The 72,089-nt window shown below is 36.7% G+C and overlaps 1 protein-coding gene across 2 annotated transcripts; it reads right to left on the reverse strand.

Moving 5' to 3' along the window:
- Positions 1-14,251: 14,251 nt before the first annotated feature.
- On the reverse strand, positions 14,252-45,989 carry TRPA1 (transient receptor potential cation channel subfamily A member 1). Of its 2 annotated transcripts, none has more exons than XM_064389084.1 (27): positions 45,778-45,989; positions 43,252-43,414; positions 42,007-42,182; positions 40,389-40,496; positions 39,878-39,986; positions 39,395-39,540; positions 37,978-38,114; positions 35,678-35,726; positions 32,603-32,702; positions 31,561-31,661; positions 30,113-30,282; positions 29,860-30,024; positions 29,012-29,126; positions 27,052-27,218; positions 26,220-26,313; positions 25,536-25,595; positions 24,534-24,632; positions 23,679-23,749; positions 23,045-23,192; positions 22,358-22,447; positions 21,966-22,135; positions 19,760-19,889; positions 19,451-19,633; positions 18,468-18,536; positions 17,744-17,854; positions 17,183-17,280; positions 14,252-15,365 (listed from the first exon to the last, which is right to left on the reverse strand). In XM_064389084.1, the coding sequence occupies exons 1-27, from the start codon at positions 45,895-45,897 to the stop codon at positions 15,134-15,136; spliced, it is 3,381 nt and encodes a 1,126-aa protein (XP_064245154.1). In that variant the 5' UTR covers positions 45,898-45,989; the 3' UTR covers positions 14,252-15,133. The 2 variants fall into 2 exon arrangements, with proteins under 2 accessions (XP_064245154.1, XP_064245162.1); XM_064389092.1 differs by lacking the exon at positions 45,778-45,989 and adding an exon at positions 45,040-45,510.
- Positions 45,990-72,089: the final 26,100 nt, after the last annotated feature.

The raw sequence follows: 72,089 nt of genomic DNA on the forward strand, positions 1-72,089 counted from the left end.
TTTTCCTCTCTGCCTCTCACTTTTCTCCCAAAGGAATAGGGCAGTGGGGGTTGTTTTTTTTATTTTGTTTTGTGGGGAGCGGGGGTGTTCTCAGCAAGGATAGGAAACACTTGAAGCCTTAGAGGTGTAGCTCCACCTCCCCAGAATCATGTGTACTTATAATTTGGGCTTCTGGTGTCCTCTGAAGGCGGCTTACAACTGTCTCCTGAAGAGTCCTCATGGAGGTAACCTCTCCCTGGACAGACATGGCCTTTCAGAGCTTCTTGCATCTCTTGATCTCTTAGAGATGATGCAAAAGGGGATGGAGTATGGTGGGAAATGCTAAATGTGCATCAGGTGATGTCATGTTTCTTTCTCTGATATTTCTTTTGTAATTATGTTTTCTTGATTCATAATATGACCACATAACCCTCTCAAGTGAGAAAACACCTGCAAAGTCAGCATCTAGAATTAAATATTTGTCATGGAAACAGAAGCCTGGATCTTAAATGGGACTGGATCTCAGTCCTCTGTGGAGATGTGACTGATTCTGTTTACCTTGGTCAGGAAGAGAGCTTGTCTCCAGCCAAGCAAAATGGCATTGATAACTCAACTATAACAATAAAGCTTTAGGCTTTGTGTCATCTCCTTTAACTTAGTTCCTACAGAGTTTTCAATGGCCTCTCTGCAGTTCTCAGCTAGAATAGGTATGGTTAGCAAACACAGGCATGCACATAACAAAAACTTTATTTAAGGATTCTTGTTTGTAGTATTTGATTTTTTGAGTGTGTTTTTCAGTTAGGGGTTCAATTAACCCTACTGAACACTTGAATTATCAGCTTCCAATTTAAAGGGTATTAAATAGTAGTCTTTTGAGTTCTACTGTCTTCCACACGCTTCTGAATATGAAACAGAAAATGTCACCACAATCAAGTGCAGAGGGTATGATCACATCGTGACTGTGAGAAGCATGGCACTCAGCCCCGAGGCAAAAAAAAAAAAAAAGTGTAATTTCCATTTGCTATTTCCACTGCTAGTTACAGCTGAAGTCAACCCATCACTGTCTCAGACATTTTCTACAGCATGTTGCATGGCCTGGACTCTCCAGTGCCAGTGGGAGGGAATAAAGTAAATGAATGCAAAGGATCCCACAATGATATCTGATAGACTATCTCACATGGGATTTGCACACTGAGAACCTTTCACAGTGTTCTGGACAGCAATAGACTCCTGCACTACTGCTGCAATAGATTGGCTACAAGAATAACCCATCCCTCTGTGCACCTAAAAACTCAAAAGTGATGGAACAATAAGAGATGACAAAAATAAAAAAAAAATGGAGAACAGAAAGAGGAAGGAAAGTATGGCAGACTAACATGTTTCTATAGTCACAGATGTACAGAGTCTGGTGACCCCATTAAGATGTAAAATAAGGAGTGTACCACATTTTCTGTCACTTCTCTAGGGAATTTCCCATTTCAGTGACATATCTCAATGCTGGAGACACTTCTCCCTGAAAAATTTTGTGCCAATCATTCTTTGCCTCTGGTTCACAGTGGTAAATGAACAAGATATGGGGGAATCAGAAGGTAATGCATGGTCTCCCTCCCACCTGGTCTTGAGATAACTCCTTCAAAAGATAAAACTGTGAAGTGGCTGCTGAAATGGACAAGGCAGCAATATAAAGGCAGAAAATGTATTTCCCTTACAGCTCCACCACTGCTAATCGCACATGACATTTATAAATGAGCTGTATATAATACAGAAAGGCTTTGTTGATTTGATATGGAGCAGGGGGATTTTGGTTTTTTTTTCCATCTCACCAACATAGTTTACAGATCACTTGGCTTTCCATTACTGATTGCACAGCACTCCTGGTGCACCAATGAGTGCTTACATGGTAAGTTGATATTCAGGCAACGTTTGTAGCAAAATTTAGCTTTCTTTTGGCAAAAGTATAGGATGGAAACCATGATAGGATTCAGCAGCATGTGACCAGTGAGCCAGCCACAGCTCAGGGGCTGCGAGCTGATGGTCCCTGTCCTGTGTCAGGCATCCACCACATGGAGGCTCAGCCATGTCATGGTGCTGATACCCTCTACAATAGGACTATGTTATTTTTATATGTTTGGTGTTATTTAAACCCCACTGTGTTTGTTTCGGACAAGATCAGTCATAGAGAAATCAAAACTTGTGGTAAATATAGAGTAGAATTTATAATAATGCCAGGTTATTGAAGTTACTTTCAAAAGCAGTCACACTGTGCATCATACCTTATGAAGAGCAATGATTTAATGTCAAGAGAACACACTTTATTCTAATAAAATTTTACTTGGAAATGAAGCTTAGCTTCCAATGGGAGTTCATAGATTTTACACTTTTCAGAACCTGAGCCATAGATTGTTGAGCTGGAACTGACCAACAAAAAAATCCTACAGAGCTGTTAGGCAATTTTCTCTTTAATTTTGGCCAAAAGAGCACTAGTTTTTGAAATGCATTCCCAAAATCTTTGTCTAATATATTTTTAAATCACTCATGTGGTGGAATTTCTGACATTCTTCTTTAGACAATATTCCCAAATCTAATCAACCAATTAACATTTTCTCTCCTCCTATTTGAATAAAATTTGCTGCCCTTAAATATTTTCTTTGAAATTCCACTTCAGTTAAAGATATATACATATTACAATAATAGGATAAAAAAGTACTCCTAACAATGATTGTTATATAGGTGTATTGTTATAATACTCCTACATAATGATTGTTGTTTGTTGCACTAGTAGTGTCCTCTGTCCAAAAAAGTCTGATCCATATGTCAGATGTACCCTGATGGACAGAGGAACCCCTGCAGCATGGATGCTGTCAAGGAGATTGGCATCCTGTCAAAGCCAGAGTGCTTGAGGGTGGAATGAGGCACAAGCAAGAGGTCCACTAACCCAGTGCAATGTGTTTGATTGGCTGTGCAAGATCTCTTTATCTTCTAACTCCTTCTAGATTCTCCTCTCCTGCAAGGTCAGGCTCTCAGAGGAGCAATTCATAAACTCACAGCTCATATTCTGGTTGCAGTTCCAGAACTGACACAAAATTAAATCAGTCTTGAGTGCAGTAGGATACAAAAATTACCTTCCCAGTCTACTGAGCCCTTCAAGACTTCCAATAAATCTCCCAGCGGCAGCATTCCAGCACTGGTTGCCTATCTTCCTTGCCTGACAAAAAGACCTTGAAATGGAAAGAGAAGGGTTTCCTTTGAAGTCATATTTCATAGCGCAAAAAGACATGCACAGAAGCAGCTGACTTAAGTGGTTTCCCCCCTCTCGTTCAAAGTATTTTCTGAAAAGTCTTAAATGGGACTTTTTAGTTAATCCCCAGAACTCTTAATTGCAGGGTCCACAGCATGTATCAAAGCAGGAGCTGATATCAACAAAGGCTCCTTTTAAAAAAAGATGAAGGCAAAACACTTTAAAAATATGCAGGCTAGAAGAAACATTGTTAGGCTTCATATAATTGCATTCCTCCCCTGAAAATTATAGCACTCCTCCCTAAAAAATATTAAACTTAAGCAAGTATATTCACTTCATCTTAGAACTGGCACTGAGTAAAAATGGAATATGTCCTTCTGTAATTATTAAATTGAGCAAGCCATAATTATCTCTAGTAAGATTGACTGGGCTTTAGTAAGAGATGTACTGAGTTTTAGAGCAACCCTTTCCCTTACTCTTGTGGAGAAGCAGGAATGGGTCTCGAGGCTGGCTGTGTGGATGGGTGTGTGACCTGGCATTGGCTCCCTGCAGTAACACATTGGCTTGTTCCCCTTTCCCAAGAGCTCATGGAGCTGGAGGACTGGCAGAGCCACCCGGAGGCATGGCCCCTGAACAGAGGGGCTCAGAAAATACCCCCACACCACTACCTGAGGATAATGTCACTAAGGGGAGGAGCAGCTCCCAGCAGGGAGAGGGTAACTGCCCTGACATGAGTGAGCACAGGTCAGAAAGTTTTCAGAGCCTTCATGAAGGTCACCTTATCCTTTCATAAAGAGCTGCTGTGGTTTCTTTAATGTCAGTCTTTCTGTTGCTTGAACCAGATTAAACACTGTGCAGTGGGTATGGATACCAGCCCTGGAAAACTTTGGTCCCAATACTGATGCAGGTTTTAGCCTGGGACTCACTTCTATTTTAGATGTAGAGCCCACTGAACCTGTCTGTGTGCAACTGGGCTCCAGGAGGAGCTCCCACGTGAGTGACCCGTGAGGACTTCATTTTGTTTAAGGCTGCTTAAAGTGTTATTGGAAAATTCTGTAAGGCAGCTCAAGTGAGTGAAAATGATTTGCTTAGGATGAATGTAACCACCAGTGCATTACTTCACATAATCTAAACAGAGTTTCAGGCACACTTCATCTATCATTCCCTGAAAGAGGGAGGCTGAGTTAATGCTCTCTGACAAATATTATGTTTCTCAGGCAGCCCTGGTGCTGTCTTCCACGTTTCCTGACCCACTTTGATTAGATATATAAACAGCACGACTAAAACACAGGTTGGATTTGCTGTTGGAAATGCAAGATAAGGATACCATAAAGGCTCACCAACACCCCAGCCCTCTCTGTAAGAGACACCAGCACTCATGAGATTGGAGATTCCTTCTCAGTGCTGTAAGATGAGTCACTTGGCTAATAACTATGATTTATAACAGCATTTTAATTGCTCCCTGGGCTCTCTGATGAAGACAGGGTGTCACACCTCGGGACAGTGTCCTTCAGGGCAGGGGGAGAGGGGAGAGCAGGGTTGATGTCCAGCGGTGAGTGAGCATTGCTTAGAGGGCTGCTGGAGAGACCCGGGAGAAAAGAAGGAAAGGATGCCAGGCAGAGCCACTGATGGGTCATGGCAGCTGGTTTGCTAATGATGACACTCTCCTCTGAATCTAATATGAATGTCAGGGACAGGACTTGGAGCTGGTAATGAAGAAGGAAAACTCCAGCTCTTCCATGTCACTTTTGCTACAAAAAGTGTGTCTAGCAAACTTGATGCTACAACTCTGTAGTGAGTGTTTGAGTAGGTTAATTTTGCTCTAAAAACACCCAAAGCCTCAAATGTATTCATTCATTAGCTCTAAGTGGGCTCACAGCCACATCTCTGGGCATGTATACAAAGAGTAATCAGAAGAAAATTAGTACATTTCTTTCCAAACATGCAAACCTCCCACATCCATCAAACTGCAATTCCCCTTAAGTCAGTCCTCACTGCCCACTTTCCCAGAAAGAAGCATTACAGAGCAACTTGGAAGTCAGCAAAAAATGTACAAGGCACACATCCTCACTATATTGCTAATCCAAAGGGCTCAAAGGTTAACTGTGAGCTGGCAGGAAGAACAGAAGAGTTTTCTTTATCTGGTTTCCCTGATACAATCATGCTAAAACATTGGCTGAAGCAGCAAAGGCTTAAGACAGCACTCCAGAGAGCTGGCCTTGTGCCCTGTCTTTGGATCTTCACTCATATTTTTGGGGAGGAGAGTACAAACTGAGCAATGTCACCTTCCTTATGCTATACAGAGAGGCATCTTTCAGGCTGCTAAATTGCCACTTGTTAAAGCCAACCGTACAGTCTATGTATCCTGATTGACAGAAACACAGAATTAATTCTTCATTTTGCACAGGAAGCAAGGGTCTAATCCTACTGCCTTATCTGTCAGATATCAAATTTACATTTCTACTGAATGTTGAGACAGGAAGAAGAGCATCCCAGGGTTGGTGGTATTGTCTTATGTGGGTTATAATAAGGGGATCTTCTATTGCATTTGGTGAAATCTTTATATAAAGAGACTACAGGTTTCTAATGGGAAAAAGGAAAAAAAATAGCAAACAAAAATTCTGTCATGGCTAGGAATTAAAAAATGGCTATGGTTGTCAGCCACAACAACAGAGAAATAATTAAATTGGTTTTAACTACTCCCAGAGATTGCCACACCAAACTGGTCTGTGTGGGGGAACTGGCTACATACAGACAGCTTATATTTGGCCAGGTTATGCACAGCCCCAGAAGGCAAATCTGTGATCAGGATAAATTTACAAAGGAGAGGACAGTTTACTAAGGGTCAGTTTCTACATTAGCAAGGACTCTCCAGTGTGCAATGGGCTGATGCAGCAGGGGAGGGAAGAGGCCTGACAGCCCTGTCATCAGCTCAGTCCACAAGCAGCTGATTGCTTACCCAGCCCTGCTGCACTTGCACAAAGGGTGAATTGGGTTCCATGAGCTTGCTTTAACCTTCTGTGGGTGAACAGTATTGTCTGAAGTTCCCTGTGAGCAGAGCAAGGCTCTGTGGTGGGTGTCACTGCTCTGTGCAGAGCCAAGGGAAGCTTTGGACAACCTAGAGCCTTGTTCTGGGTCAGAATAGCAGAGAAAGAAATCAAGGCATATCTCAGTCTGAAATGACAACTGAATTAATTTAGGAATTATGAAGAACAAGCTAGTGTTTTCTATTTTTCTCTTCTTCTCCATTGGGACTTGCTTTCCATTAATTGACCCATTTTACTGACTATGCTTGAATCATCTTCAGGTTCCTGTGGCCTAAACTGAGCCCCTCTGGAAGCTGATTTCAAGCTCTCTGAAGTAAAAATGGAACTTAGTTTTCAATGACCTGTGGGACTTTCTGCCATGGTCATTATTTCTGTGCAGCTATTAGTTAGCCTAACAGCAAAATATGAATGGGGCAGTGAAGAGTCACTTGTGGGTTTGAGGCAGCTACACCATCCCTCCACTTCCACAGTTGTAAATTGTGTTACAAATGCTGGCAAGCTGTGGCATTGCAGAAAGGGCATCCACAAGGCACTGCAACCCTGAAAGCCTCTCAGAAAACATCACATGGCTTTGGGAAAGACCACACATGCCACAGTACTTGTGACACCTGCTACACATCTTGCCAGTCCCTGCCTTGCCTTGCCTTGCCTTGCTGGTTCTGCTATAGAAGGTGATCTTGAAAAATATCTTCTTATTTTTATAATATTGCCACAGTAATACATATTCTTATAAACATTCTGAGGTTGGATTGCAGCAAGAGTGCAGGCCACTGAACCAGTGAAAGCCAAATGTCAGAAGCTCAGTTTCTACAGATTAGAAGATTCTAATTGCTTAGGGTGGCCACCAGGGTCACCACAGCTTTGGGAGGTTATTTTTGTCCTGGAATATATAACTCACGCTGCAGCACCTGTTGTTTGGTTTTCCTGGCTGCTGGTTGTTAAGTGCACCCCACAAATGGAGCTGGGAGGTCTGAGGGGTGCCTGGTGATTGTGTTTCACATCCCTGTGACTTCTTGCTTGTACTGGCTGACCTGATTCTGCTGATAGAAGCCGAGAGCCAAGTGCTGTGCTAGCATGGAGCTAGTGGCAGTGAACAGCAGCTTGAGGCATTTTGAGCAGCAAGGGACCACATACTCTACTCATGCTTTGGCAGAAGTACAGGTTTGCTACTTCTTCATATTAGAATGATCTTGGTCAGGGATCGTGTAGCACAGGGCAAAATGTCAGTGGTAGTTCTCCTCTGGATGTATTCAGATATCCTACACATGCTCTGAAATCTGGCATAATTTGCTGGAATGTTTGCTTGAACTTCTCCAGCATTTCTAAAGTTTTTCAGGCTGGGAATGCCATACCTTAACTAAGGTGCAAGTACCAGTGTGTGTCCCCTGGCAGAACCAGGATTACCACCTGCAATTAGAAGGACCTTCAAGCATTTCCTAATCCCTAGGCAAGGTGAAGGGTAAATGTGGCAGTAAAGTAGGGAAGACTGCAAAAACCACCTCTTACAAATAAAAAATGGGGTATCTGAAGTAAACTACCCTAAGGCTCTCAGTTCCATTTGAGAAAAGCAGCAGAGCAGCTGCATATTCCACCCTGTTGGCTCACAGGAAAACAGATGGGCCTGAAGGCATGGAACAGGGCTCAGAGCAGGTTGTCTGTGCTGGGTGAGGGCTCAATTCCCATCACATTGGTGTTGTATTCAGGCTGCATCTGGGGTACTGTGTCCAGCTCTGGGCTCCCCAGTACAAGAAAGACAAGGAACTACCAGAGCAGGTTTAGCAGAGAGTTACAAAGACGATTGAGGGTCTGGGATATCCCTCTTATGAACACAGGCTGAGGGAGCTGATCCTGTTTAGCCTGGAGACAGAAGGCTGAGAGGGGATCTTACCAATGCATATAAATATTCATCTTAGTGGCCAGACTCTTCTGGGATGCCCAGGGCCAGGACAAGGAGCAACAGGCCCAAAAAAAATTGTAGGGTTCTATCTCAGTATGAGGAAAACCTTTCTTCTTCTGAGGGTGACAGAGCACTGGAACAGGCTGTCTAGAGGTTGTGGGGTCTCCTTCTCTGGAGATTTTCAAAAGCTGTCTGGATGAGATTGCATGTAACCTGCTCCAGGTGAATCTATTTTAGCAGGGGGTTGGGCTGGATGATCTCCAGAGGCACCTTCCTATACCAGCCATTTTGTGATTCTGTGATCTTCCTTTTTATTTCCTTCAGCCTCTATTATTAGAGGTTTTAACTTTTCTTAAAGTCTAGGAGGAAAAAGTCCTACATAGGTATTATTGCTTTGTTTCAAAATTCAACAGTAAGCTCTTTACCAATTATTCAGACTTTATTTAAAGGCTATTTTGTAAGTTAGGATTTCAGACATTAAAAAACAGTCTTTTACATCAGAATATATGTATGCTGGAACTAGGATTCCATTGTTTCACTCTAGAGTCATTAATACATGTTTTATGAGCTCCTCAGTAATAATTGGTGCATTGTGGTGTTTATTCAGATAAGTGGACGATGCTTTTTATCTCCTCTGGAAAACAGAAAAACCTCCCTTGTGACTCACAGCCCTTGTGGACTCTTGGCTCCATCCTTAATTCCCCCAGCATGCCTTGCCTTTTCTTTCACCAGTGAAATTTAAGAAGCTTTAATAGCACTGATAACTTTGCTGTCCCAAAACCAGAGGTCCCAGGTGACCTCTGAGCCAGTGTCAACATATGTCCACACATTTTCTCCCCTTCTTTAAGATCTGCCATAACAGCTTGCCTCCCCTCTTTGGGTCAGATATGCTTTTATTTGCAGCTCCTCCTCCTCCTCATCTGACACTGACTATTCCGTGCTGTTTTTTCTTAGCCTCTCTGTTCATATCTATGGATTTCACAATTAAGGAAACAGCTGTTTTAACAGTCTGTGTTCATTTGCTTTCTGGAGAAAGTGAGATTGTGCACCTCAGGGTGTGCCATGGCCAGGAAGAGGGACTCAGACGTGGCATCCTCTGTGCCACCTGTGTCTGGCCTCTCTGTGTGACAACAGCTACCACACAACTGATCTCAGGTGAAGGAGACATCAAAGATCTACCTCAGCTGCTGTGAAGCAACAATTAGGATAATCTCCCAGGTCATGGGAGGCTTCCCAGCTCCAGGCCATAGCAGATGTTATGTCTTGGGGGCAGCAGATGTGGATTTCAGCAGCCACCTTCACTTTCTAAGCTCCTTTTACAGTGTTTAGAAATGCGTATTTCTTCCTTACATTCCTGTAAGAAGTTCATGCAGGAAACACTTTCTTTCACTGGTCCAAATGTTTTTTGTGGTTGTATCAGCCTCACTTTTGCCCCTCCATCCTTTCACTTGTCTGGTGGATGGGAGGGTAAATGTGCACTCTTCTGATTGTGATCATCTGCCACTGCTTTATCTGACATAATTGTAGCGTGTATTTTTTTCATCCTCAGTACTTATTTGCTTATGTTACAAAATATTAGAAAACTTTTCAAAGCAAAATATAATTTATTTGAGTCATATGAAGGAGTGAAGAGAAGAGAGAAATCTTTTGGCTAGTTTTACATATTTATGAAGAAACATGAAATAACAGAGGAGCTCCTTTTATATACTTGAAGAGAAAGTTTTACTGTAAATAACAAGAGAATAAAATCTAATGAAATTAAATCAGCCCAGCTCCATTAAGCATCAAAGTTTTTTGGGTTAAGGGTAAAGGTTTAAATTATGCAGACTCCCTAACTTTTCCTTTGTGTGTGAAACTTGTCCACAAAACATTTCACAAGGCTATCAGCCAGATTTCTTGAGGGAGAAATAGTCAGGGCCCAAACTTAGACCAGATACAGATTTGGAACACTAATCCTACATCTCCTCAAAACTAAATGAGGTAAGCACATTCAGAGCATCCTACAGACTCACTAGAGCCATCTGAAATCCAAGGTGCCACCATTCCTTTTGTTGCATTTTGGCACCACCACAGCTAAAATCCAACGAGGGGAGATGTCTCTCTCAGGTGGTCTTTGGAGTGCCAGACTCCAGCCTGTTCCACACAGCTCCATGGACTGCTCTACCTGGGTTGGGAGTCACATTGCCAGTGGCAGATTGAACCATGATTACTTTCAGCCATTTAACACAATTGTAATTATCTCACAAACAAGGCAGATATGCCAAGAAAAGGTAAAATGCAATTCCGCAGGAAGTGAGTCAGCTGAGGCGAAGAGAAGTCCCTCTGAGGTACATTATGGCTATCTCTCACAGCATCACTTCCATGCTGCCTTGCTGAATCATTCCCATGGACATTGCCAGCTCCAGGGATTATCATCAGGACTGACTGAGTTGAGAAGCACATTTTCTGCTTTTAAAAGTTTAAATGTTCTTAACTCTACCTGTCCTTGATCCCTGTGGGTGAATGCAGCTGAATTTGACATTGCTGTGAGCAGCACTGCTGCACTCAGATGGGCCAGTGGTACCTTGGGGCTTTCTGTCCTTTTTAATGTGATCACACTAATGTCAATGTTAGTCCCAGTTCCTTTCCCTTTATTTTTTATTCCAAGTTACTGGTCTGTTTGAACCTTCTGTTTTTCACAGTCCTGTTTCTTGCTGCTGATCAATTTTTAGACTGCAGTCACCTCTCTGGATAAATAAATACTAGCAACAGTACTAACAATTTCTGAAAAGAATAGCTTAAACTTTGCTCTGATTTTTAAGCTGTGATTCCCAATTATGAAACAACATAAAATGCATCACATCTCATCACTTTCATTACTTCCTGTCTTGCCTTCTAAACCAAATTGCTGAGATTTTCCCCTGAGTGTCCTGGTTTCAACTAGATAATCTCTACAACACTGATGCATTCAAGCATTTGAAGCATCTTCTCACATGATTGCTGTGAAATTGTCTTGGTGCATTTCTATACGGATGCAATATCTTTACCTGAGAGGTTCAGATGTGCCTGAGGGGCCTGTTTATGGATCAACCCATGCCCTGGCTCACACAAATCTCTCTTGCAGTGCTTGTGTCAGTATGGAGTGCCAGACTCCAGCCACTTTGGCACCAACCAGTATCTTTTTACTGCTCAGAAAATGCCGCCTTTAAAGCAGTGCTCTTACTTTTGGCATCAGAGATTTTCTCAGCTCCTGTGTCATTCTTTGTATTTTCTCAGTAATTTAAAAGAGAAAGCTCAAAAAACTCTCCTGCTGACTGTAAATCCAGGGTGAGGTTTGGTACACTCCTGTACTTTGTCTGCTCATTATCATGTGCCTAATTCCTGCCCACAGTGAGATCCCTTGTCAGACAGGCAATGTAAATATAGTCTGTAAAACAGGTTACAACTGATGCATAGCCTAAGTGACTCCTTACACCTACAGGGCAGGGTAAAAGGCCATTAACCTATAGGAAAATCTGCCTCTGGTTTCTTCTCTTGAGTCCTCCTCTACAGATTAAGGATATTTTCTTATCTTTTTTTTTCTCTTGCTACATGCTCTGCTTATGGGCATTTCATATTACAAAACAAAAACGCTAACCAGTGAGAAGGACCACCTCTTTGTTCATATAGATTCCTCTTTTTTTTTAGTATGTCTATACCTCAAGGGTTTGAAATCATTCCCAGCTGATTTTGGGGAGTGGGGATCCTCTACAACACAATTTTTCATGTAGCATTTTGTTGTAAAATGTTTCACAAAGCCACATTTCCAGTGTGTTGCAGAAAACAAAATGGTTTTAAACAATAGAGCAAGGAGAATGCAAGGCTATTTCTTTGATGAAAAAAAAAAGTGAATAAAAAAATGGTGGAGACCTACAGAGTGGCTTTGTCTTTGTTCCAACAATGTATCATGGAGAACACCAATATGCACACCAGACAGCTTGAAGCAAGTTATTTATTTTTTATATACTGAAAAGAGTCTCACTCTAATCCACTTCAAATCTGGGCACTTCAGATTTTCTGCTAAGGATGTATTTTATTGCTCTAGCTAATTTTAATTTACATAGGCAAAATATTTTGCTAGTCCACCCTTATCAGCAAGAGTCTGATGGTAGAAAGGCAGGCAACTGGATCTTTGGTTTCAGCAAAGGATTGCCATCTTGTTTCAGACCACCAACTCACACAGAAATGTCACTTCTTGTCCTAAATTGGGACCCTCTTGTGTGTCATACAGATGAGGCACAAATCAGTCTTCCCAGCAGGAGTTTATGGGAATGATCTGGTTTTGGTAGGAGGAGATGGTGCCTGAACCATACTGCCATTCATTCTGAGGAGAAAACAGTGACAACACTGATGAGCAGCAGGAAATGAAATGGAATATTTATCCTATCAGCAATATTTGATACACAGTCCTGAAAGAGACAAATTGTGACTACATGTCCCTATAGAACTGCCAGTACCCCAATGAAAAGGTGTTACTTCCATACAGACTGAAGGGAACTGGGTGAGTATTGAATACAGCTACACACCCATCACAGTTTGCAGATTCTATATTCACCCAGAGGATACATTTCCATTGAATATCAATTCCTAAGTGTGAATTCAAAAATTCTCACTGTAACACTTTTGGTTAACATACATGTAGCTGTACCTAACATGTAACACGTTAGGTGGAGGTTGCTCTCTTCTCCCACGCAGCAAGCAATCGGACAAGAGGAATTGGCTCAAGGTGACCCAGCAGAGGTTTACATTGGATATTAGGAAAAATTCCTTCACTGAAAGGGTGGTCAGGCTGTCCAGGAAAATGAAATCCCTGTCCGCGGAAGAATTAAAAAAACATGTAGATAAAAGGTGCTTAGAGACATGGTTTAGTGTTAAGTTAATGATTGTATTCAATGGTCTTTACCTACTTAGAGGTCTTTTCCAACCATAATGATTCTAACAGGATTGCTTCTAGAGATTGCTGAAACAGCCCAGTATCTTCAGCTCAGTCTACAAAAATTTTTAATCATGACTTATATTCCAGGTGTACTTGTACTTTTCCTTAAACTCTTCATCTCTTGTACTTAGGCTCTACTAGATAGTTCTACTACATACAATTAAATAATATTAGTCTGATGATTTCCGCAGAAAGCTAAGTCATTAATTCAATGTTGTAATATTTGCTAATTATAAAATAACTTATTTTTGTCTTTCTATATAAAATCGGAAAGGAAAACTTTTCTCAAATTCTGAACACTCAGAAAAGCTGAGAGGCAGCTGTATATAAAGGTCTCAGAGTTCTGTTTAAAGAGGCTTGAAAGGCTTAGACTGTAAAACTCTGAGTGCTGACTGCTTTGTTCTTGCTGTAACCATACAACTGTTCTTCACTCAAAACACTGCATTTAGGTCCCATTTACTTACCCAAAAATGCTATCACTCACTGCCATCTAGTGTTAATGGCACAGACTGCCAGGAATTTCAAATTGCTATTATTACACTTTGGAAGTTCCATCCTGAGAACCTGGCCATTTTTTCACTGACAGAGGGAGCAGCAGATGCAACAGTGCAGAAAACCTGAACAGTTTATTCACAGGAATAGATCTGACTTTAGGAGCCACAACAATTTCAGAGACTACAGTTATATTTTTACTTTTTCTGCTCTGACTGTGCTTACATGCTCTCTTCCTGTTTCACTGTTTCACAACAGGTTTGGCTCTGGAGCAGAGCTGCTCCTCCAGCATCCTCCTCCTCTCTTTATTTTACCTGGCAAGGATTTAAAGTCTCAAAGCTGGAATACAGCAGTTGAGTGAGAAAGAATTTTGCCTACTGAGTATCTGTGGCAATTTTAAGGCACAAGTCACAATAATTTACAGTGCATCTTCCAGTGTCTTCTGAAGAATGAACAAGTTCTGTACAGTGTGAATTACCTCCTAGTGACTACCTTTTAAATAAACAGGAATTATAATTGGCTTTCATGAGAAGAATTATATACTAAGCTAATGTACTAATAATTATATACTATACTAATTGTATACTAAGCTCTTAAAGAAAATGTCTGAATTCAAAAGCAGACCACAGAGCCTTACCACAATGCATAGTCATAATTAGTTTATTAGCACTGGTTTTGAAACAAACATATTCAGGTACTTAAACACATTTTAATTAATGTTTATTAAATTTTATATATTACCATATATTACATAATGCACTGAATATTCAGAAAATGAATAATAAAACCAAAGTGCAGATTAAAATAGCAAGATCAGTTTTAGGTTATCAGGAAGGCCAAAATCACATTAGCAGTATAAGGACAGCAAACTGTAAATGACTAATATTAAACATGTCATTCTATCATTGCTATGTGCATGCGAGTACAAATGATCCTGCTGTGAACTGCTTCCACTTATCCAGAAAAGAAAGTAGTTCTTCCCTTACATTAAAACTTCATGATCCTTCATTTCCTACCTTTCAGGCCTGATCCTGCAGTCCCTACTCAGCACAACTTCCAACGCACTCAGATTAGTTTAGTACTTTTTCTTTAAGCTACACAAAGCCCATTGGCTCTCTCCAAACACCTGAATAATAAATGACTAGAATCTAATTTCTAAAAATTTAAAAATTCTAAAAATATTCGTAACAGAAAATAATGTAATTGCATATAGACCTAAGTGTACCAGGGCCAAACCCAGGAACAGATCTAGACAGAAGCCTTGGGAACTGCCAGGACAGCAAGGCTGGCCTCTGTTGAGTTAGGCACTTTCCTGATTAGCCAGTCACTTTTAGGATCATAGTTTTGGATGTAGACATCTCCAGTCTCTTTAAATACTGTTTTGAGCACCTGCATCCTGGTTTTGGATCTGGCCTTTTTTTATACTTGAGTACATGATGTATCACATTAACATTATGCAAAGACAATAAGTGGAGTGACCCTAAAGTAGAACAAAATGATAATACAACATGATACCATAGCCAAGTCTAGAAGAAGGTATTGTTCTTTTCTGTGCTTGGGTTAGGCACATTTGTTTTAACAGCTTTTAACACTGTATCCCATTTACTATTCTTGTGCTCTAACTGCCTCTTCCTAAATTTGTGCTGAAATAAATCATTGCTGTCTTCATCCTCAGCCTCTGATACTATCTCCATTTTTTGGATAATCAGTTTAATGAGGTCATGTTGCTTTTCCAACAATGTTGATATATCTTTGAGCCTAAAAAGCAAGCAAACAAACAAATATGCATCAGGTTTTGTCATTTGATTTCAAAGGACATTGAAGTCATTAAAGTTACAGATCTAAAAATTGACAGTACTTCACTCTTCTGACAGTGTAACTAAAACCTTCTGCTAACAAAGCCTATTATCTAGAATACATTTAATTCTTCAACCTGAAGAACTTCTCCATGTTACAGGAAATAGAATTAAAGAACAAATCCGTGGTTCTTGTGAAAAGCAACTTAATATATAGTTAAGGTAGAAGCAACTTCACTCTTAAATAAAGCTGTTGACTGCTCTATCAAAACTTTTTCCTACTGACCTATTTCCTTGTCTGGCAAGAAAAGGCCAGAGCTGCAATTGCAATAAAGCAACTAAAACATCTAGTGAAATTCACAACTATTTTTACACATATGAGAAATACTCATGAGGCACTCACTGATCGTTTTCAAAGTGCTATCCAAAGTGCAATTGATGCAATTAAGTAGTTAAACTAAGTCAGCATCACATGTACAGAACACAGTGTCTGTTATATCTAAGGAAACAATGAAAGAAATGGGAAATGTGACTAGAAACTATCTTTATAAAACTACCAAAGAGGCATTTTGAAAATCTACTTTTCTGAATGTCTAGACTCACAAAACTGCAACATGAAATCTGGTGTGACGGAAAAGGTTCTTTGGGAAGAACAGTTGAGGGGCTTTAGATGTAGTTAGAGTTTTAGGGTTTTTTTGGTTTTTTTTAAAAAAGAAATGGTAATACATGTTAAAGTATGTGAAAATCACAGAACTTAAATGCAAAGTGAAAGAAAACCCTGTCCCAAACCAAAATGCAAAAATACATACACTCATCACTGACACTAGCTCCAGTAGTAACTGAACTCTGTTTTGAACTCTGATAAAAACACACTGGTAATGTAGCAAGAGTTTTCAGTCAATATTTTCAAAGTAGTAAAAATGACTTTCCATAATGATAAGGTCAGAAGTTATTCTATTGCAAATAATTTTATAAAATTATAGTTTTCCTCCTTGTCTGTAGGAAAAAAAAAATCCTAACCAAGAAAGAATCTGTAATATAATATAATATAATATAATATAATATAATATAATGATGTAGTATACATTTGAAGAAAGACTTGCTAAAGTCCATGATTTGCCTATATCTGTGGGTGTAGTCTCACCATCTTTCAACTCTTGCTGAGTCTTTCATGCAAAAAAACCAAACAACTCAATCTGAATCTGTGCAGGCAGACAAAAATTTAGTAGATTTAGATTTAAAAAAGGAAAGGAAAAAAATGGAGAAAAACTACTGCAGGGGAAAGTGAGACTGAGTGAGAATATTTTTTTTCTAGTTGTTCATTCATAGTAAGCTTTTTTGAAACCATTCTTATGGATATGTTGGTACGAAAGTAAATCAAGAAAGTACAAAGAATTCCTTCCAAAGCTTTGGGAAACATGCTTTGGCCAAGAGAGAATCAATACCAATCCATTTTTGGGGAAACAATCTGAATCTGATTTACCCAGTGGAAAGTCAGTAACAGAGTGTGTATACTTGCAAACTGACTGGAATTACATCACTTGGGAATTCTGAATAACCCTTGAAAACCTCAATTTGCAAAACTCTGAAATTAAAATCCATCTTCCCCATTACTTCAGATTACTTTCATGAGCAACAAGCTGTGCTGGTTTGGGCTGGGGACACAGAATTTTACTTTTTAGATACAGTATGCAGCTTTAAAATACTTTCAAAAATAGAAGTATGTTTGTAATATTGGTTCTACTTATTTTTTCAACTGCAAAATATCACAAAAAATACCTGTATTTCTGCTTCAGAACTTCCAATTCTAGTGTTGTATCAGGGCTCTGTGCATATGTGGTAGAGTCCTCACACCCAAAGCAATACTGGAACACGCTCTAAACAGAACATGGAACAAAACTTAAATAGGTCCTATAGTCTGACAACAGATTAAATATGTGAATAGTAAGTCTTCACACAGTGTTAACATTGAAAAGATTTTCTGTTTTGATGCTCTTTTCTTATATATTAAAACGTTTGTTTTATAAGAAAATTCAGTCTATGAACAACAGCTCAAATAAAAGAAGAAAAGCCAAAAGGGAGTAATTCTACTTTTTATCTGAACATCTTTTGTAGCTTGACTTATTTAATAAAGTTACAGTTCACTGAGTACTCAAACACTAATTTTATCTGAATACAGCTGCACTCAAACTGATTTATCATTTTCACTGACCTTAGTCAAGGTCTAATCACAATTCCCTTGATGTCAGTTAATAACACAATGTCCTTAGCAATGTGTGTACAAAGTCAATCATACTCCTTTTTGGTTAGAATTCCTCCGTCTAATATTCACCATCTTACCATAAATCCACAGTATCTCGGCCTGTTGGGATATACAGTGATTGATTCCTGGTCCACCCGACTTAAAAACCAAAATGGCAGCTTCTTCTCTAAGTTGGTATGAAGATTAACCTAAATGTGGTTTTGCATTTAGAATTAGATATGTTGTCTTAAGATAAATACATATTATATGTAAAAATAACAATCATGCCACTATATTCAATTCACTAGTACTACCCCACACTGCAAACAGTGGTATAATATCTGAACAGTCCAGCCCAGACACCAGAAGTACATTGTCAAAACTAGCACTGAGTATCTTAGCAGAATTAATTTCTCCACATAGATGTGCACCTTTTTACTAATGAGAATTTAGTACAGCAGAATGAATTTGGTATCCTTTTGATTTTTGTGTACCTTCTTTCCACAGGTTGTCTACTAAAACAAAACAGCAATTTCAGGCTTTGCAGTGACTGATTTTGAGGTTCTGGTTTTGGAAAAACTCAGAATTGCTTGAATTGATGGTTGAAAAACTCCTTAAAAATGCGTTTGCTTGTACACTTCCTTGGCAATGATTCATATGAGTGAAAACGAGATTCAGGGTAAGATGCCATGCTCACCAATTCACTTTACAGATGTCCTAAGATAGTGAGGAATGTGATGACAAATCAACTGATTATCTAAATGGTGTTCTAGCAACGATATGAACTTCCAACATTTGATGCTTTCCTGGTCTGTTACCTACCTGCATTGCAATCCTCTTGAGTGCAGCATATTTTTGTACTTCAGCAATATCACCAACAGCCAAACCAATCTAGAAGAAAGAGTTCATTACCTATTTTTTCATGGTCTGTTATTTCAATTGTATTTCTCATTTTCACTTAAATAAAAAAATATTCCAGAGACTTAAATTATTTTTTCACTAGAATTTGGAAACATTGTTTATATATTTAGAAAATATATATCAATAAATGTTGAGAGTATTTCTACTGAAAACACTCTGTTGGTAAGGCACTGAAGTGCCAAGAATAACATCCTTCTTTTACATTCTTAATTACTGCTGTAATGTTAACAAATTGGTTGATCTCTTGATTAAGTAGAATCATGGCTGCAATAATCAAGTTTAAAAAACTTGATTATTGATCAAGTTTGACTTTTATTGCTCAGCTCAAGTGAAAATGTGATTTTCTAAATAAAAATTACATTCAATGGAACATGACTGAAAATATATTACATATTTTCCCCCCCTCTTCACCATTGTGTTTTCTGATTCTTAACTTTCAGGTCAAGTTTGTTAGTTAGTTCTATCACTACTTCTGATTGCTGTTTTGTGTGCAGTGAATATCTGAGTTTGGGGATTTATTCTTTTAAATTAAATTCTTTTTACTGTTAGATTATGATAGAAGGGATTGAATAAAAATCATTGTTCCCCAGTTATCCTTATCAAGACCTCAGAATAATACATTGCAGCTCCAATGCAAATTGCATCACAGTTATTACCCAAAGACATACAAGTTACTCCTGGCAGGAGTGAGGTGTGGGAAAATACACAGAGCAGTACACTGGATGGAAAACAAGTGCAGAGAATGGGGACATTTTAAAATGTTACTGAAAATATCCATTAAATAACAAGTGGCTGTCACTTACTGAGTAATTCTATACACTAGAACTCTCTATACATACTCGTGTTTAACCACTTTTGTATATTAATAAATAGCTTATACTTACTAGCAAGTTCATAAGAAGGATTGGAATAAGCAAGGTAAATATAATGAGAACTGTGTAACTCAGGAATGGATATGGCAATTCACTGCTTAGTAAAGGATCAAGGAATGCATCATGGTAATTAATGTCTCCCAGCATCATTGCAAATGTCTTCATTACAGAAAGCAGAGGTGTGCTGTATGTTTGCTGCAAAAAGAAACACCAAAATAAAGAAAAAACCCAACTGATGGAATTTGTAACTGAAGTCTTGAGATGCTTTAGTCAAAGATAATATTTATAATGATAAAAACTTAACTAGAGTATTGAACTAACCTGTGAACCCAAAAGGACAAAGAAACTCAGCCCAAAGGCCAGTATCAGGAAAAAGAAAACCACAGCAATCCGAATCAAAGTCCTCAAAATTTCCCAGAACATCACAACATAGATTCCATAGTTCTCAAATCTAGGCAGTAAGTGAACAAAAAAAGATATAGAATCAGTCACAGAATCACTTAGTTTGGAAAAGACTTCTAAGACAATCAACTCCAACCACTAATCTAGCACTGCCAAGTCTACCCCTAAACCACTAAACTGAAGTTTGAGTCCTTTTCAGTTATTTCTGTAAGGCAGTAAGTAACACTGATTTTCTTCTGTGGAAAGAGACAGTGCCTCTCTGAGAAATTGTGTGATGGTAATGAACCTATTCTACTTTCACATCCAAAATAGTGCAAGTGATCTTACTCACAGCAATTCTAAACTGTATAATCTTATACTTTAATGCACGAGAACAATTTTCAAGATAACATTTTTCATGGATAACATTTTTTCCCTCCATAGGCATAGGCAGTACAGAATTGTACCACTGCTGCATTCAGAATAAAAACATTAGCAAACTATTCAACTCAAAGCAAAGTAGCAACCAGAACAAAGGACAACTGGCACCATAATCTACATAGTAGCCACATGCCTGATTTAAAAGATTTCACTTTTTACAAGATGCAAAACAAACGATGTTATGTAGTTTTAGTGTAATACAAACAATGGCAAACAAACAAAAAGAAACACACTGCTCAGGAAAAGGAGAATAGCATAATTTTAAGACACCTGTGTTTCCAACAGCAATCTGTTGTTGGCAACCCTCTCCTATTCTTGATTAACACAAAAACTAAGTATCAGAACAGGAATTACCGTAAAGCAGATTAAATTACTTTTTCTTTCAAACCTGAACTTGGGACTTTATGTCCTCTCTCAAATCCAGGGACCAAGAGACTTTTTAATGCTACTACAATAGCAACTGTGAAAATCTCTATGCATGTCTTTCACTCTGAAACCTTATGTGCAAACTGAAAAGGTCAAGCTGAAAATAAAGCAAACCCGATCTTTTCTTACTTATCAGGCATTTATTAGGCAAAATTCAGTTGAAGTCAATGGAATCACAGGTTGCTTTGGGAAAAGACAGCCTGAATGAGACAGAAAAACCACAACACTTAAAAGTGTTGTTCTACTGCAACACACTTAAAAAAATAGGCCAGGAAAGCATTTCATCCAACAGCAGAAGAAAGGTTGTGCAATCATCTGTTTACTTTTTCCTGCTCAGGCTCAACCCCCATTTTTTCGGGAGCAGACAGGACACGCCCATTCATTGGTCTCTGAGATCAGACACAGGGGACAAGGTTTGCAGCAGAGGCAAGACCATCAAGGTACACTCTTAGCCATTAACTCTGCTTACAAACCATGTCCTTATACATCCCTACTACAGTAAAACAACCCTGAAATTCATCAGCAAATGTTGTGTTTGCCTGTCTGCAAGATTTCTTGGGGGTGATTACTGCATATGTACAATAAGAATTGGAAGAACATTTATGCAGTGTTACCACATTCAGTCCTGCTCAGACACAAATGTGTTTAATTTATTAGTCTTAAACACTACACCCACAGTAATTTTTCCTCCACCCTGCAGTTCATAACCCTTGGACACTATTGTACCAGTGACAACATTTAAGACAATTAAGACCAATAAACAGACATGATGTCAACTGAAGAAATTTACAGTTACATCAATTGTAATTTTTTACAGGACATTATGGCATAAAGTGACAAATGCCATTTAATATGGGAAATTATAAAGGAATTTACCTTCTGCCAGGTATTACTCATAAAACCTGACTTCCTTATACCATTCATAATTCATATCCTTTTATGTTCTTTTAAATTCAAAGTCTATACAGTATAGTGAAAGATGATTTAAAAAGGATAAAATTAAGCATGGCTGTACTTAATTAACATTAAAATAAATATTGTTATTTCTATAGTTGCTATAATACATGTTGTGATGCTCTACATGAAAAACACTGAAAGTGACTTTACAGCTCAACACAGAAAAAAAATTTCTACGGTCCTAATCTGGACACTTGTATAGTTTGAAAAAAATAAAAATACAAAATGGGATTCTCAAACTTGATCAGTCACAATTTAGGATATGTAAAATATCTGAAAATATTAAAATATTTTATTGTAAAGCCTGTAAAAAAATTTTTACCGTTGAAGATAAAGCAAGAAGTTCATCCAAGACAAGTATACAGCAATTGCTCCACATTCCCACTGCAAATGAGCTGGTGTATTAATAAATAAAGAAGACACAAAAATTATGCTTGTAGTATAAATGGTCCAGTCCAGTAGATTTGAGTAATCCAACAAATATTTCAATTTCTAGGATTTAAGAGAGAAAGGTTAATATTTACAAGTCATCCATCATTAAAACACTGACTTCACTATTTAATTTCTCTTATCAGTTTTAATTGTTACATATAAATTAAAAAGTATAAATTAACATTTCCCTTCTAATCAAGAAAAAAACAGATTAATTCAAATATCATACAAACTGCCATGCAAGCACACTGTCTGATTAATGTTATTTCTCTCTGTACTAACCTGCTGAATCAGCTGAAATATTTCTTTGCAGATGCCCAGTAAACTCATAATTAAAACTAAACACATACACACCCTTGTAAAGTATGAATCCTGAAACAAAAATCAGAGCACAAAAAGAAATGATAAATTATTAAAGGAATGTTCATTTAATCTCTACCTATTATATATACATTATATTGCCAAGCAAAGTAACCCTGATAGCCTGTGTCATATACTTATTACTATCTGTATTCTGTTTTACTAATATTTATTGTGAAATCCCTGTTCTGGGTTGGGCTGTATATGGGATTCTCATGATTTTTTCATATATCAGGATATCTTTATGAAACTTGTACATCCTTTGCATTTGTTGTACTTGATATTTCTACTAGCATATCCTTTTTGAGTTCCTGTTTCAGTTCTATGCTTTTTCTCTCATGTGAATCCTTTTTCTTCAATATTAAATAAATATTATTCACTTCAGGGAAAAATTGAAGCAACCATGTACCAAATATAAATTTCTCGGAAAAAAAAGAAGAAATGAGAACGGAAAATCATCTAAGAAGGTTGCTGCTGAATGTTTAGAAATATAGCTTCAATTTTATGCCTTAGAATTGCTCGATCATAAATTAATCTAGAAATTATTTAAATAATCATACCTTTTTGCTATAAAAATCTTAAACAGATTGTAACTACTAATTAAAGTACCTCATATTCTAATGGTCTTGCTTCATAGAGGTCTGTTCCATTCAAAGGTCTTCCTGGTTGTATGTGAGTGACCAGAAGAGTCAGTGGGATGAGACCAAGAGAATATATGCCTAAATTCATTAAATGTGCTCGAAATCCATAGGCCATCCTTGAAAGTCAGAATGTTAAAGTTACAACACTTTTCAAATTTAGAAGAGCATGCATTCAAATTTAACAGTCAATAATATCTTCAAGATGAGGAAATAAACATTTCTTGAAATGTCCCTTTGTGATGAATGTGTTCATCACTTATGTGGCCAAAAGTGTATTTGCCACTCTGAAAAACCATTCCTTTCACTTTTAACTTGGCAACCTTATTATATATTTTGCAATAAAGAGGAAACAAAGACAGTAGTTGTCTTTGTTGTAAATATCAAGAAATCTTTACTAAATACTGAGTTGTACTTTATGGAAAAGACATTTGCTCAGTCATCTCTATAAACATACACATTTTAATAAACAACTTTCAGGCAAAATAGTATTTATCTGGACATGCAGTATTATAATATTTTAGATAATAGAATATAATTTTTATATAATAAAATATCGTAAATTTTTATTTTATAATATTTTATATCCATTAAAACAGACCAACCATTTCATAAGCAAATATTCTTTACACACAGGATGACTGAGTAATTCCATGCGATTGTGGCGCACCATGGCCTACAAAACACAAAAACACAAGGGTAAAACTTAATTCATCTAGGCAAGCAAAGTGCTTACAAAACTGGCTGAGCCACCTTTTTTACCTGATTATTAGCCTAATGAAAAGTAAAATACTGCAAAATTCTTTTGATTAAGCACTCTGGCCCAAACCCTCACTATCTTGCCCTCTCTGCCTGCTAAGGCATTCAGCTTCTCTGTGGGGCTCTTTTAGTCTATTTCAAGCTTCAAAAATTATACAGACACTTTTCAACCATACCTGTGAGACCAAGTTTTACATTTAATGAAAAAAATTATTTATTTACTTATTATTAGACAGTGTAACAACTAACTGCCAACAGGAATCCCAAAAAGCAAACATATTGAGCCAGAAAGTTTGTTATATAGACATTTTCCAACAAAGAATGAGAGAATAGATTGACAATGCAAAACCTAGCAAATTTGTTTCAGGCATCACAAGTATTTTGCAATTAGCATATGAAACAAATCAGCTTGTCAGGTTTTTCAGTGCCTTACACTCCAGTGCATGGTCACTACGACTGGAGTGTGGTTTTCTCTGATGCACTACCTACATGTACAGCACAGTATCTTGAGCATTCATAGTTTTATCTAAACCTAAAATAAATTTTATTTATTACTTAGAACTTTGGCCCATACTTAATTTCAATATACTTTCAATATAGAGAGTTATGGGCTTTGGAGAAAAAATATTATGATGAAAAATTCAAGCCTCTTCATTTTATCTAAACCAAGACAGCAGGCAATGATGTCAGGTAAAACTTACATTTAAAGTGGTAAGTGGTTCATAGAAAATATCTTCACCATCCTTTACTTTCTTGTTAAGTGTCAAGGGACACTGAAGATATCTGAAGTTGTATTCAATCTATATAATACACCAGAAGGGAAATATAACGCAAATTATTATCTCAGTCTTAGATGATGTTCTTAATACAAAAAATCTATCTTTTAGAGAACATATTGTGTCAAGGTAGTCAGAATCGAGATGTCTATTTACTGTCAGCTGAACACATGCCATCGAGATACACATCTGTGACTGCAAGGTGTTTAAACGAACAGCCATTTTGAATTTTAAAATAAAAAGTGCTCATTTCTTGCTAAAAGGTTACAAATAAGAAAGGTCATTTTCAGAACCGTGATTTTTTTTTAATGCCTACTTTAAAGAAAAGCTTGTCTTTAAAAGTTACATGGCATTGATTACACAATATAAAGAAAATGTGCAATAGCAAAAAATTTGCAAGTTTTCTGTTAATGATGAGGACACGATCCAATATAATCATTGAAAAGGTGATTTTCAATATGGTTTGAAAGGTAACGTAACTGGAGGACATTCATGTCTCCCTAGCATTAAAAGCAATCTACTGCTTAAGATTTTGGGCAAGTATTTACAAAACAAAAAAACACGTTGAACTCTAAATTACTGATGACAATTGCACCACTTATTATAAGGATACTTTCCACACTCATAGATATTACATGCCTTCTCTCACTGCTATTTTGAAATACCCATTGCAAAAATTAACACAGCAACGATGCAGTATATGGACTGCAGAAGTTTAATGTCACACTTATTAAAATATGTAAGCATGAAGATTACAGAAACTGAACTTCAAACTATTTACAGTCCAAAGGATAAAATAAGATCTGTCTCCTGTGTTCTGTGTTAAGATCTGAGATTCATCTACAATGGTACTTTACACATATGAACTTGACATGTACATTAAAATATACATGCTTTGTACTTTCCTAAACTTTTTAATCTACTTACATAGAAGTCTCGACTTGTCTTTTCCTCTGAAGACTCAATTATGCAGTTGTCCAACACCAGCTTTCCAGAGGAACAGAAAAGTGAATTAAGGTGATATAGGCAATGCTCAACAGAAAGAATATGTTTGGACCAGGAGAAAATGACCATCAAATACAACAATCAGCTAACGGAAGTGATGACTCAGTCAGATTTTATGATGTAAGTTTTGAAGACATAAAATTCCAGAGTTTTCATGTTGGAGTTAAATATAAATGCAGTTTACAAGGCTACATGCTAGTTTACAAGTATGAAGTGTGAAGAGTTTATGAATACATATGTACCACTTTTAATTAAAAACAATTTCTGTTGTTTCATTTGGCAATTAGCTAAGAGAGTGAAAATATCTCAGACAATTTTGAACTCAATTCACTTATGACTCTCATGACATTTATATATATTTTTTATGTTATTTTTATAACTCCATTGATCTCAGGAAGCTAGAAACTTTTCTAATACTGAAGAACTTAAACTGGACAAACTGTGACTATTACTAAAATACTATTAAATAATTTTGCGAACTTATTTCTATTTTGTCATAATACAAATTACGTTTTGTATTAGAGAGCACAGCAAACAGAAGAATAAATGCAGCACAACAAAGGTTATTTTGTGAAGTAATTTCTTTAACATGTGCAGAAAACTTACTTTAAACGAATCAGGAAGATACTCAACCATTTCCAGCAAAGGACACTTATTGGCACTGGAAGAGTGAGAGAAAGTCACAACAGCTTCTTCCCATCTGCAAAAAATTATTTCAGATAATGGAAAATTGATTAATTAAATATGTTTTAAATTAACTACTTTTAGATTATTTGAGTTTCATTTAGGATATTGAAAAGCATAACGCATAATGTGCTAATTTTATGCACTATTAAATGGAAACTAAGCTGTTTGGGGAGTAGCTGAGTAATAATCTGGACACTTCTGTAAGAATGATTCATGTTAAATTCTGTTATCAATTAAACAGAAATGTTTCAACTATGCTAAGGCCTCCTAAAAAAATATGAAACTGGAACAAATTTTGGAATCTTGGGTTACAAAATTACGCAAATAATAATAAATACAGTCAAATCCTGTCAGTATTCCTGTAACTCTTACCAAAAGATGTTCTCATTAGGCAATGGTGTACTGCTTTATTCCAAAAGTGGGGCTTCACTATACCTTAACATAAAATATTCTAAACTGCAGTTGAAATGCCACATTTCAAAATACTTGCAACATTTAAAATCATGATTTTAAATTAAACCTCTTGAATGATTTCAGAAAAACAACTTGCCATATGTCTGATGTCCATTTTGTACAATTTTGCCATTTTTTATTTGTGCTCATTAGAACAGAACATAACCTCTGGAATTTTAAAATAAGTACTCAGTTTTACTTGTTAAACAACAGATTTTCAGAACTTAATCTCATTTAAGAAAACCAAACCAAAACACATGGGCAAACAAATTCAAGAAGCATTTTCTCTATACTTTACCTTTTGTGCAAAATGACAGCAGACACGACATCTTTTCTCCTATTGTGTATTGCTTCATGGAAAAAAGAAGCTACTGCTTTGTTGAACAGAATTTTTGCACCATAGTCAAGAAGCAACCTCACTGCTTTTGCATGTCCTTCTCGTGCAGCCAAGTGCAAAGCTGTGTTCTGTGCAGACAAGCAGTACAGGAGTAATTAAAAAAAAAAGTACATTTCAGTGCTTTCCCACACTGAAAAGCCACACGCTTTTCTCAGCTGCAAGTCTTGAATGCTTCCACTAGCAACACCATTGTATTTGCAGGGACCCTCGTGGCAGGAAGGAATGATGAATCTGACTCCATGCTCTCAGAAGGCTAATTTGTTAGTTTATGATACTATATTATATATAGAATACTAACCTATACCACACTAAAGAATATAGAAAGGATACTTACAGAATGCTAAAAAGATAATAATGAAAACTCATGACTCTCTCCAGAGTCCCGGAACAGCTTGGCACTCATTGGCCATTGAGTCAAAATAATTCGCACCAGAACCCAATGAAACAATCTCCAACCACACTCCAAAGGGGCAAAACATGGGAGAAATAAACTAGATAATTATTGTTTTCCTTTTTCTCTGAGGCTTCTCAGCTTCCAGGAGAAAAATCCTGGGTGAAGGGATTTTTAGAAAATGTGAATGTGACACAACACAAAACATCAGAATATTGTCATGGATTCTGACAGAGATTACAGATATGTTCTTTATGTCTACAGCTACACTAGGGCAAAATCTGAAGAGGAAACTCACTATAGGTAGGAAAAGCCAAATCATTAATAACTTTTAGTTTTGTAATTAATAAACTGCAAGTCACAAAGGGGTAAAAATGATGGTGTCTACAGACAGAGAACAGTTGCATTAGATAATCAAGTAGAGAAGCATCCAATTATATCCAGATGTGCTCATACAAAAAAATCTGCAAGAAAATCTGAGGGTGAAATTTTTAAAGTGGAATGTTTATTTTTTATTTGGTATTTTCATAAAAGTAAATGAATCAGTGGTTTAGGAATCAAGGTACACTAAAACTGACATTTGAGTCTTCTGAATGCACACAGATTTTTCTGATTGAAATTAAGGACTTCTCATAAATTGAAATTAAGGCTTCTCCTAAATTTATAGTCAAGATTTGTTTCTAATCTAGTAATTCTAAATGTTTTCAACACCAGTTCTCAGGGAAATTAGCAACAGCTTCGGTGCTGGGAACTAAACAGCTCTTTAAAATGATTGCCCTGTATTTCTGATGGGACAGGTTCATACCAGAGGCCTTCAGTCCCAGAAAAGGATTTTGTTTTGACCTAATACACACTGCATTTGTCCAAACTCCAGAGCAAGACAGGTGCCTGTTTTGTTGGACATCAGTGTGCAATGGATTTCAAACAATATGTTACTGAACTATAGTTGATAATGTGGTCAAATTCAAGAAATTCTGACCAAGGTGATCTTTTAATGACACATTTGATCCTAAATAAATATGGAAATAAATACCAACAACTTCAAAACTGCTGGTTCTTGGCACTAGATAATGATGTTTAAGACAAAGGAACAAATGTTGAACAAATGTTTATTAATCTATAACCAGATTTTTTCACATCTGTGTAAGTTCTTTAAATTTGCATTACCAAGGTTTGTACTACATTGCTAAAATATTCTTGCATTGTATAGGGGGCAAGAGGAACATATCTATTACATTCAGTGTTCCATGTTTTCTATTAGAATATTTGAATCTTTTTTACCTCCCACTTAAAAGAATTGGATAAAATTTCAGCAATCATATATTTATCCAAAAAATCTTTTATCACTGAGTCTGCCACAGGAATACAATATTACACATGTAATGCACAGTGGAAAACTACCAATAGCCTAGCCCTGACATTTCATCTAGAAGTAAAAGCAGACAAGAAACAAATAATGTGAATACATACCCCTTCTTCATCCACTCTGTCAGTACACTTCACATTAGTATCCAAAATTATCTGCATTGTGCGAGTGTATCCTCCAAAGGCAGCATGGTGCAGGGCTGTCCAGCCTTTATAATCACTTACATGCAATGGTATAAAATTAGAAATTATAAATAAAAAAGCTTTTTATAAATTCAAAGTGAATGTAAATGTCTGCTCCTTTGACTTGGACCTCTTTTCTTTGGCATCACTGCTGCAGAGATGTCCATATATTCTGTCAAATATTATGTGATGATCAATGCACCATTTGGAAGTAAAAGGTTCAACTCAGTAATAGTGCTTAGATCTTTCCCTTTTCATCTGTTTCTGAGATCTGAGGATCTTTAACCTGAAGGCAGAATTCCTGTGAACCACCAGTCCTAAGAAATCATTCTCAAGCCTGTAAATATTTCCAAACCATTTTTTTTCCTCATGAAAACATTAAATCTTCTCTCAATTAGATTTAGAGAAATCTCAGTTCCCCTAGCATTACACATATTCCCCTACAATTAGAATATTTTATTCTGTGTTGTCTACTTTTGCACTGACACATACTGCCAGGACAGTATGGTCACTATAGTCATACTATCACTATGGTCATATCAGCAAAGTTCTACTATAAGCCTTGGTTTAACAGCTAGCTACTCTTTGTTTTACAAGTATTTTATAACTGTACTCTTACACTATATGTTTGTATTTGCATATATTAATATAATAATATTTTAATATACTGTACTTATATTTATAGTGCATTAACTTCCCAGCATATGAACATAATACATAGGGGGATAGCGGGTTTTTTTGGCTTAATGAATGAAAATCTGTACACTTACCAGAGGAAGAGAGCCCCTCTCTTCAGAAGAAATTGAACTACCTTCTCATGACCATTCTGGGCTGCCAAATGAAGGGGAGTCATTCCCTTCTTATCACCTTCATTCAAAAGCCTTGTGTCTTTCATGTCTCTTATAAGTCGTTGACAAGTATTGATGCGCCCATAGCTTTGCAAGATGCACACAGAAATTAATGTCAAAAATACAGGGATGAAAACCATGGCATGGATTCCATGGCCTGGACTGTGCTACTAACCTGGCAGCAAAGTGTAATGGCGACTTCTTGTCCCTGCTCTTAGAGTAGATGGAAACGTTGAGGCTGAGTAAATTATTTACTGAGAGGGCCACACCTTGTCTGCATGCATAATGCAATGGAGTGCATCCTTCATTATCTTCATCCACTACAAGATTTTTAATATGTTCCATCTGTTATCCCCCCAGAGATACCCAAAAACAAAAGCACAGAATTATGTCTACATCTCTCCTGCTCCACAGCTTCTAACAGTTTGCAACAATAGCATTAATACTCTAAAGCAGTATCTAAAAATAAGAAATAAACTTAAATAAAATTTAGGAACAAAGAGCACCTTTTTTATCTGCTGATTTGTGGATCACCATTTTTTCAAACAACTACTCTTCAAAGAGCACAGGGGTTTTACCATCCTGCATCCTCACTGCAACCCATTCACAGCACAATAAAGGAAATTCTTCTTTGCTGCCATTCCAACGTAATGCTCACTGCTGGCAGCAGAAGGCTTGTACCAAACCTAAAGGCAGTCTTATAGTCTGTATTCAGTAGCAAAACCTCTGACTGTCAAAATCCAGCAGTTCACTGTTTTACAGTGTTAATTTATTTCCACTGTTTCTCGCTTTCATCTTCATTTCCCCTTTTCCTTGTCTATCGCTATCCTACAACCTTTCTTATACCAACTAAAAAACTCCTCCCACCATCCTATCCACTTATTTCTCTGAATTATTAATATGATCAATAATCAGAAAGCCAATGCTGAGGCTTATCATCACTGTTTTAAAACTGATTCACTACATCTGGTGAAAAGGGAGGTTAAATCCATTAAAGCAAAGGTGTTCACAGATTTCAGCACATGTTGTAAGATGAGTTATATTTGATTCACATTTAAAAGGCTATTTCTGGAGTTCTGGAGGCCAGCAAATATAATTTTTACAGGCAAGCTTGGGCTCTATCAATATGAGTGCTTCATTTCAACATAGCCAAATACAAATTTAATTTCAAAATATTTTTAGAAACCGAATCCAAGACTTCATTATGGTCCAATCCACAGAAAGCTCCTGCAGAATATGCTGCAAACTATTTATAAAGTTCTAGATCTTGACTGATTATGAGCATGTCTCCTGGCTTTACTGCATGCAAGCTGGGAAAATAGAAGTGAAAAGTTCTATATTTTATTGCCTACCTCTTGAGCTATTCAATCCCCAACAGCAAAATAATTTATGGGATTATGTTATTCCTTTGCCTGGCAATAAGAAAACTGTATTATTTGCTTTGAAATGTTTTTATAAGAGGTATGTGATATGTACCTCTTCAAACCATTTTTTTGTGACACTGGTATATTTAACAATTATCAAAAATTTTTACAAACATACCAAAATAAAATGGTAGTTGCTTTTTTCTTTACATTTTCCTAGAAAGAGTAACAGAAAGACATAAACTGATGCTTACTGTACCTGCAGATATTTCTCATTCAGATGCTGTAATCCTCCAGGCTGCAATACGGTCAAATGTAAGAAATTCCGACCCAGATGATCTTTTAATGACACATTTGCTCCTAAATAAATATGGAAATCAATACCATCAACTTCAAAACTGCTGGTTCTTGGCACTACAGAATGATATTTAAGACAAAGGAACGAATGTTGAACAAATTTTACAAAATTTTATAAAATAAGTTTTATAAATCTATAAAATATTCTTTTAAGTCAACCTTGTAATGTATAATTTTGTTTCAAAAAAAAATCACCACTAATGAAATTCAGTTTTCAGCATTTTCTTGTGTGTATGCATTTTGTATGTCATCGCAGCAGTAAGTTTTATATAGGGCCATTACATTCCAAGATACTGATCACCCACAAATCAAGGAAATTTAAAGATGCAGATAGTTACCTCTTCTAATCTTTACAGCTGTAACCTTTTTGCAGTTTCAAAACTTACTATAAGGCTTTTAAAGAAAATCAGTTATACTACTAGCAAGAGGAAATACAATAATGATCATTAAGTTGCACCAAAATGCAGCAAATGAAAGAGATATAGCTCAAACATTTTCAAGGTGACTGTGATTCTATAAAATTGGAGGTAAGGATTAAATCGTGGGCTTTAACATTTAAAGACTGATTCTGGTATGAAACATGGCTCTGTTTAAGTGGTGCATTTATTCAGCAGTTCCACTTCGTGAGCTGCTAAGGAGCACAGGGATGGAGTGCCAGTGCCACCTCCACCTTGAGAAGTGTGACACTTGGCACTCACAGCCTGTTCTACAGCCTGTTCATGCTGTAGTAAAAGGGGTGAAATCATCACACCAATTCTTCCTTTATCTCAGGGGATACCAGCAGTGTGCAGCTGTTTAGCTCAGCTGCTTCTGGGCTGGATGCTGAAGTAGTGAAGGCAAATTGAGGGGGAAGCTGTATGCAGAGTTTTAAAATGAATGAACCCTGTTCAAAGGAACTGTGTGTGTGTATATATATAGATAAATATGTATATATTCCTTTTTACCTTTTGAAAGCAGTAAATTCACAATTTTCCATGATGCACAGGAAGTAGCCAGCAGAAGCGGGGATCGACCTTCTATGTCAACACTGTCAATATTAGCCCCCTGAGAAAAAGAATTCCAAGTTCATGGTGAATAATGAATAAATGAAACTTTAAAATGGTGCTGCCCCTTATAATCATAGCAGAAATACAGGCATTCTTAGTAATCCCAGATGGTCCAGATAAGTGATTCCACATTACATAAACAAACAAACCAATAAACACATTACATCTCTCTAGAAAACTACCAGGTTTTCTAACCATCAGCGACAGTCCAGTCATCTATATATAAAAATTCAGATGCCAAAATAATAGTGGCCTACTTCTAGGTATACTGAATTTATATGATCTTTTATTAGAGAACCTTTCTATGTATTTTCAATACAAAATTCTAACTTGAAAATACCAGGATTGAAGCTATGGAAAAAATGGTAGCCGTTTCAATGATGTGGTCTTACCTATCAAACAAGTACCACAAAAAGATCTTTCTAAACCTCTACACTGCATGAACACAATTCAAGAAGTAATGCATCCAGAAATTAGTATAGTTCAATCTGCAGAGCTCAATCTATACTAGTTTTCTATCCTTCAACATAAGTGATTTGAACCAAGTCCATTTTGATGCTAAAGCAGCTGTACCAACAGGGAGCATATTTTATTCTACATTATCTACTTTTGCACTGACACATATTGCCAGGACAGTATGGTCACTATAGTTACACTATCACTATGGTCATATCAGCAATGTACTACTATAAGCATAAACATATTTATCTAAAAAATCCCACCAAGGGAGCAGGAAGATACACACAGATGAACCAATGAGATGTATGTATATTTTATGACAGTTTAGATATAATTGTTCTAGATACCAAGTTGCAAGTCAAACTTGATGAGCTGAACAAAGTACACAAAAAAAAAATCTATTTTATTTCAGATAATATCCAAAGATGATTAAAAAAAAAATCGATGGCAGTTTTTCTATTAACTTGAATCATCTTTGGGTCCAGTCTTAATTTGAGAGACAATTAATCACAATCCTGAGCAATATTTACTTTCCAGGATGGTAACACCTGTAACGTAGTAATAAGAAGCACATAATAAATGTGCAATGGTTACCACAGAGAACAGAGAGCTTCCAATGTATGTTCATTAAATATTTGAGACTAATGCATGCAAGACCCTTTCCCCATTTACCCTTCTACAAGGTCCAACAACATCTTAAAAATTTTTTTTTTTTCATTAAAAAACAGACCTTTTTTTTATCCAAGTGTCTAATTTATTTCAATTAATACAGGGCAGCAATTTCCAGTTCCTTACATAGTATTTATTCACCTTCCCACCAGCTACTGTAATTGTTCAGCTTTCAGTAAAATGAATTTGGTAGCATTCATAAACACTTCTTGTCACAGTAAGAAGTTATATATTGCCACATATATTTACCTCATTTATGATAGAGCTGAATTAAGAGCTTGTTAAATAGTTGCTGAACTTCATTTAATTTTCCATTTCTGTTGCCCCAAATGCATTAACATAAATAAATTAAACAGATATTAATATAAAAACAAATGTGCCAGTTTTGTAAATATCAGCTATTATTTACAACTATTTAATCTTTCATTTTCCTTTTGGAGAAGAAAAAAGAAACAAAAGGGGGATAAAGTCAAAAAAACAGGAAGAAAATATGTAAAATTACTGCTTATTTATTTTGAACAAAATGTGAATATTTAATGTGTAAAATAAACAGATGCTGTTCTTTACTAAAACTGGAAAACCATTATGAACTGGGATTTGCTAGTCCTTTCAGGCAGTAACATTGCTGAACCTTTTCTTTTTCACCCTCACATACAACACAGCAGAGGCAGAACTCCATGATCTTGCCAGGAGTCCAAGGGAGGAGGAGCACAGGCTGCACATGCAACATTCCACTAACTCCAACTGACACATTTTGATCCATTCCCAGACAGGGAAAACTAAAACAGTCCTAAAGCATCAAACCTGACATACCTTATATGGAAAGCCAAAGAAACCCTCAGCAAACCTCCTATGGAAGAGGCCAAACTAGTCAAGCTGCACTCAAGGAATGAAAGTTTGTTCTTAGCAAATGCTGTGTGAAAGGTATTTATGATATAATGTTTTGCACACACAAGCCTCCACATGTAAGAACTTGTACCTGCATTTCTCAGGTAATGAGTTTTGTTGACAGTGGTTTTTGTCAGACAAGTTTGAGTAGTCAAACCTCACCATTTTGTATTTAAACCAAAACTAAGCCCAACATCTAGTTCTAACTAAATCGAATCTCTATGATGAACTTTCTGAGACAAGCAAAACTCTATGTAGAAGAGAATTTCTTTCAGTATAATTGCCATGAAATGAAGCAAAAATCCTAAAACCGCATAAAACAAAAAAGAAATCTGATAATTTCTGAAAATCTCCTCAGCCTCGTGGGGCACAAAATGCTTATGAGCCTTAGTTTAATTGGCACAAATGGACATTGGGAGCATAGCCAGTAGCAAGCCTGATTATTTCTTCTCTCCATTCTTCATAATTATTTACTGAAGAAATACAACCAAACCAAACAGAATAAAAACTATTTCTAGATCATACACAAACTTTGATATATGGCTGTGTTATCCCATAGCAATCATATGTACATTCTTTAAAGAAATGATTTATGACTTGAAAAAAGTCAGATGAAATTCTGTGCATGTTTAGTATTTTTTTTATATTTCATGTCTGAAGAGTGTAGGATGACCAGACCACTTCACCATATTAGGTAAAAGATGTTTATAAAACTTTTCTGAGTAAGTAAAATGGAAATAAAAATATAAGATTTCATCCTCTGTATCTGTGGGATGGTACTATGGATCAACAACTACTGTTGTACTGTAACTCTCAATTATGCATTATGAAATGTATATATCCACCTATCTAATTAGCCTATACCTGAGAAAACATTCTACTTTATGATTTTCTCTATGTAGACTCTATGTAGAAAGCAATAATCTCTCTAAACGTGTTGCTTGATTAAATATTTACCATTGAAATCAAATACTCCGCCAGTTCATAATGATCAAACAGTGCTGTTCTGTGGAGAAAAATGCAAAAATACAGTAATATTAGAGAGGACGAAGACATTTCAAGCCAAAGAATAGCATTCTTCTCCATTTTCTAATATTTTTAAATAAATCAATTTTAAAATAAAGAGACAGAGGTATACCCTTATTACATAATTCATCTTAATACACTGTTTTTATATTTTTGCACGGATTTTTTTTTTCAAACTAAGTTCAGTTTAGTTATTATATTCAAAACTCACTGCAGGAAACAAAAATCTTAACAGGTTAACAGGTATTTTACCACCAAGTTTTAGGAGAAGCAGTAATTTCCTATGTCAGATCATTCAGTGTGCCACACAAAGTCAATACAGAATTCCATAAATTTTATATGCAGTTTTTTCCAAGCGTGCCTGGAGTCTCAAATTAATTTCATTATTCAAAAATAATTTGGATGTATTTTGTGCAATAATGCCATTGTGAGGTTAAAATGGCAATATCTAAATGTGGATTCTGACTGTGGCAGGCAAATCTACTTGAAAAAATATGAACAAACTAATTGGTATAAATTGGGCATTTGGAGCATAGTCAGTAGCATTAGTTAAATATACGGATAAAAAGTTTACGCCATTTACCAAAAATATTTTAAAGCTGTCTATACATTTGGAATCTTCTCAGGTTTTATTCCACAGTAAGTCATTGCATTATGTATTATTATGATTAAAGTATGATAGTATAGCACAGTAAATACACACAGACAAAATGTTTTCACAAGTCAGACCTCTGCAAAATATTTTGACTCAATAAGCAACACAGAAGGACAGTTCCAAGGTTGTACTGTATCTCAAATGATAATAGTTGCCTTAGCATTAGAAGAGGTAATAAAACATTGGGTGTACTATAGTTAGAACTGATTGCTCAAAAGACATATTTTAAACATCAAGTCATGGTTCCAAATACGCAGAGATGCCTCCATTATCTATAGTGGGCCTTTCCAGCCACACATTAATACTGAATGCTTCAGAAATGCTAAAATAAATTCCAAGGTAACTGAAGAGAAAGCAAAGTCATTTTATAAAATATTTAGTTGGAAACATGACAGTAGGATTGCAAAAGCATCAAGTGCTACCTATACTTCACTGCTGCTTTGTTTCTCAACAAGTTAACATTCCTACTCCTTTTTTTTTTGTATATTCTGAGATATCTGGGTGACTTTCTACCTTCCTGATGATTCTTACTAATATAATTATTACTGTTTCACAGACACAGGGACTAAAATAGTGTTGATCTTTTTACCAAGCTTTTTTCAAGGACAATAATTTTCAGAGATAAGGTAGCCAGTTATCTATTAAATAGTACATGTGTCTGCACAATTTGCTTTGGCATTCTGTCATCACTTTGCCTATAATCATGTTCTTCCATGGTAACATTTCCAAGCGTACCCAAACATTACCCTAATTTTACAACAAATTCTTTTAATATCTTCAATTATCTTTGAATCATTCCACTTTATACTGTGTCCAAAGAACAATCATCTCCACTGCCTCTACCACTTATTTCATACTGTAAAACTTGTAGAATAACACTGACCAATAATTACAGCTAAATGCAGTGAAACATACCTATCTTGCAAAAAATGTAGAGACAGGGAAATACATTATATGCCACAGAGTTGGGAGCAAGCATGTTTAACTAAGTATCTTTCTGCTACAAAGGATTTAGGAAACTTCTCCTAGTCTAGTGCTCCGGGTTTAAATGGAGTGTAAAAGACTACAAGTCTTAAGGATTATGATATACACAAACACCATCTCTGCGACTTTGAAGTCACAGAGAAGTGTACAAACATTTCCTTTTACCTGATCAGGTATATGGGTTTTTTTGAAAAGAAAGGAAAATATTCTTTTAAACAGTTCATATCGTTTTTCACTCCTTTTTTGGAGAACATCAAGTGATTATATAAAGGCATTTTTCCACATTGTAAAAGATTATAACAATTCCATAAATTTGTTCCCCTACAACTTTAATGAGTAAATTTTCAATGCAAACTGTCTGACCATTCCTTGACATGGTTCCAAGATAACTGCAGCAGTTTTCATTTTGGTATCAGCAGCAAGATTTTTAACATTCTGAACAAATTTTTTCCTCTTTCATACCGCACTACAACCATCTCCCATACCACGGAGAAGTTCCAAATATTGTGGAATATTGTGCTCCAAACACAAGGAATAACTAGGAACATCATGCTTCACATTCATAGTGAAATCTGGCATAGCAGCTTCCTACCTGTGAAGCAATGTTTCCTTATTCCCATCTACAGCATCAATAATGGATTCCTCCCCAGCATAGGATGACATCATTAGCTTTACAATCTCTGTTGCTCCTTGGGTGGCAGCAAAATGAAGTGCTGTGCATTTTTCATTCTATAAAAGAGGAAAAAAAGAAAAAATACAAATATTTAAACCTCAGAAACCTAACTTTCAATCTATTAAACACACTAGCGAACCAGCCCAAGATTTTTAATTCACAAATGCCTAAATTTCTATGCAAGTAATAAAGCTTTAGTCTTCAACTATAGTAGAATTCTAAAGAGATTGACAAAACCAAAACAGAGTAAAGAGATAGTTTTAAAGGATAACTATGAAGCTTCTTATCACTCTATATGAAGTTCCTAAGATTTGAGATAATTATACTCTTAAAAACTTTATAGTTTAATTAAAAACCAGACAGATGCAGCACCCTTTAATAGAGGAGATGAAGCAAATAAAAGATACAGAAAACCATATCTAGGCCAATACAAATGAATAAGCAAACAAATGGGCCTATATTATAAAGAAAATGCATTATTTTAAAACTTCATTTACTTCCTAAAATTGAATCCTTCTTAGAAGTAATTCTTAAATCAACTTTTCTGCAGGCAAAAAATAACAATATGCTATAAACCTATTATAAACTAGACTCATAAAATAATCAAGTAATATGCAGATGAATAGAACAGTATTTGCCAAAATGGGATTTTTGTTTGGCAAGATGGGACTAACCAGCTTTGATATATGCCTGAGGATTTTGACTTTCTCATTTTTAGAGCAGGACTATTTTGGTGAATGCACTGGAATGGGCTTTTCCACAATGCCATAAGCATTCCCAAAATAGTTTTGCCCATCACAAAATCAGCAGCATAACTCACCTCATTCAAAAGCTGTGTGTTCAAAGAATCAAACCAGTAAAAGAAAGCAAAACTATGTTTAGTTTTGTTCTCATGAGTTGATTTCATCCTTGCAAACATTTTGATTAGCAGTAGATATTTAAAAAAAATGTTTATTTATGAATGCATCTGGGCACAGACACTTATACCAGAAGTACTATACCATGGAAGCAGCATCAGTACCACAGATTTGTGTTTCCTTACAAAGCAGATACTGTAGAGGGCAAGGCAGGGCTGAGGAAGATCAGAATGATCAGAAAGGGTCAGATTGAAGATCCCACTTCTCAGAAGGGGTGACCCAATGTAACTTGGTGTAAAGAAATGTCACATTCTGTCTGATTTGAACCAAAGACTTGCTTTCATTTGCTGCTCCCTCTGCTTTGCGTTGGGAGAGAGAACGAACAATGATTATCTGCTCGTCTTTTTTTCATACCACACAGAGATTTAGAAATAGCTAGGTTTTATCAAAAATACATTTCACTCCAATCTGAGTTTTACCTGTTTTAGATCAATTTGAGCTCCAAATTCAATGCACATTTTAATCATTTCAAGGTCTCCACTCTGAACTGCCAAATGAAGTGGACTGCACTTTCCATTATTGGTAAAATTGATGTGGGTTTTAGCAGAGTGACCCAATTCTTCACCTGAGAGATGACAATAAATGGATTTTTTTAAAAGTGAGATTGAGATAACAGAAGATATAAAGGCTTTCAAAACAAGCATGTTAAGTGTGCCATAATATCCTCCCCTCTCAAAATATGGACCTGTCACATCTGTCGTTTAACAATGGATGAACATACATTTAGGAAAGCAGCTAGTTTACTGCTGCAATCATACAAAAGTTGTCACCATAAATCACCCATTCAAATAACTGCAATAACTTCTTGTAAGTTCAAGCACAATTGTAATTGCTTGTTTTCACAGTTATTTGAGAACTAAAGCAGCAAATTGCTACTCACTACTTGGGAACATTGTATTTACCTTTTTTCAAAAGAATTTCCAGACATGTTTTTGCACCTGAAAATGCTGCTGCATGGATAGGCATACATCCCGTTTTATTTGGTTTACATATTTTTCCTCCATTTTCAATCTGAAAAATAATGTCTCAATACAGCTTATTGACAGACAGAAGAATCTGACAAACAAATATACTATTACAGATATAGTCTCCTGAGTAGCTGTCTCCTTTTTTTAATGTTACATATGTATTATGAAGTTTTTATAAAAGTTTCTTTTGCATGTTATAGCCATACAATGCATGTGCTTCATTCTGTGTTCTTATGACCTTCAAAATCAGTTTTTTTCCTTAAGTTGGCCAGTCAGATAGCTATAGATATAACATACCCTCTTAAAAGATTAAAGTTTCTTAGTAACCCATGCAAAGCCAGTTGAACTCTAGGTCCATGACGAACCTTCCTGCACTGAACAAAGACCAAACTCTGCATCACAGTAGGGAGAATCATCTCAAAAGATGATGGGTAATTATACCTACCAGGAGCATCAGTGCTTCAGGATTGTCCTTGTAACATGCTACAATTATGGGTGTGTTCCCTGCTTCACCTTCCAAATTAACATCAGTACTGCTATGTTGGACTAAAACCTAAATGTTTAAGAAAACATTCAGTCAATCATAAGTCAAACACAACAATAAAAGCCTATTTTATTATTTTTGTTGTTTACAACCCATAGAACTCCTGCAACTTCCTCGTTTGACATGCCAAAGGCCCACAGTGCATTGGCAGATGAGGGGAAAAATGCAGGAGAATGCCAAAATATGCTGGTGAAAAATGCAGATATGAACACATGTGAAGGAAAGGATCCTTTCATGTGAAGGAAGGATCCATCCATGTGAAAGGATCCTTCCAGAGGGCAGCCATGTAACTGATTTAAACTCTGCACATAGCTGCAAAGTATTTTAAAGTCTGATTTAACAATTTCTTAATAATGGGAGAAAGTGTTTTCTGTAGCATATTACAGATAAGGATTTTTCACTGAAGTTTTCAACAGAAAATTCCCTGGCAAGTGGCAATGTTTTGGAATCTGAAATTACACATCTGCTCGATTGAACAGTAAAATGAGGGGAGATGGGTCCTGATGAAAACTGGGACCTTGCAGTCCTGAAATCCTGCTCCAGTCTCTATGCTAACAGCTGACACGGAACTATCAGGATGATCAATTATCTCTATGACTGCTTCCAGCACTTTTTCAGAAGCAAAGGATCTGGAAATTGTAATGACCATACTGGCTTATTTATTCCCCTAGCTACATATTTATTTAATTGTCTTTCAGTAATTTCAGTTATTTATTTTTTCTGCACTAGAGGTACTGGTACATTTAATCACTCTCGGGCAATTTGGCAATAAAAACCAAGGAAGAATTAGTTTGAATAAACAACAAAGTGGAGAAAAATGAGAAAATGAGAGCACAGATTTAGTCAAGAACCAAAGCAGAGAAGCTGATAAAAAGCCCATTTAAAAAATGTCATTAATTTCAGATGTCATTGTTCTTAATTCATAATAAATACAGATTTTGTAAAAGATTTGGGTACACTGAAACCTTTCCAAAGAACTCTTTATTTGTCTTGAATATAGATAACATGTGTTTCTTTCTTTTGCATGGATGAACTAGAAAAAGAGACAAATTTGAAGCGAAAAGGAAGTGTTGCAATTGTAAGGTTGTACTCATCTAAAAAATTAAAGAACTTTAAAAATTTTAAAATTCTAACTCTGTGCTGAATATGAAGTGAAAACATTCTCACTGCACTTTGACAAATGGTTAAAAAATTATGCTGCTTAAATTCGCAAACCTATCGCTGTTCAACATAGTTCAACATGGACACCTTAGTAATTTCATCACAATGTATATTTGTGATTTTTATTGCAGATTTAGCTCTGCTACCATTCAATTGATTATTAGAATGTTGGTTCTAAAATCTGTACTTTCTGACTAGTTTTAATCTGTTTTTTTTTTTTTTTAATACACTAGAGAATACTTGATAGAGAAAACACATGAGGAGATATGGCATATATCAACATGGCCTTGGTGCTCTGCACATGGCTACTGCCTAAGCCACTCATAAAGTGTGTATATTTAGGCAGCTTTAGACCTACCTTCACGATTTCATTGTGCAGGGACTGAACAGCCATGTGCAAAGGCGCCATCATGTTGGAGTTGAGAATGTTTGGATTGGCTCCTCTGCTGAGAAGCAAGCGAACGCTTTCAACCTGGTTTTTCTTTGTGGCCCAATGCAGTGGGGTATTTCCAGAAGAATCCATCACATTTAATACTAGATCAAAGGAGAGAAAACAAAACAAAGCAAATCAATCAAATGTTCTGATTGCACTGAAACAAAAAAAAGGTGTCTTCAGTGTCAGGTTTAGGTCTGTGCTACCACATTTCTTTGGAGAGGGAAAGGAAAAGATTTCATGAGATGCAGTGCATTGTGTTAAATCAATTAAATATTGTGCTGAACATACAGTATTGGTGGGAGGAATGGAAATGGTGAAACATCTCTCTATTTCTTGCCCACTATTACACACGTTTCTCCTCACCCAAGAGTTACTTGATTTCCCTCTCTCCTTGATTATTCTTTTTCCTATTTTATTTGACTTCACAACAATTTCTTTAGAGACTGCACAGAATAAATGAGTGCAAATAACCTAAATAAGAGGTAACAAATAAGTGCTTTCAAACTGTAAGAAAATTAAACACTGTATCTGCTCTGTTTCACTTTAGAATACAAAAGTAAATCAATTCACACCAGTAATAAAAATACTGGTCTGTCCTAAACATACATTTTGAGCTTGAAAACTGAAGATAAACTTCTACAAATATCCTAAAAAATTAGGACAAAAATAATGGACTGAAAATAAAAAAAATATATATTTCATCCAGAATAATCTAAATTAGATTAACCATTAATAGGGGAAAAAACCAAACTTTTCAGCTTGTTTCGTTGTAGGTTTACTCAGTAGCATACAGTCTATCAGTGGAGTCTGATGTAGTTCACAATGCTTATTATATAAGAGACACATAACGTGAATAAGGAAGACAGAAAGTCAAGTCTTCTGTTCAATTATTGCAGTTTTCTTTTGCACAACTGAAGACTATATATCTGAGTGTCAAACAAAGCAAGACATATTAATTCACTGCATTAGAGAGAAAACAGTCCTCCATAACAAAAGCAACCCAAAACACACCTGAGGCAGTGCGAACTGTGGCAGACAGTGGGAATATATTTGGATCTATAAATGGAGAGAACACTTACCAGTCCTATTTCAGTGAGATAATGGGACATCTTGGTTATTGAACTTTCTTATTGCGCTAAACAAAGTAGTTCATAAAATGCATGTTACCTTCATAGGAAGAATCATCTATGATCAGCTGCATGAGTTCTATTTGTCCTCCTTCTGCAGCGTGATGCAGTGGGGTGGCATTTAATTCATCCACTTTTGTAAGCCCAGAACGATTCTTCTTAATGAAGCTCCGTAGCCTACAGGCACTTCCATCTGAAATAACCTGTTTTGGGTAAAAACATTCTCATTTTCTCATTCTCCTAAAAGGCAGGAAGCTAGCAATGCTGTAATGTGATTTTGTGGGCATGTTACCACACAATAACTCCTGCCCAGTTGTTTGGGTTCATACAGAAATTCACAAATCCTGATCAGATTGAGCCAGCAGTGAAACTCTGATTGGTTATTGGTGTGACTGACTGCAATATGAGATCCAGATGAGAAACAGTGCAAAATGAACAAAACTGGAAATCATCTTGAATGCACTGTTCTCTCTTCTGTAGTGAGATCAAGATCCTTCCTTCACCATGGAAAATCTCAAACAAATATACTCTTTCTTACAGTGGCCATGTAAAATGAATTCAATGGAGAGGAAAATTAATAGTCTTGATAAATTCCTTTCTTTAGATCTTTTTACAGAGAGTGGTACTGTGATCTTGGCTTTCAAGTTCAGCCATTGGGCTTCTGTGATGTTCTTTGTGTCAGAGAAACCAATATATTTTTTAATTTCAGCAGCATGCTTAGAACATCAGACTATTATCTCAGCCTGAAACAACTCAGTATCTTCCCAGTGAGCCCACTGACAGCTTGATACATTCCAGGTACTATGCTTTACAACCAAAGCCCACTACGGAAACTCTGCTGTTTATTATTTTATTATATTCTCTAAATATTTTTGTTAAAGCTATTAAAATCCCATATTTCTAAGTCAAGTGATAGAATAACATGATTGCAGTAGAATGTACAGGAATTTAAGAAACAAATACCAAAAATTTAGAGAGAATAAAAAAGTAAAACAGTTCAACTATATTGGGTGGAAAAAAAATCAGAAAAATGCTTGTCTAAAGTAATGCTTTCAAATGGTGTGTAAGCAAGCAAACAATAAAAAAGCAAATTCCCTAAAATCACTGCTCCCTTCACACCTGAAAAAGAAAACTTTGCTCTCCAGGATGCCCTGAGTGTCAAAGACTCAATAATTTTTGCCATCCTTAAGCAAATGTACATTACAGGGCAGCCCATTCATGTGCTTGAGCACGTGTTTAGCTTCATTCAGCTTAATAGTCCCACTGACCTCAGTGAGGTTACTCATGTCAATAATGCTACAAATGTGTTTAAACATTTACAAGACTGAGGCCGAATATGGGGCTGGTATCTGCTTCAATAGTGCAATCAGAAAAAGATAATTGAAAACATGTGATATAATTGTGGAAAAGATATTAAGATGAATCCACTGCCACAAAAATAACAGCTCAATTACACATGCAGTGTCTATACATTTTAGACACACCAAAAAACCTTATTAGAGAGCCCAGTATTTTCTATTTCATCTAACATTCTACCTTTATTATTTCTATTGATCAAGACCACATTTTGCTACTTTTAACACTGGATTTATTTCTCAGTGTAAGACAAAATGTGGCATGATAATTTCTATCGACCAAAGAAAGATTTACCAGCCAATACTGCAGTATTTCACTAACAAAATAAGGAAGAAAGAAGTTAATTAGGTGTTCCTAGCACTTGGGTTAGCTGAAAACAGCAAAGCAAGCTGTTTGAAACAACAGCAGCTCCTTTGCCCTGTGCCTGAACAGCTCTGTAGTGACACCACCAGTGACACCACCTCTCACTCACCAGTGACCAGCCATATTATGCTGAAGAGGTGCTGCTCACGTCTACAGCTAGCACACAAAAAACACATGTGAATGGAAATGACCTCAGGAGGTATTTAAACCTGCCTACAAACTTTGTCAAATTTGTTTAGCTTGCTGTTAAAAATCTCCAAAGTTATCCAAGACTTCCATCCTGTAAGCAAACTCTTCCTTTGCTTAATTATTCTTATGCTTAAAAAAGGCTCCACTAAAGTTTGGTCGAGGTCTCCCTAGCAGCAATACAAATACATGACTTCTCATCCCAATCTCTACTAAAAATGGGAAGACATTCTGTCTTTCTGGCTGCAATATCACTTGCGTAAGTTGCACCGATGGTTCCCTTTCCCTTCATAACAGTTCCAGTGCTTCTAAACTCTTTCCTATCATTTTTGCTAAGATGATCTATTCACTTCCATCGTGACCTCGGCTTCCCTCTAAGGGGCTCTCTTTCTGTGCCCAGGGGTTCTGTGAGCTCTGCCTCAGCAGCCTGCCACCCACATCCTCCATCCCCTGCTCCCGCTCAGCCGGGGCCACAGCACACCAGCGACCTGTGCCCTCACACCCCGCGGCCAGGGGCGCTCCCAGCCTGTCTCCCATCCCGCACCGATCCTCCCTCCCGCCTCCACTGCGGACAGGGTGCCTGGAGGCACGGCTCCCTGGGACATAACCCCTGCCTTCAGGGACCCTCCGCCCTCATCCCTCTCTCCCAGCCCGCACGCACCTTAAAGACATCCTGCGAGGCGACGGAGGCGGCATCCGCCTCGCACACGACGCCCTGGTAGGCGCTGGAGGCGGCGGCCTTCTGCCGGGAGCGGCAGAGCCGCAGCAGAGAGCGCTTCATGCCGCCCGCCCGCCCGGCTCCGCGCAGCGCCCGCCCCGTCCGCTCCGCCGACCTGCGAGGCGACACAGCGAGTGACGGCCGGGCCCCGCGGCGGGGGAGGCGGGGGAGGCGGGGAAAGCGGGGAAAGCGGGGAAAGCAGGGAAAGCAGGCGGGGGCGATCCCGCCGGGGCGGACCCCGCGGAGCGGAGCGCCCGTGCCCGCCGGGAGCCATCGCCTCAGGTGGTGCTGCCCAGCCCTGCGCTGCCCTCCCGCCCTAAAAAAGCGTTCGAGTTTTCTGCTGTTAGCTTCTCTGTGTAGCCATAACATTTTCTTGCAGAATTTGTTTGACCAGACGGTTTGGGCAGGTGTAGGAAGAGTAGAGAAGGAAGGACCTTGAGGTGTTTCAAAGTGTTAATCCCAAAGAGCCTGTAACTGAGTCTGTCTTTACGGAAATACGTGTGAATCGGGGAACAAACATTTTGCTTAACTTGAGATGAGTATTCCTGCTAAAGGTCAGGTAGTGGAAGGGGCAGAGGGTTGGGAACAGCAGTAGAGCCACAGGAGGTGATTTTTTTCCCTGTGTTTTCATGGTTTATGGCAAGCGGCAGCTTAAGGACTGCCAAAACCAAGTGTCACAGCCCGCATAGCCTATTTAATAGCTGTCAACAAGCAATTCTCCATTATTTTGCTCATTCCCTTTTAAAATCCTTTTTATACTGTCTGTGCCACAACATCCTGTGGCACTAAGTGCCATAATTTCATTATATATTTGGGAAAAAAAAGTTTTCTTTTACCACTGCCTTCACTTAGTGGTCCCTAGTGGTTTTATTTCGAAAAATTGAGCGTTTTCCCCCCTTTTTTTCATCCCCGTTAGTGCTCATTATTTCACAAAGTACTTGCTTATTGATGCACTTTGCTCATTGATGGGCCCTTGTACATGTGGTTTTCCTTCTTACAAATGCCACTGTTTATCTCTGAATAGCCACATCCTGTTACTCTGAATCTTTTCCATGTTCCTTTAGAAATGGAATGGGAAGACTTACATGGTTAAGGTATATTCAGGCAGTAGTATTCATTTTTTGTTTGATTTATTTTTCTTCATTCCTCTCATAAATGTTCACAAATATATTTGGGGTTTTTTGAATGCCACTCAGCTGAGTTTCCATAGAAATTTTCTCCACCACAGTCCCTTTTCTAGCTGGTGATAGTATCAATAAATAGCATTCAGATACACATTCATATGAATCTAGTTAGGGTTATGTTTCTTAAGGGTACTCACCTAGGATTTATTAACACTGAATTTCATCTGACATTTCATTGCTGTATCATTAATCTTTTGGGATCTGCCACAATCATCTGTATTTTCGGTCATTCTGAGAATTCAGTAGTGCCTTCCAACTCAACAGAATGTTTTTTGCACCTTTATATCATCACTGACTTTAAGGGGTCCCAAGAAACCTCCTTGCTTTACAAAGTTGTATTCCGACTCTGTATTTTTGAATGCTTAATCAAATTCAGAAAATAATTTCTGTCTGTCCTGTGACAGTTTAGTTTAATTAAAAGACTACAAGGAGGAGCCTTTTTGAAGAACTTTCCCAAATTCACTTAACTCTGGCATCATTTGTACCTTTTTTTGCTTGCTGATTCCTTCAGAGATTTTCACTGGTGTATGACACCAGTCTTCTCTCTACAAATGCTGTGTTTGTTATTTTGATCCTGTTGTTTCTGAGCCTGTAGCTTCAGAATTGTTTGTTGTAAATTGCTGAAATTACAAATCCTTAACTAAGTAGTTTCAAGACCATAAACCAAAATAGTTCTAAGACTAAATGGGTGGGTTTAAGTGCTTGTGGTACAAACCTTCATTCCTGTCAATTATCAGGCAACATTTAAAAATGAGACAAAAACTTTCTTCCCCTCATACACTGCTGTAGCTGCAGGTATTTCAAAAAACAGTGCATTAAGGTATGTTTTTGTTGCTACCTCATCATTAATTAGGACCAACAGGAACAGGGATATTTGTACTATAGCAAGGAAGCTATACTCAGGAAAGCTAGCAATTAGTGCCCTCAGGGATTCAAATTATGTCACCTGGGATTAAGACACTGGAGGAGATCTTTTTATTTCCCAATGTTTTTGTGGTGCCTCGATTAGAAGCATCCCCAGCTGGTGAGCATGTTCACCTTCCTGTGGTGAGATCCCTTTGAAATCCCTGTCTGGCCTTGACTTTTTTGTTGCTCACAGTCCTCTTTATGAGAAATTAAACTCAACATCTGGGTATTGCATAAAGAAAATAAATGTCATTTTCTGTATAAATCATTATCTGGAAATTGAAGTGTCGTTGGAATATCAGTAAGAATTAGTAAAACTATCATCCATTTCTTCTTAAAATCCTCTGAATTGCAGCCCAAGAGAAGCTGTGAAACAATAGAACCAGCCATAGCTTTACTAATTTGCTGGAATCTGATAATACTTCTCCCTTCTTTTAAAATTACTGCTACATTTTAGTCTTCTAGTAAGTATTCAAAAGAATGTTCAGAGTATGAAAAATAGTACAAAGGTTTTCCATTCCCAGTAGGATTCAAATGGAATTTTAAGTGGGCTGACCACAGCTTTTATTTCTGCATAATGATTTGACATAAGGAACTAATTCGCAGAAGTAGTCGAAGAGTAACCTTTCCTACAGCTGTTTTTCCCTAGAGTGGATTAAAATACATTTATGCCATTTTATTTCAAACATGATCTTGCTAATGGAAGGAGTGGATCCATTAGTACAAGCAAAATTCACTGAGGGTAATCATACCACAGCATTTCATTAAAAATATGATTGTTTAATAATTAAATTGTATATACAGTAAATATGCACCATTAGAGTACTGGAGCCAGAATTACACAGTACTGCAATTTTGTTAATTTTCCAGATGCAGGAACCATAAATTCAAGCAAGTGGCAGTAATGAAAAGGATGCATTGTATGTTTTTTTTTGCTTTGGGAGTGATTTATTTGGCACTAGTATTATATAAATTATGGTGTGTAAAATGATCGCTAGGATTTAGTGAATCAGCTTAATTCAGTAAGCTGAATGAAGTCATGAACCTACTTTAGATATTGATTACAGCCATTCAGAAATTTATCTGAGTTACTGCCTAAACAAATAAGAATGCATTGTCTCCTACAAATTTTCAGAAACATACTAGTACTAACCATGGAGACAAAAATGCTACTGTCATTGTCAAACAAGCGAGGTCAACTTGACTAACACTTTACACTTATGTCTAATGGATTTTTCATTGCATTCTTTGTTATTGAGATTTTGCTGTAAGGAATATGCTGCCATGCTCAGCAGAAGGATTTAAGCTGTTGAGAGGTTTGTTGCATTTGTTGCATGCCTAATTGTAAAAAAAAAAAAAAAAAAAAAAAAAAAGGGGGATCTAGAAAATAATAATTCATTTTATTATACTGCAGAGCCTTTTTTCCTCTAATGATAAAACATGGTATGAAATAATATATTGCAGATTTTGAGTCCTACTGTGACTATTTTGGACAAGAAGACTTTTAAGTAGAAGCCTGCAGAGTAAATCTATTATTTGAAAGGATGTATAAATTGATTTTGTGGTTAATATCTATTGTAATAAGCAGGTGTCACTCCATGAGAACATTCTTGGTAAGGATACTTCCTAAGTATCCAGTGCAGCCCAGCAATTAATTGAAGCAACTATTGGCTTCAAATTAGCTTCTAGAGAAAAACATTATGCTGGATCTAGATGAAGTTAGGGGTATGGTAGCAAGAGTGAATGAATGTAAGCCCTTGTCCCTGGGAGGGCTGAATGTTTCAGAGTGGAGTGTGCACAGGTGAGGGGTGACTTAGGTACCCATTTCAGACAGAAATCCTCCTGTGAAGCTGGGAGCTGATCCATCTCTTGCAAACTACCTTTTAAACGAGTGAAGGGCCTCTCACTTGGCAGGCATCATATGTCTCCCTCAAATTAAAGAGATTAAAACATTCTCTCTACTTTATAATAAAAACAATCATGGTCACCAAATGGCAGCTTGCTTTTTGATAGTGATGCTGTCTCCTCCTCCTATTGGAGCTCTGCCCATGTACAGCTAGAGACTGGGTCAAAGTGATCATGTTTGATTCTCCACCACCCTGGAAAACTCGTCTTCTTGTTCCTGTCTTCAGCACTGGTTTTGTGGTTTCATATTCAGTTACCACTGACCAGACTCACAAACCATCTGTGAAGTTGGGGAACTTCATCCTGGGCTTTCCCTAACCGTGAGATTTAGGAAAAACTGAATTATCAGGCTTCAGAAACTTTCTGATCCCTCAGTCCAATGAGACTAAGGCATTGAATATATGCTTTACGCTTCTTATTTTGAATGAACTTTTTTTTTGTTTTGGAGATTGTGGAGATATACCTTCAGTTGTACCATATCTGGAAAAAAAAAAAAAGGAGGATCTTGATAATAAAATACCTAGAACTAAATATTAGTTTGTGTTGGAAGGGACCTTTAAAGGCATCTAGTCCAACCCTGCTGCAATGAGCAGAGACATCTTCAGCTAGATCAGATTGAAGATACTGGTGCCTCAGGATATTTATACATATGAGAGTTAGACAAGGGTTTGTTTGGGGCAAGACAATCCTAGATTTCAGAAGCCCAAATCTCACCTGCAATCTAATTCAAGCACTTTCTTGGTGACCAGTACTACATTCAGAAACATTATTTCTTTGTGCTGCTTGGTCTTTCCTCAGCAGCTGTGTGACTTACATGACCAAGACATCACTAATATGCATCCACAGAACTTTCCTCCTTAGTATATTTTCTGCCTGTTAGGGAACACAACATCCTCATTGCAATGATGCTTTTCAGTCACTAGTTTGTCCTTTTAGAAATCCTGTTCTCATATGGACATCCTATCCAGGCAAATGTGTCCTCTACAAAGACATCTTAATCACACAACTTCTACTCTCTCTCATCTCTGAAAATACCCTTAGGTTACTTTTGTCCATCCAAAGATATCGTCTTTGGTGGTTACTGATATTGAGCTGTTAGTGATAAATATCTTTGAAGGTGGGAGTTCTTAAAATTGACTGTATGGAGGAAAACCTGCCAGAATGTGTCCTAGTAATTCATAGCTCTCTATTGGGATGCACTTGCCTTTACCATATGCAGCAACAGAAGGACAAAATAAGTAGGAATAATTTCTTATCACAATTACATAAAGTGCAATATTTTTAATTCTAACAGATGTTTCCATGCATGTTTTCTAATGAAAACATGCAGTAAATTTTAAGGTCACTTCCAATTCAATGGGGGCTTGGAATTCCCCCTTTTTGTCCTATATTTCCTCAGAGTGCAGTGTACATTTCACTGCTGAACCAGAGCGCTCAAATCTTTTCATGCTTATAGTTGTTGGGATCTAGTGTTGGATAATGTTCCCCCTGCCACCAGTTTGCAAATACAGAAAATGAAGGGTGACAACCTCAAGCATGGAAAAGTAACCTTAGTAAAGCAACCGTGCGTATGATCTCCAGTATCTTCATGCTGGCATTTCAAACTCATTTTTATGATAATTTCTGTACTCTTCCTACTATCTCTGTTTTCTGTTCTTCTCCCTTGGCTTCTCTCTTTATATTTCAAGTCTGCTTAATCCTCTTCTCTTCCCCTGACATTATTTTCTTTCTGTGCATATTATCTATCCAAAGTCTGTCTTCTCCTTAACTTCTGCTGACTATAGTTTCTCTTTTTTTAAACAAAGAGGATTCACTTAACTCTCTAACTTTCTTAGGGACACACATTTTCTGAAAGCACTTCCATGGTTTCTGATATCTAAAGAGAGATATGGATCCTGACTTTCCAGTGGTTAACCTGACCCTCTTGTTAAGTAACTGGAAATAATAAACTGACTCTCTTTTGCAGAAACTGGCAACACTGGAAATCCTCAGTAAATGCTTTCTATGGATCATCACAGACTGCACCCTATTCTTCAAAATAGAACGCAATTTTTGTTTTCGTTGTCAAAGTATACCTCAGGTCTTCACTTCTTTGAAATATTAACAATGTGTTTTGCATGTTTTCTGTATCACTCCTATTTCTTCTCTATGAATTACCTGTGCAATAGCACTGAAATCAGGAGATTAACTCTTTTGGCATATTAAACTATATTTCTATCAGGTTAGAAAAAAAAGACTAATCAAAAATTAACTTTATTAACAGGGAAGTTATATGGTGCACATATGCTATATATATATATTTATATATATATTATTATATGATAAAAGAAAACATTATCTTGAAAATGGTTACATCTATAATGAAGCAAAAATGATCCTCACATACCGGAATCTAAAAAAATTGAAAATACATAGTCTTGTTTTAAATTAGTCAATTTAAACATATATAATTCAGTAAAGAAGAAATAGGCAAAAATAATAAAACTATTGTAAGTACAGTACTGGGTATTTTAGCTCTTCTTTAACACTTGTTGACTATTGACTTGATTTCCACAAGGCCTGGCCATTCCTGTCCTAACTGAAGGATGGTATCTAAGTCAAAATTGTGTGTCTCTGCCTAAGATTAAATTATGTAGGCTTATTAGAAAGAGTAGATATGGTTATTTGTTTGAAATATATTTTCTATTTCATATTTAGTAGATACGAAACTATGACCAGAGTCTCATCAGTAATAGTCTATTTTGTTCTATTTAAAGCATATTTAATTTTTTTTTTTTTTTTTTTTTTTTTTTTTTTTTTTTTTTTTTTTTTTTGTTACAAGCATCAGTTGGAAACTATGGTAGGTGCAATACTTAGAATTATATAGTGATGCTAGACACTATGGTAGGTACAACGGTTAGAATGGTTTTTTTTCATATGGATACACTGGGGACAATAAAAGGTGGCCAAAAAGAAATGACACATGGTGAAAAGCTTTTGTCAATAAAAAGAAATGTAAAGTCCATACTGAACATGAAAGGAAGTAATATTATATGTATATTACTTATATTTTCCCACTTTTAAAATACAGATTTTATGAAAATCAACTAAAATACGTATATACATTTTTCCAATTAGCTAAAATTATGCCAAATTTACATTTAAATACAAATTTTAAAAATTCTACATTGTATTTTTAACAAAAAATATCTCCCTGAAAGCGAAAGAAAAATAGGTCCAACAAAAATTTGAGTGACAGAATTTGAGCGAAAACTATATTACGCTTACCATTCAAGAAGTTTGCAGATGATTTCTCTCTGAAGCAACACATATATAAAGAACACAAAGATATGAGTGTTTGAATCCTTATCTGATGTTTATATCAGTAAGTTCTTGTGGCAGGTGAAGCCACCAGTGGTGTCATCTGGTGGCTCACTTTGTGTAAGGAGCTGCTTATTTAAAAGAGGTAGGTATGCATTGCTCAGCGTGGGAGGAGCATCGTGCTCATCATGGGATCTTTGAAGCTCTCTGTTTTCAATACCTCTAATCCAACCCCATTTCAATTCTGGCTGCAAATGTACCTTCCATACAAGAAGTTTTTTCTAATGCAATATCTTAGAGTAGTTTCAGTTTGTCAGGTAGTCACTGGAGGGTGCTTGTTTACCTATTTGCAGTGAACTAATTGCCTTTAATGGAAAATCCAAACATCACTGAAGAAGAAAACTGCCTACTTATGAAATTCACTTTACTAATAAATGTTTCAAAAATTAGAATTACCATACAAAAAGTAGCGGACTGTGATCGATTCCTAATGCAATATGGAACACTGTAAGAATTGCATATGCTTTCTCTTTGAAATATAAATCTTACTTTGTCTTCTGCACTTTATTTTCAAAGTACCACAATCTTGCTCAGTTCATTTGAACTAATTCTCAGAGGGCTCCTTGGCCCCATTTGCATTAGACTGAAAGCGAGATTACACAGTTTCCTGAAGCTGGAATAGTTACAGTGGTCAGCATTTTGAAAAAAAAAAAAAACCAGCAAAGTTTCCTTGTACTAGCACCTATCAATTACATTGTCTTATCACATATGCTAGAATACATAATTGTGCAGTCTGGGGAAAATAGCTCATATACTTCAAGCAGTATTGCAAATTTCAGTTCTGTGTGATTTCATATTCTTTCAGAATCCATAAGCCTTGCTGATTCTCAAACAAAGGATTGAGTTGTGGTTCAGACAGTGACATTTTCAAGCTTTTCTATCATTTTGATAACATAGAAGCTGGACGGTAATAAAATCTTCAGAATAAAATACTTATTCTAAATTTAAATAAAAATTTATTTAAATTTATTTTTAGGTAAAGAAATTTAGAAAAGTCTTCTAAATTGGCATTGGCTAAGGATGACTGGGGCTCTTCATTCATCTTTGAATGAAGCTCATCTTTGCCCAGCCTGCTGAAACCCACCAAGCATTGTCACTCAGTCATGCTAGTACTGGCTTTGACCAAATTGCTTAGGAGGAGACAGATGAAGCTTCCTAACTTCTCAACAGTCAAGCAATGTGGACATGTCTCCCTACAAAAGCTGTTTAGCATCACTATGTAATTCTATTTATCTGTCTCTTTGGAGATGAAGCATCTATCTCAGTAAATAGAATGTAGATATGAACACAAAAATAGTCAAAGTGCTAGTTGACGTTTTACAGCACCACATTATTATCTTGAAAAGCATGGAACCAAGAAAGAATAGTCTTGACAGACTTTGTGAACTTACCAGTGAAATCTGAATTGTTTTCCAGAGCTGCTGTACAGTGCTTGAGGCATGAAATTTATTGTGTTCATGGGCTGTTACAGCAGATAACTAAATATTACAGTGCACTGTTTTATTAATGTGGACATGGTTGGAATTTTGCGGATGTTGAATAATGGTTGTCATCTAGAAAACCTAATTTTCTCAAAATTAAAAAGTCAAGTCACCATAACATTTTCTTTGAGGAAACTTCAACATGAACACTTTTTTTAAATTCTAGATTCAGTCACTTGATAGCCCCAGTGCTCCCACCATATCATTCACCAGGTGAGAAGTTTCTACCTTGACACTTGTTAAGTTTATTGCCTCTACTCTTTCTCTAATACCTTACTGATTTCATAGTTACATGTTTCTGTAACTCCCAAATTAAATTTATTCATGATCTAGGGGTGATAATTTCCTCTTGGTCAACACTGTGTTCTGTTTTAAGCTATCATTCCCTCACTATGGTATGTCTCTCTATGTTCTGATTTCCTTGGGAGAGGACAATACAGCCCTTTACAGCCATGATCTTGTCAGACTCAGCAAACCAAACCATTCCTTTTCTTTTCAAAAATTCCAATAACCTCTCAAGACCTGCTCCTCTTTGTTCTTACAGTTTCCAAATTGGTAGTTTGTAGGGTTTTATCTTCTGTGAATATTAAAATACAAGCAACACAAGTAACAGCACGTTCAAGAATTCCAAGTGTACATTGGGGCAATTTCAGCACATTTAATGGGACTAATGAACTCATTGCACCCTTTCTGTTGTCCTGAGATTGTAGTCTTGCTTTTGACTACTCAGACATAGACTAGGAGTGTTTTAAAGGTGTCTTCCTTGTCTCTCTCTCTTTTTGTGATGGTCAAACTGATGGTCAGCTCTTCTCATACACCTCTGGGGGTAGGGATTTACAAATCAAGTATCAGGGCTGAGAACTACTGGGACCCACACACCAAGGATGTTTAGGCCCCTAATTCCTAGATACCACTCTCAAGGAAAAATCAAGGAAGAGACGGTATAACATGATGAAGGAAAACCTCCAGGATACAACTGTGTCGGTGAGAGGAGTACCTAGGCTACATACACGTGGAACTAAATATTGCAGCATCTTTTATATACTTTCTTATATGAATATCAAAAGCATTCTTTCAAATTTAAAAGCAAACATGTGCTACATTAAAGGTAAGCCCTGCTAAAATGAAGGGGTATTAGCTGCTTAAATATATTTTACCCAATTTTAGGAATTCAGTTTTTAAAACTGACACTAAAGGATTAGGAAGAGTACCTGTGCAAAGTTTACTTTCTTGTCACAGAAGTGACACAAGTTAAGGGAGAGGTTGGGATGGAACCAGCAGTGCTCCGTAAGTCATGTGTCAGCTGGTGATAATGTATACAGAGAGAAGCATAAAAACACACCAAAGTACACTGCATCAGACAAAACTACAAGATATCATTACAGCATCAAAAGCAGATTAGCAGGGACAAAGTCAAAGGAAAAATTTTACAAACACCATCTAGTGTGTACAGAGCTGAGATTCATAGATTCACTACATAAACATTTAAAGAAGTGAATAAAAGGATAAAAGGAGTTATGAGGGTATCTTAATATGGTGGTGCTGTGAGGAAGGGAGAGCAAAGAGGAGTTAAGAAAGTATTAAAAGTATTCAAGTTTTTTCTTTCTTGAAGGCAAGCTGTGCTTTAATGAAATTAATTATAAACTGAAGATGAGAAAACCTATGCACAGGTCATGCTCAGTGACAAAACACATCAGGTGCTCAGCACTGTAAAGGGAGAAACAATTTGGAAGGTTCACAATTACAAGATTTTAATCAGAAATATTGTCTAAATACATCCAGTTGAATACACCCTAGCTAATTTACTAATTTATTTTACAATTCTTTCCTCTCCTAATCATTTAATTTCTGCTCTCTGGAGTGGAGATACTGCACTAGATTTCAAAGCAAGAAGCAGGATAATTATTACTAAAATGATGTAGAATGTATATGAAGATAAAATCCATATTAAGTTCAAGGTTATTTGAACTGTGCTATCTTCTCAATGAATATGTGACTTTCATGAAAAGACAGATTTTTAAAATATAGAATTTAATTATCACATAATTTTATTAAATTATAATAGCTAATATCACATTGCAGACAGTGTGTTACACCCCTGCTTCTTAGATACATATTTTTTTTTACTTAGGGAAAATTCTAATAACTATGAATGCAGGTGACTTCAATGGGATGACAGTGTGAAATATTTTATCCAGTGTATTTCAGGCCTTAGTATGTATTTTAAAGAATTCTAACACTTTGACAGAACTTCTTCAATACAGATCAGCGTGAATCACCCATCTGTTATTGCCAAAATGGGAGATATCTTTTTAAAAAAAACTAAATCCTTCGTTTCTTCTTGAGTGGGATTTCTGGCATTTATTAGAACATCAAAATTGTTCCAGTAATACAATGGCTGTTCCAGTGTTTGAGTTACTGATTCAGCACCAAGAACATTAGCGTGCTCTGCAACTGCCCTGGGAAAGCAGCATGGCATCGAGCCACTCCTTTCCTAGCACAGGATTCTCAAATACTGGATAAAGAAAACCTCTATCCACTGTATTTTTGCAGTTTCACCAACCTGGAAAAACATAAAAGGATACCTTTAATGGAAATGGAAACTGTATATTTGATTTCAAAACTAAAGAGATTAAAGCAACTAGGACTCATTCTTCAATTCTGTAGATATTAGTACTTCACAAGTATTCGGATTTTTTTTCTAAAAGTCTACATTCAGTTCTAAAAAAGTAGGAGCTGTTATAATTTCTTTTCCTCTTATGTCTAATCAGCTTGTATGATTTCCCTGAGCATATGATATTGATCCTCAGAGAGATTCTATATTTTTATTCAGGAATTAAAGTAGCAATCAGCATAACTTTCAGAAAAGCTTCAGTTACACTTTGTCTCAGGACCAAGAAGGAAGTTAATTATCTGTTTCCAGTATTATTAGCCATTGTATTTGCTGTTGTCAAAATCTGTGGATTTTATGGGAGTATTTATAAAGTTAAAAACCTATATTAACAAGAAGTAATTATTTAGTAATTATGTATTACAACTGCAGATTTTGCCAACAGTCACTCTCTAGTTGCTGTAAAATAGTAGATCCTGTTATAGTGCATTCTAGCATTTTCACTGAAATGACACTGGGTTTTTAGGTTATGAAATAACTGTAAAATCTCTAATTTTGTCAGACACTCCATGGAATGACATGTGAATTACAGAAGATTAGTAGAGTGTTAAGTTTCTGTCTTTCATAAGTACACAGAGGACCTCAGGTTATATGTATAATACCAGATGTTTCTAAAATGAGAAGAAAATTTTCAAACCTTATATCAGGGAAAACAGGATGAAAAGAGAGAGAGGGAAGAAGGGCTGAGAGGCCAAGGGTGAGTGAGGCTGGCAGAAAGCAGGAAGGAGAGGGAGGCAGGTCAGGGGGAGGATAAGGAGAATTCTTGGCCACTACTGCTTCTACATTGTCTCTTCCTCTTTGGCAATGAATAATTGATTTGTAAATACTTATCAGTTTTTATAAGTAGATTTTTATAAAAATCCAGACTTTTGTGGTATTTTTTGTCCATGACAGGAGCCAATCTGCTTTATTTGCTGTTGGTGCATTTCATGGATCCCCACATGAGTAAATGGTAGAATGGTTTGCGTTGAACAGGGCCTTAAAGAACACCTAGCTCCAACTCCCCTGCTGTGGGCAGGGACACCTTCCACTAAATGAAGCTGCTCAAAGCATCATAAATACTCCATTAAAAAGAGGTTTGTAACTGACTTAGACACTCTGAAATGCTTTACTTGTCAGCTTTGCCCACTGCATTGAACTTCCAGACGTGTGTTTGGAGAGGCCATAGTGATTGCATTACTTAAACAGAGCAACAAATAGGATGACAGCCATATGCCAGTCAGTTGTGTTGCAGAGGAAGTCACAAGACACCAGAATGTTTACATCTGGTTACAGGCATTACCACATCTGTTAGTGTGACTCATTCAGTTTAGTGAAGGTCATAAGCCATTTGGAAAATATTTTTTTTGTTAAAACTGTTGTTAAAACTACACGAAGATAATTGGTCACTCCAGCTGAGAATGTCTTTCCATGAAAAATGAAAATACAAGTGAGCTGCTGAAAAAAATAAGAACATTTTAGAGAGATTTATAAGATGTTTGTGTCTAAAAGAGTTTCAGATATACAAGCTGAAAGTCTGAAAATGCTGCATGTCTTTCCACTGGCTCATAATAATTAGGTTATCAGATGATGGAAAAATGGGCTCTACGACTTCTCCATCAGACTTAGGTCATGCCTTGCCTCTGTCAGAAGCTGGCTATCAGGCTTGAAATACTGTCTGCATCTGTCACCTCCATATACCTTATCTGAAGCTGGATGAGGATCTGTGTGATTTAAATATTTACATTGAGTCTCTTTTAATGTTTATAGTGTTAGTAGAAACTTTATTACGTGGATTGTGTCAGGATTGTAAATATTAGCTTGGCTATTAATAGTAGTCTTACAAACACAGTAAACTGACTTCATTTACTTCCCGATTCAGTCTAAATTAAAAATTGTACTGTTGGAAACAATACAACAAGAAGCAAATCCCAGATGATGAAGTGTTCAGTACATACACACAGTTTCTTTCTGCACTTCCCAAATGACAGAAAAGAAAACCTGACATACAATTGCACAGAGCCATCAGTCTGCTTAAGCCACTTACACTGAACTGATGTAAAACAATTATCAACTTTGGGGCAATAAAGCTGATGAACCTCAGTTCAGTGGAATGTCTTATTAGTTAGTGAAAGCAGCATAATCATTATAGACTGTGCTTCAGGATTCGGCAAAATGAAGGAAAAAGAGGAAATAGAGCAATGTAATTAGAAAGTAATAGCAGTAATAGAAGAAAATAACCTCAGTTATGCAGTCCAGTTTTGATTGCTGTGGAATATACACTTAGAAAGACCAATATAGCATGACAGTCCATTAGAATTCCTTACAAATAGGTCCACTACCAGGTGGATCTAATAATCTCTCTCTCAGTACTGCTTGCCCTAGCTAATGGGCTCAATGTTTCCATTTTAAATCCATCTTAAACACCTTGATTTTTTCCAATATGGAGTCAATACATGAATTTTATGGTTGTTACTTGTTCAGAAGAGAAACAAAGCTGGATTTGTCACAATTGGTGGCTGAAATTCTCACCAGATAATGTGAACTATAGTTACCATTGTATTTTAAAAAAATGTATTTACATATGTGTTTTGACCAGAGATTAAAATGTCCCAAGATATAACACCAAAAGAAAAATATTTATACATATGCATTTACAAATTTACATTTAGCTACATATGTTGCTTTTAAATGGGGCCAAGATGTGTAGTATGTTATATAACTGTATATATCTGATAGTAATCAGCTCCAAACTGTGTGATGTAATCTTCCATGAAAAAAGGGCTATTCTTAATGTTCTTCAGAAAGGCAGAAGAAAATCTTAGTAAGACAAGCCAAATATACAATCCAGATGGGCAAGTATTTAATTTTGTAAAAAGAAAGCAGCAGAAAATTGCAGCTAAAATGTTGCTATGACTTGAGACCCCAACAGCTGACCAAGGCCTGTGGCTACAAAAAGGACTGCACTGAGAAATTTCACATCAGTGATGTTGCTGTGCATTAGGGAAGATGGTAGCACAATACGTGAGAAGTAAAACAAGAAAAAATGCAGTAATTCTATGCTGAATTGTGAATTGATTGGGTTAGGCTACTGAAGAGCAGATGCCTGAGCACAGAGGAACCTGAAACCAGACAATTCGAGTACAACACAATCCATTATAGGCAATATTCAATTATAGTGCAAGCAGATTCTGCAAGCAATTGCTCTTTGTTCAGAGGCAGAATCCAGATGTTGTAATCATGGCTTACTGGCCTGTAACATGCACTGTACAAAGCCATAGATCTCAAGATCTCACTTCACCTGCCTTAAAATCCAAGTAGGATATAACACGTAGCATGAGTAAAGAGAGAATATAGCTAATGTAAGTCCTTGTTGGCTGGTGATTTTTGCTGGCCTTTGCCACAGCAGTATTTTCAAATTATAGTCTAAAAACACATTTTTAAAATATAATGGCTTCCTAACAGAATTTTTTAAGTCACTAATTACAGATCTCAGCAGTCACAGAAAATTCCTCACCCAGTTTGTGCACTGTGTGCAGTATAGCAATGGAAAATAGGCAAGGTTTTACTAGCTTGTTCTATCTAAAACTCTTTCTTCTATCTACACTATTTTTCTATCTGAACCATTTTTTTTCTATCTAAAATGGTTATATTTTTGTTTTCAAGCTAAAACCACAATACATTTTTGCACAAGGCATTACTTACCCATGGCTGGTTTAGGTTGAGGAAACTGAAAGTTCTGCATTTCCAACTTTTCCCCAGCCCAAACCAGCAAAAGGTGTCCAACTTTTCCATGGATGCCCCAGACAGTGCATTAAAACCAAAACTCTTCTAAACATCAGAACTTTAAACAAAAACACTCAAGATAGCAAAATTGTTGGTTTTGACACCGGCCTTCCATTGACAGGATTCGAGTTCAGTCATCTGCTCTTCCAGTGACTCCCTAGGGTGACAAGCACGAGTCATGAGTGTATGCAAGTCATTAAGGCTTTTAAGACTGTCCATATTTTCTCTGGCTGTGACATTGGCATATGTCCAGACCCACCAAGACACCTGGATATGAAATCTTTGACCCTGAGGTTAAAGGGTTAAAGGTTAAGGATCTTTCATCTGTGTTTGAAGTCCCCAGCTGGCTGATATTTCTGCATACTTCTTCCAAGGGTATGTTGAGACTCTTGGACGCATAATGATTTTGGTTGGTAGCTCTTAGGATCAGGAATATTATCTCCCTTGAGTACATAAGTCTATCAAATACGCAGAGAGCCAGTTTTACCAAAAGTAAGGGGTTTCAGAAGATTTCACAAGCATTTTTCTCATTCCCCACTCTTTAAACTGTCCCATGCTGGCCTGACAGTAATTACCACTGCCTCCATGAGAAGGGATTCATGTAAGGATTCATGTAACCCATGTAAGTATTCATTAAAATCCATGGCATCTGTGGAGAGACTTATTCATCTGATGTATGTTCCCCATCACACCTGCTTGTTCACATGTCCAGGAGGATCTGTTCCATGATCTTACCAGGCACTGAGATATAACTCACTAGTGGGTAGTTTTCAGGGTCATCCTTTCCACCCTTTAAAAATATGGGCTTGCTGTTTCCCTTTTCCCAGACACTGATGACGTTGCCTGACTGCCATGACTTTTCAAATATCCTTGGGAGTGGCTTGGTAACACCAACCAATTCTCTCAATACTCTGGATGCAACTCATCAGGTCCCATGGCATGATATATGCTTAGGTTCATCAGGTGGTCTTGAACCTGGTCTCATCCTAAAACAGGAGGGACTTCATTGTCCCTGCTGCTGACTTAAGGTTCAGGGTCTTGAAACATGTAGGAAAAGAGATTATCATTGAAAACAAGCAAAAAAAATTGTTGAGTTCCTTAGCTTCCTCCATGTTGGTTGTCACAATTTCTGTCTTATTTTCTTTAATCTTCACTTTCTGGCCAATATACCCAATATACCCCTTTATTATTTTTTTCATCCCTTGAAAAATTCTGCTCGTGACTTGAAAGCAGCATAAAGTTTGAAGCCCAAATCCATGAAGACACTTTGTACTTAGCATCACACTGCCTTCAAAGTGAGATGGGGCTAGGAATGGACTTAGGTTTCTAATATTTGGTAGAGCTATGTCTTTGTCTCATACATTATTCCATCAACATAATAAAGAATAAACCACAGAACTTTAGCTATTAAGGTTTCTTAATAATTTTTGTTTATCGTCTGGAAAAGAACATTTGAAACATATATTCAAAACAGATTCTTAGTGCCTTTTCTTCCAGGTTTTTGTTCTGCATTTCAAAGTAGTTGAGAATTTAGTTTAATGTTACAATGTTTTTCCCATGAGGTAGACTAAGTAATTTTGGCAATTTAAATGTTGATTCTGAGGTATTGATATGGGAAAATGTAACATTCATTATATTCTCTGCAGTAACTTGGAAGTAGCTCCAGCCATTAAATCTTGCATAATTGAAAATTTGAATACAACTAAGGACACCGTGGCTTGTCATCTTTGTGCATGTTCTGTGATTTAGAACAGAATGTCCTTATCCAGCACTATCACTGGAGATATTTAAAAACCATCTGGACACAATCCTGTGCCCTGTGCTCTAGGATGACCCTGCTTGAGCAGGGAGGTTGGACCAGATGACCCTCTGTGGGCCCTTCCAACCTTATTCATCCTCTGACTCTGTTATTATTGAGACTGAACTCATGTAAACTCTGGATGGAGAAATACCAAACATAATTTGAAACCAGGATGAACAGGTATTTGTGCAATCTGTGTGTTTCGGTAACTGTCATGAACAACTGTATTAATGCAACTGAAAATGTTTGTAGTGACAGTGACTATGAAATCTTGACGCTCCTCATGGTCACCTACTGTCCCCTTACCCACCGCCACAAAACTGTCTGGTTTCCTATGATTTAGACTGAAAATACTTACATGCTTACATACTTATGGGGTCATATGAGAAATATAATGTAAATGCTGCTTTATTTCTCCATATATTCTGAAAAAGTATTTTGGGATTTTTTTCCCCCTCAATTTGACTTTCCAGTGGAAAGCAAAATGTAACAAAACTTCAGAATAATGCTTTGATGTTCAGAATTATGACCCAGAATAAACAAAGTGCAAAACTAAAAACAGAGTTAAGCCTTTTGAAAAAGTGATGTTAAAAAAGGAATCAAAATTAATGAAAAATATGTATTGAGTTAACAATACGTTGGTACTCAACACATGGCACTAACAATATGTAAGTCCATTCATGATGTTGAGGAAACAAAACAGTCTGGTACTGGGACAGGCTCTTTTGAGTGACAGTAGAATTTCCTGGAAGCTTGGTCTGGTTCCAATTGCACATGGATCCTTCTCTTTGGCCAGAACATCTGGTGATACAAACATTGCCATTAGAGGCTGTGATGTCCTCAGCCAGCAGATAAGCTTTCTGGCTTTGCTGTGCTCCACAGTGTCTAGCACAGGGCAGAGTGTTTCCTCTGGTTTGCTGTCTCTGTTAGCAGCCCTGTTAATAGCCCTGGCATGATGATAACTGACTGGCTGTGAATTCCGTAGGTATGAGGAGCTCTAGACCATCACACCCTGGCCTTGATCTCCACTATGGGAAAGGCTCCATACTATTGTAGCTGCAGGCACTTCAGCAGCCTGCACAGGACTTATGGTCACTGGTTTTCTGCCAAATTCCCTCCAAAGATATGCCTCAGTCTCACAACTGCTTGTCCTACAATCATAAGACTTCATGTCAGTATTTACAGAGATAATTTGCATCAGGAAATACAAAACCAGCAAGGATATGGGAGAACTCTTTGGTGCTGTGGTTTTCATTCAGCAAATAAAACATACCTCAGATACTTCAGTTCCTTCAGTCTACGTCATGTGAGTGTTGAAACACAGGAAATAATCAACTCAAGTGTGGGGAGCACTCCCACTCCAAAATGGAAAATATCCCATTTTCTTTTTCCAAAAAAATTCACAGATTTTGCCATTGTAAACAAATTTTTGGAATTTCTAATTATTAAAAAAAAACAACCAGCAAATGTAGAGGGCAAAATTTTAAAAGATCACTTTCTATTGTAAGATTCAAATTGGGCTTGAACTACCTGGTCACAAAAATTATTACTTTCTCTTCTCTATTTCAAAGTGGACAGAAAAAAAATCTCCTAAAAACCTTATGGAACTGGAAAAACTTGTTTCAAGTAGCTGAATGCAACATTCTCTTGCAGATGATATAGAAAAAACATTTAGTTAATGTCCATGTATCTTAACCAAAGAAATCGGGAGTGATCAGATGAAAAGAGAAAATAATCTTATAAGCATGTTATAAGCATGAGTGGGAGCAGGACAAAGGGTCCACCAGATATTACAGCTGTGGAAGGCTACTATCTTCTACCCCTGATGGGGAGTTGTATTCATGCTTGACTGACCTCTAGTTCAAAGTATTCTAGAAATACTGAGTATTTCAAATATCATACTGAGCTAGGGAGCTGTTATTCTTCCTGCTGGCTTTACAGATTGCCTGTTAGATTGGGCAGAGAGGTCAAACAGCTTGCATAGGGTCATGGAAGGAAAAAGGGTGTTTCACTGCAGTGTTAGCTTTCAGTCCAGTGCTCCGAAATAAACAATGTTCTTATCAACCTAATATATTTGGGGAGATATCAACATATCCCAAAGGAAAAAGCAAACCAAAAACCAAATGAGAAAACACCTGTTGTTTAATCATCAGCCTCTAAATGAGAAAGATGTCACTTTTCTAAACATCTCTTCACGTATTTTCTCTATTCTTATATTTATACTTTAAATGTCTGTTTAAATACAGTGAGGCTATAATATTTACATTATTGCCAGGTGTGATGTGCTAAGGGGTTATGATGGAATAAGAAAGGCAATGAATGTTCCTGTGCTCCTTTTATTTTACGTTGTTTTGACGTAGCCTGTTTGCAGGAGACTGATCTACTTCAGCCACGTTTGAGTGGAAATGAGAGAGAGCTTACATTAGTAGTGGAAGGAACACAGTAAAAAGATGCCATCCTTTAATCTAGCTTTCTGTTTAGTTGTTAAATCTCCTTGCACATTTTCCTGTCCATAGGCTTACCCTTTGAGCACTCTTATCTTTTTGCAAACCCATGTATGCATTCCAGTGCGGCAAAAGCCACATCCATATTAAGTGTACAGGCAGTGAAGTGCAAGTATGGAATAACATTTTCATCCAAATGATCCGTAGAAGAAGTGTCAGACCTTTAGACACAATTTATACTACCATCAGTGAAACTAGAAAAGCAGAAATGCATCTTGCAGGGTTCATTTACACGTGAGAAACAGACCTGCCATCACACAGCAAATCTGAGTTCATAGTACCTAAGCTTTTGTTTCCCCTCTCCTCCTTATTGTAGAAAGGAAGACTGAAACACTTTTAAACTGAAGAGAGTGGAGGAAAAAACCAAAATGGCAAGAAAGACATAATGAAATACTACAAAGGAGAAAAGCTATGAGTCAAGAAGAGCTGTGTATACAAAATCTGTTTCACTGGTTCACAGGGTATCTGCAGTCAGTAATGTGGCTGCTCAACCTACATGGGGGTACTCAGTTGTGAACCTTCAGCTCCCTGAGAACCTGCCTGAGCAGGATATACTGCCACAGGTAAGAAAGTCCACCAGAAGACCAGTGAATCTGAAGCAATTAGTGCTTCATTCTTTTGTCCTACAGAATCTTTCTGTGAAATGCAGATTAAACCTCAGGCATTCTGTGTCCATACCTTCTTTTGTCTCCATAGCTCCATTAAAGTGCAGTACAGTTTTATTAACTGATGGTCCGATTTTGTTCATGTGCTGAGAAAGAAAATACATTTTGAACACAAATTCAGTCTATAGTTGTATCTAGATAAAAAACACACATTACCTCCAACCTAAGCACTTCAATATTTCTAATGTTTTAGTTTTTATAACATCCATGTTTTTAATCATGGAAATCTTTTAAAGTGCTTAAGCAGAATGCCTTTCTGTACTTTATGTCAGTGGATTACCCACAGTAGGATTTGATCAGAGCAAGGTCTACAATGTACCAATCAAATAAAGCTAAGGAGATGCTGAAACTGAAGACCAGTAAATGAAGGAAAGTCCCCCAGTGCAGATACATTTTCTAGTAGAAGGAATAATTGTGTTTCCTTAGGGATTAGGAAGAAGTTACTTTAAAACCAACTTTTAAATTCTTCTGACAGCAATTTCTACATAATGACCACTACACTACTCACTTATGATTTTGTTGGTTTTGTTTCATTGGTTTTGTTTTAAATGCCTTAAATTTTGAGTACTTTCAGTCTCAAGAATATCACACTCTCCAGGATATTCCAGGTCATTGTAACCTTCTTTCTAGAATGCACTAGGACCTTTGTAAAAGTTCACTAAAATACCTGAGATTTTCTGAAGAATTCAACATCTTGCTTCATACATCCATATTAATACTTCTATTTTATACTCTATAAGATGGGAGGAACGCTGTTGTCCAAAGTAAAAGTCAAAAAGGGCAATATCTACATTCCTGGTACCTTCCCACTGGAGTTAGAGAGCAGATTTTCTATTTAATATATGTGGGGCTTAAACCCTGCTGCAAGAATTTCTTCTGACAAGCAGGAGGCAAGGCTGTTATGAAAATTTGCTAATGGTATAAACACCATTTCCAACTGGATTATTCGTAGCACATTCTGTAGCCTACAAGCTGACTTCTTCTTAGAGAATAAGAAGGAACTGTTTCAGGTGCTCAAGAGAGTAATGGCTTTAAGATGAAAGAAGATACATTTATTTAGATGTTAGGAGGACATTCATAACTGTGAGAATGTTGAGGCACTGGGACGGGTTGCCCAGACAAGTTGTGGGTGTCCCATCTCTGGTGGTGCTCAAGGCTGGGCTGGATGGGGCATCGAGCAGCTTGTTCTACTGGAAGGTGTCCTTGTCCATGGCAGGGGGCTTGGAATTAAAGGATATTTTAAACCCCTTTAAACACAAACCACATTATAATTCGGTGATACGCTATGAGGACATAGCATATGGATCCTACATAGGAAAATGAGCATATGGATCCTACATAGCAAAAAAGTTTAAAGAGTCTTCCTCAGCATCTGGGCTCCTCTTCTGCTACTTTAATTTTTGACTATAGGGCCTAGAGTCTCAAAATATTGGACCCCAGCAGGGGTTTAGAACATAAAATTTGGGCTGAAGCACAGAAACAAATGTTTTTACATTTAGACCTTTAGTTTACTGACCCATTTTTGACTTAAATCTTCAGAGTGAAATTGAATATACATTAAACATTATGTATAATTGCACTTCTGTCTGTCTTAAAAGGTATTTACTGTGCTTCAAGTGCTTGGCCATAAGAATTTACATTTTTCCTCTGGAAAGGCTTCAACAAAGAGTCCAGAGAATACTTGAATCCTAACTGCCCTCTTGCTTAGCCATTTGGCACACTTGTTAAATGTGAAATACAGATTTGGATGTCTTCTGCACTAAGAAAGAACTAATTACATGTTTCTCCCTTCCTGGATGGGTGGGCTCTTAAAAAAGCTCCTAAGGAGTACCACAATACACACAGTACAAGTTACAGAGATACTGCCTCAAATGAAATGGGATGTGACAGCAACATTTCGTAAGGAACTCAGGGTAGCAAACATGGAGAATACCCCAAGTTCACCTCTTGGACTGGGTCAGCCACAAGAAATAGGCCAATAGATTATTAAACTGAATCTTCTAAGGAAGGCTGTATTAGAGACAAGGCTGAGCATCACAGGGCACGACAATGGGACAGCTGTTTTTTGCATGTGCATGAGCAGAAGTCCTTCCAGGCACCCACCTGAGACAGGCATCTTCAGGATCTTTCTTGTGATCATGGAGTGTGTTTTAGTGGCTAAACCCTTTGGTTTATTTGCCATCTTCCATTTTGCCAACAGACAATATTTTGTAGACTCTGCACTGCATTTCTTTTGAAACATTTTCCTCACCCACTCAAAAAGGAATGATTTCCTGAAGTAGTTTACAATAGTCAAGAAACTCAGGAAGATGTTTCCAATTATGGCTGAAACCATCATCCTAACCTATTACACAAAACCTCAGATCTCTGTGGCAACATTGGGATTAGGCTTTAGTTGCTTTTATTGTGGAAGTTTGAAAAGTCTTTCTTAAAGCTTTTATTGCCTTATAAAGCAGAATCCTTGCTGTACTACCGCACTTCAATTTTAAAATGTTTTAAAATGAAATATATTGAAATGTCTAGCCTACTATTGAACAAAAAGAAAGAACATTATTGACCACTTAGAAATTTAACGCTTACCACAAGAAACAACAATATCCTTAAGGCACAAAAATATGATTTTAAGGGACAGTTATGATCTCAATGGGCTTTTTTTCCTCTACTGTATAAGAGGTAACTAGTGTCTGAACTTCTACATACAGAACAGAAAAACAAGCTTATTAGAAATAATTTTTGCTTTGCTCAGTGGCAAAATATATTTATTCTGGAAATAAATAGGATCACAGAATCACAGATTGAGGAACAGCCAAGACTGATTTTCAAGATCATAAATATAATGAATTTATGTCCTATTGGCCTCAATGAAAGATGACAATACTATCATTTTATGACTATTAAAGTTTCTTTAATAAGGAAAGATGTGATAGGGAGATCCTGTATTTAATTTGCTATTTCAGTTCATTACTGAAGAGTGTTTTATGGCAATTACCATTAAACCAAAGAAGATGTGCCATAAAAATGCCTGGTTTTAATACAGAAGTCTGAACAGATGTTGTGTTTTACTTTACTAGGATTTTTATGTGGTCGCTTTCCTCTCAGTTCTCGTGGTGTGATGCAGCAGTGTTAGGATGGGGCATGATGAGCGACGTATCTGACTGATGGTTCTTTCATTCATACTGGCTTTGTAGCTTTAAATATCCTACCAGTATACTCAGTCTGGACTATGAGCCACGAGACAATGTTGTATTTTTTCTGTCTTTTGCAGTACATCCAGCACCTAGCTCCATTTCATTCAGTGTTTTGAAATGATTTTTAAATGTTCTAATGGTTTTCTTCTTTCTCATCTACTTTTTTATTTACTCAGATATAACTTTATTATTGTTAAAGAGGCAAAAATGCAAAATGATGATAAAACCTTTAGAAGAATTAACCTCCTAATTCAAATCCCTTTTCTGCATCTGTCTTTGAATCAGTCTGCATACATGCTGTCTAGATATAAATTGGATACCTCTTAAAATATTAATGGAAAATATACATAGAAAGTAAGCTGAAAAATAATTCAGAGTCAATTTTCAGACATGTTCAAAAGCTGAAGAAACTCAGAAATGCAACTTCCTGCATTTATTCCTGTAGTGCCTTCAAAGTTCTCTAAAGCATCTCCATACACATCAGCTGTTCATTTTGTATTTACTTTTGTGTTAAATTTGCTGCCAACTAAATTCCTTTTCCGAGTAGTTTGTAAACACATCTGTCCAGCACAAAAAGGAAACCACCAGCAGTTCATTTCACATATTTATAACAAATGTTCAGGAAAATATGACTTGCATTCACTATTGATCTTGCTGGGACTTGGATGAAATTCCTTTTGGCAGTGAGAAGGACCCTTTTTGCACACTTGCCCTCTGCTTCTTACTAAAAGAAAAAAAAAAGAACAAGAATTTCAAAGTTGACATCATTGATTTTTAGTAAGTTCAGAGAACTGCAAAAATAAAACAGCAGGTATTTCTAATATTATTATTTAACAACGTTTGCTGATTATTAAAACAATTATACAGCCCAAACTACAAATTATGCAAATGTTTGGTGTAGATGACATTTCCCTGTTTCATGCCCATGCTGAAAGCATGCTCATTCATATATCAGTAGGATTTTATGCTAAGAAATATGATACATTTGCCAAAGACAGAAATGGCTACATATAAATATTGAATTTCTTTGGCTCCTTGATGGTATTTTCTTATTACTCTGCTTTTCTTTTTTATTATTCCAAACAATGGTGGTAAGGAATAAGCAATAAGGTTTTGATAAAGTTTTGGGACAATACTCAAAGAAAAGCATTAGCTTTGATAAGTTTTTAAAATTAATATTATTTTCCAGGACACAAGCTCATCAATATACTTGCATTCTCTACATAAGACTGCAAGTAGATTAGACTTCCCAAACACAAATTTATACAGGTTTAATTAATTTTAAGACTCCTTTTGTTTAAAGAAGTGCATTAACCTCCAAATTAGATGTAGCCTGTTGTGAATGAGCTGAGAGAGTAGATTTAGGCATGCTATATGGGACAAAGAAGAGAAAGACAAAACCATATAGATGCATGAAATGCTATTTTTTTTTCTTTATATATATATATATATATATATATATATATATATATATATATGTAAACTAAAAAGAAGGGATGTACAATCTGTTTGACTTAGCAGAAATCCTTTAATTAAAGTTCACTAAAACATGCATTCAATTCACTGTATTCAAATGAATTTTGCCTATCAATTTTTCAGGGCTCAATACACTGAACAGTCAAACCACACCTCTGCACTGAAGGTACACTTTAAAGAATAAAAATACAGGTTTAGTTTAATTCCTCAAAAGGCCTGGAAAAGTGGGTTGAGACAGGCTGTATAATGTTTAGAAAGGCTGTCAGAGATGGGCTGCTTTTGCTGCTCCTCCTTGGAGTGGTACCACTCACAGGTGGTCACTAATGAACTGGAGCATAAGAATGTTCCTATCTCACAAATGTTTTAAGCATCTCTGCTCTTTTCCCATCTCCCTTTAGCATTCCTTCTTTTGCAGACTCAAGCACTCCTATTACAAGCCATCCTTCCTAGCATGAGTACTATGAACAATTTAATCTCTGGACTTTTGGCAAAACTCACACTTCTTAAAGACTGGTTTAAAACTTCACCCAGGATGATTTTATTCCTGTCTGTGGAACAATAATTTTACAATTTCCTTGTGAATACACAATATTTCAACAAGGAGACAATGTTTTCTGATTTTTTTCCTTGTGATCACAGTTTAATCCCTGGCATTGCCATCTGTTTAAAACTGTCAATCACAGTTTACATGAAATATCCTGTTTCAGCAAGCAGAGCATAATCAGGAACAGCTCCTCCATCTCCCTTTAAGCAAAACCCCTATAACTTTAATTTGGAGCATTCAGGCTTTACTAAATAGTTAGAATTAGTTTTAAATATAAAGAAAGTTATATAATACTTTTTGGCAGTTTGAATAGATTGCTCCAGTGTGGTTAGATAAAAGGTAGGAGAATAGAGACAGTGGTGAAGGTAATCTGGCCCCTAAGGAGTTACAGCTGTGCTAATTATCAAACATTAAGAACAAGCCTGCTCTTAATAGGCCACAGCTGGATCCAGTTAAGAGGGGTATTATAAAAGAGCAGTTGAGAGGGGAGATGGAGTTTGTTGCCCGTGCTGAGAAGAAGGAGTCAGTGCTGTGAGGAGCTGCTCATGAAAACCACCGAGAAGGTACGGAACCTTGGCAATAGGACAGCAACACTGCAGATGCATCATTCTTATAGCCATTTATGTTATAACGTATTATTTATTCCACTCCAACCTTAGTTAATCATCAAAAAAATTGCAAGCAATATATTAATACCTCTCTTTTCCTTAGAAATGAAGTAGCACTCTCTGACTTGAATAAGCATTGTGAGAGTTACTTTTCCTTCTGTCAAAGAAACAAGAGTTTTCTCTGATGTCTTTATAGC

Source organism: Passer domesticus, chromosome 1, assembly GCF_036417665.1.
Source record: "Passer domesticus isolate bPasDom1 chromosome 1, bPasDom1.hap1, whole genome shotgun sequence".
Classification (NCBI taxonomy): domain Eukaryota; kingdom Metazoa; phylum Chordata; class Aves; order Passeriformes; family Passeridae; genus Passer; species Passer domesticus.

Excerpts from the sequence above, each read along its gene's own strand:
- TRPA1 (XM_064389084.1), bottom strand. The coding sequence starts at position 45,897 with ATGAAGCGCTCTCTGCTGCGGCTCTGCCGCTCCCGGCAGAAGGCCGCC. Across the intron at positions 27,219-29,011 it reads ACAGAGTGGATGAAGAAGGG|AACACAGCTTTGCACTTGGC; the intron begins GTATGTATTCAC and ends TTGTCTGCACAG. Across the intron at positions 15,366-17,182 it reads GTTCTGAAGCAGAAATACAG|GCTCAAAGATATATCAACAT; the intron begins GTATTTTTTGTG and ends CTTGCTTTTTAG.